This window comes from Thamnophis sirtalis, unplaced genomic scaffold, assembly GCF_051295495.1.
Source record: "Thamnophis sirtalis isolate CommonGarterSnake01/CBP01778 unplaced genomic scaffold, rThaSir2_p1.2 scaffold_3, whole genome shotgun sequence".
Classification (NCBI taxonomy): Eukaryota; Metazoa; Chordata; class Lepidosauria; order Squamata; family Natricidae; genus Thamnophis; species Thamnophis sirtalis.
This window is the reverse complement of record NW_028261383.1, coordinates 7,314,361-7,386,449: the sequence shown is the minus strand read 5'-3', so window position 1 is coordinate 7,386,449 and position 72,089 is coordinate 7,314,361. Positions and strand designations below refer to the sequence as shown.

Genomic DNA, 72,089 nt, shown 5'->3' with positions numbered 1-72,089 from the left:
GCTGCATATTCCTCCAGATCCAGAAGGAGAAGCAAGAAGGGTGACAAGAGTTCGGAGGCTTCAAAGCTGCAGCCATGGCAGGTATGTGGTTTCAACAAGGATCCACCCAACTTAGTTCCTCTTGGGAAGAAATTCAATGGAGAAGGAAGGTTTTTATGCTACAAGAGGCCAACAGGTTTGGCCAATCAGGTGATAATATTCCAAAGAGCAGGAACTATGTGTAAGGGCTTGCCTCTCCTCTCCCTTCAAGAAAGCAGAACTCTTGAAACAGGCATTATTTCAAAAGGAAACTTTTATTGAGGAAAAGTTATAGCAAGGAAAGAAAGGCAGGATCTGAAGTTCCCACTCAAAACCCATTAGATTAAACAATTCAGAAAAACCCCTCCTCGATGTCCAGTCTGAACCGAGGGAATCCACAGGTGCAACGAACTCAGGTTCTTTGGAACTGAGACAAAACAGATGGCTCCAAGCTATTCCCTCCCTCTCCCTTTCCCAAGCAGGTATATCAAAGTGACAGAAAAGCCAGAAACAGGAAAGGGGTTGTAAAAGAATATCCAGGGTTCCTTCTCCACTGGAATGGCAGTATCCCAATAGGGATCTATGTCAGAGGTGGTATTCTGCCAGTTCTAGCAGGTTTTGGAGAACTGGTAGCAGAAAATAGGCTGGCCCCACTCCCACTGCCTCCCAGCCTCCCAACTGATCTTCTTTTGTTGCCCTGAACAGGAGAACAGACCTGGAAAGCAGGTTAGTGGGGTGGGGAGTGAATGGGAATTTTGTAGTATCCTTCCCCTGCCACACCTACAATGTCACATCCACCAAACCACATCACACCCACTAAGCCATGTCCACAGAACCCGTAGTAAAAACTTTTTTTAAATCCCATCACTGATCTATGGGACCTGACACTATGACATATATAGTTTAATATGAAACAAGGGTAAATTTTAAAAAGATTTGTGCATTTTTAAATAAAATCTTGCATGTGTGGTTATATGATTAGGATTGTAGAATTATACCTTCATAAATTTGAGGAAGCATCTTAGACTACATAGCCTGATCCCTCCTCTCTGCAGGAACCCCAGTTAAAACTTCTCTGAGTGATGGATGCTCAGCCTTTGCATTAAGATTTTGCATGCTTCAACCCTGGAAGTTTTTAAGAAGAACTTGGACAACCATCTGTCTGAAATGGTGTAGGGTTTCCTGCCTAAACAGGAGGTTGGACTAGATGACCTCCAAGGTCCTTTCCAATTCTGTTATTCTAATTCTAAAGGCAATCAATGAAGGGGAAACTTAGAGTCCCTGGTTCATTGACTCATCTCTGAAACTACTTCTTTTTGGGGTTGTTTTTCCTCTTATTCAGCTACAGTCTCCTGATTGAGTTTATCTTGTGACGTCCCACACTCTGGAACAGAGCTTAAGCTTTTGGATGTGCCTCATAATATACTATTATGCCTAGGATGACTCTTGTGCTATTTTTAATGTGTCTGTGAGGTAAAAATCCATTTTGGTCCGGGTGTATTCTTTCATTTAAAACCTGTTTAATTTTTCCTCTCATAATTGCTACAAATATTTTGTAATCGGAATTTAGTAATGAAATTGGTCTGTAGTTTTGGATTTCTTGTAGGTTGGTTTCTTCTTTTGGGATTACTGATATTGTTGCTTCCATCCATGATTCAGGCACCTTGGATTTTCCTAAAACTTTGTGAAACCTTTCCACTCCTAATTCTTCCAATATTATTTTATTATATTTGTATAGCTCCAGTGCTATTATGTCTGGTCCTGGGGTTTTATTATTTTTCTGGTTTTTCAGCACTAATTCCACTTCGGCTAACGTTATTGGCCTGTTTATTGCCTCCCTTTGTTTTTTTGAGATTGGTGTTATCTTTTCTGTGTTTAAATATTGTTTTGTCTTGATTTCCTCCATACTGTCTTACATGTATAGTTTTGTGAAGTATTTATGAACAATATGCTTCTTTTCTTCTGCTTTGTATTGAAATCTTCCCTCATCATCTTTTAATTGGTACAACGGGACCAGCACCAACAATGCAGAGTATGAAATTAATGCTCCAGATAATACAAGAGACATTGATGAAAAACCAAGAAATGATGGCTACAAATCATGAAGAGACAAGAAAGAATCATGAAGAAATGAAAAATGAAATGGGAAAATTGAAAGGAAATATCAAAAACGTGGATGACAAATTTGAAAGGATACAGAATGCCTTAGCAATCAATGAACAGAAAATCCAGAACATTGAAACAAAAATAGAACAAACAGATCAGAAGATGGAAAAAATGGAGCTGAAATACTGTATATACAAGTCAATAAAGAATTAGAGTTATCAATAATCCGACTTGAAAACAAAAGAGCTTCATTTTATCTAAGATTCCAAAACATACCGGAAGAAAAAGAGGAAGACCTGAAAGGAAAAATGATTGAAATCTTTGCTGAAATTTTACAGAGAAAGGAACAAGAGTTGAGAGGAGACATCGATGAGGCTTACTGTGTGCACACTAATTATGTCAGAAGACATAGGCTGCCAAGAGAAGTGCATGTAAGATTTGCCAAAAAAAACAACTAGAGACAAAGTGTACAAAAAAAAACAGTGAAGGGACGATTACATTCCAGGGAAAAGAGTTGATCATGCTTAAACAGATTCCACGGAGAATTCGTGAACTACGTAGACAATGCCAATTTTTAACAAATCACTTAAATAAAAACAGAATAATGTACAGATGCTTGGTACCAGAAGGGGTACTGGTATCTTGGCAAGGAAAAAGATATAAAATAGAGAAAAAAGAAGAAGGAATTCTATGAAAAATACTGCACATGTGAAGAAGAACAAGGTAGTAAAGAGGACCTAGAAAGTAGAAGTGAAGAAGAAACATCAGAAGACAAGGAAAGAAACAGGAAAGAATAACAGAGGCAAGAAAGAGAGAGAGCAGAAAGGGAAGGCGTGAGAGGGAAAAGTCAGATACAAACCAGAAGCAATAAAAAACACCCCATCTAAAGATGGACCAGGAAATAACAATTATTTCAATAAACTTGAATGTACTGAACACACCAAAAAAAAAAAGAGTGCAGATGTTTAATAAACTTAGGAAACTGAAGGTGGATATAACCTGTATACAGGAAGTGCACATTGAAAGGGAACATAGGAATTTACTGGAAAACAAAAATAATAATAATAGGGAAATTATACACAGCACTGGCAGTTAAAAAAAGAGGGATAGCAACCTATATAAAGGAAAAAAATAAACTCCAAAGCAGTCTACTCTGATGAAGAAGACAGGATGCTAATGATTCCAATGTTGGAATTCAACTTTATGAAAACACAAGTAGTAGAATAAAGTCAAATTAGAGTCTTGGACTTTAAGAAAGCTAATTTCAATAAACTTAGAGGCAGCTTGGGAAAAATTCAATGGATGAGAACCCTCAAGGGTAAAACAACTCAAGAAGCTTGGGAAATTTTGAAAAATGAGATTACAAAAGCCCAGTGTAGCACAGTACCAATGAATAAGAAAAATAACAGCTCCCAAAATAAACCAGCATGGCTGCATAAAGAGTTCTGTGACAAATTGAAAGACAAAAAAGATAAGTATAAAAAGTGGAAAGAGGGGGACATAACTAAGGCAAAATATCAGCAAATAGCCCGAGCCTGTAAAGATGAAGTGAGGAAAGCTAAGGCTCATAATGAAGAAAGGCTTGCCACAAAAGTAAAAATTAACAAAAAAAAAAAGGTTCCTCCAACATGTTAAAAACAAGAAAAAGGTTAAGAAAACAATTGGTCCATTGCTAGGAGAAAATGGCAAGAAGGTGACAAGCAACAGGGAGAAAGCAGAACTATTTAACTCATGTTTTGCATCTGTCTTTACACAAAGGGATAAAACAGTCCAACCTATCAAAAACAGCACCACAAAATTTAGGAATCAGATTAGGAACACAAACTGAAATAGGGAAGAAAATGGTAAGTGAGCACCTCTCTACCCTAGATGAGTTCAAATCACTAGGACCGGATGGATTACACCCCAGGCTTTTGACGGAACTGCCAGACGTGATCTCAGAACCACTGAATTATATCTTTCAGAGATCTTGGAGCACTGGGGAACTACCAGAGGACTGGAAAAAAGCTGATGTGGTTCCATTCTTCAAAAAAGAAAAAAAAATAGATCCAGGAAACTACAGACCTATCATCCTGACCTCAATACCAGGAAAGATTCTGGAAAAAATAATCAAGCAACGAATTAGCGAACACCTAGAAGCAAACAAAGTAATAGCCAAAAGCCAACATGGGTTTGTCAAAAACAGATTATGCCAGACTAATCTTATTGCATTCTGTGACAAAATTAGTGGTCCAGAGGAATGCCGTCGATATAGTTTACTTGGACTTCAGTAAGACATTTGATAAGGTAGACCATAACCTACTACTAGTTAAAGTAGAAGAATGTGGTTTAGACAGCATCACCACCAGATGGATTTGTAACTGGCTGACCAACCACACTCAATGTGTTGTCCTCAATGGAACTGCATCTTCATGGAGGGAAATATGCAGCGGAGTACCCCAAGGCTCTGTTTTGGGCCCAGTACTCTTCAACATCTTCATCAATGATTTGGATGAGGGAATAAATGGGGAACTCATCAAATTTGCAGATGACACCAAGCTGGCAGGAAGAGCCAACACTCCTGAAGATAGGCTTAAGATACAGAAGGATCTTGACAAACGTTTGTCAATTATAAAATACAAAATGCAAATTCAATAGAAACACAGTGGGGGGAGGGGAAAGAGAAGTAAGGAAATGTAAGAAAGATAAAGAAGCATTAACTTCTCTGTTGCAGTAAAATAAGGCATTAACATCAAATCACAACTGTTTGCTTTTTCCTAATAATATGAAAATGCCATTTCTATAAAGATGAATCAGTAATCAGTAAAACCCAGAGTCAGAGTTTCATTCTTTTCCACATCAAGCACGAAGCACAGAAGCCGCATCCATGTGGAAACAAAAATACTCATGTTCTTTTGTTTAATCAAAGTGCTCAGTTTTGCCATTTCAGTCAGTTTCTGCAGCCATTCTTCCATGGTAGGAATCGAAGTGTCTTTCCATTTTTGTCCACACAATAGTCTTGCTACCGTCAACATATATAGTAACAAAGTTTCAAATTTTTTTCTCCAGTTCTTTTTCCATTATGCCCATTTTTATCACCATTTTCAAAATTTCCAAATTTAGCTTTTAAAAAATAAAATCCACTTATTGGTTCTGTTTTCCCATCTGATCTAGCTGCTAGAAGATTAACCTGGAATCTGTTTTGTGACAAATCTATGCTTTCTGGTAAGCACCCTGTGTTTTCCAAACAGGGCTATGAATGTTCTCTTTGTTCAATTTAAACAACTAATTCCCACAACACTGTCAAATAATTTACTAAGACTGTTTTACTGTTATTCTTCTCATCCTTCCTACTACCTATCTCTTCCCACTTATGACTATAACCATGTTGCTTGTACCTTTAAAATTTATATTGTTTTATTTGTTTCCTAGTATGATTTGTTGGTTATTAGTAACCTGTTGTGGCCCAGCAGGAGCCGTTGGAGCTGCCACCAGACTCGGACAGTGAAGGGTCCTATGAGTTGGCTCTGGAGGATGTGGAGGACCCTGGACAGGGTTCCGACTCTGAGCAGGGTTCAGAGGCTGGTTGGCCACCAGGAGGCGCCTGAACCTTGGACCAGTGGGGAGGAGACAAGGGAGTGTGCTCCTGACGTTATGCATTGGAGCAGTGGGGAGGAGACAATGGAGTTGGTCTTAGATGCCCGGCAACAGAGAGCTAAGGAACAGTTACGCAGTTACAGGAGATAATTGCACTCAGCTGGTGGTAATTAGGCTCCTCTCAAGACTATAAAAGGAATGATTGTGCACACGCTTGTTGCAGGAGTCAATGTATTCACAAGAGCTTGAGAACTCTCATGGCTATCTTGGCAGGCTGGACTGCTGCCAAGGTTAGTCTGTGCTGGATTGCTGCCAACATCTAATCTGTGCTGGATTGCTGCCAAAGTCTGGACTGTGCTGGATTGCTGCCAAGGTCTTGTCTGTGTATTAATAAATCCTTGAAATATCTTTCTCTTGGCGTGCTTTGGTGTAGGACGAGGGGGGTCAGAACAGTAACCTATGACTATCAATAAGTGTTGTACCCATGATTACTGATGAATGTATTCTAGTTTATTTTTCTTTAGGTATACTGAAAGCACTGAGAGACTTGGGTGCAAGGCTTTCTAGAATGGTATTAGTACGTAATCGTGATTGTATCTCTCTTTTAATGCAATTTAGGATTGCATTGGTTTTTTTTGTCTGCTGCTGCACACTGCTGGTTCATATTTAGCGGGCTGTCGACTAAGACTCCAAGATCCCTCCCAGAGTTACTGCTATTAAGCCTGGTTTCAACCACTCTATATGTGAACTTTTGATTTATTTTTTTGCCTAAGTGTAAGATTTTTCTCTGCAATGAATTTCATTTTTCATCTATTATTTCTTTGTTTTTCTCTGAGATCACCGTTCTCCTTTTTCGTATTTGGTCCTTAAAACAACCCTACGAGGGAGGCGAGGTTAAGAAAGAGCAACTGGTTAGCCAGGGTCCTTTGGTGGCCAAGGTTGGTTTTGAACCTGGGTCTCTTTGTCCTTGGAACAACTCTGCATCATCCTGACTTTTTTTTTTCAGAGCTAACTAATACAGGTAGTCCTCCACTTATGATCACAATGGAGTCCAAACGTTATGTTGGTAAGAGAGAGATTTGTTAAGTGAGTTTTGCCCCATTTTACGACCTTTCTTCCATATTTATTATGGTGCATATATGCACCAAAGACAAATTCCCTGTGTGTCCAATCACACTTGGCCAATAAAGAATTCTATTCTATTCTATTCTATTCTATTTGACAAATTTTCTCAATTATATTTTTTTCAATACATATATTAGCAATTAATAATTGATACATTTTGTTGAACCTCTCTTTTTTTAATTTTGAAGATTACTGTTCTCTCAACCCAGAATATTTGCAAGTTAGATCACTGCACAAGAAATGTTCAAATGAGAATAGACAAAAAAAAAAACCACAAAAAACAAGTAGCCAAATTTACTATTTTTAAAATTCTTGGATGTTTCCATTCCAGTTCCATACCTTTCTGGAGAAGAATGAGTATGCCAATTTTTCCAACATTGACCTGTACTTGGACCAAAATGGAGATTTAGCAGCTGATCTGGTGATCACGAGCTGGGTGTTTTTCACCAAGGGGAGTTTCTTCTTTGACAGACTGCTGTTTTTTGAAAGACAGAGACTTATAATCATTGAACGTTATCTGTCACGGCTAATTTCGGTCAACAGGGTGAGAGAAATTTTGATGTCTCTTCTGTATTTTCCAAAGGCTTCTGACCATTTTCATTGGGTTAAGCCTATGTACCATGGCTTAGTGTTAAAATTGAGAAGCTGCATGAAAGTGGTAAGAGGGGCCCTCAAGTACTAAGTGATGGCCTCATATTTGCTTCTTCCTTGTCTGCAAATTGCAAAGAAGGCAGCAAATTTGTTGACCAGTGCCTGAATTCGGGTTTAGACTAAATTCAATGAAACTGAATCAGCACTGGATGGAGGTCCTACTAGAGATCCAATAGAAAATTAGCTTTAGAATTAGGATTCACCTTGTCCTGGCTGGGTCCAGTGTCCCATAAAAAGACAGGTCAAGAAGCTTTTAAAAAACTCAGACCTGGCCAGTTATCCTTTTACCCCTCTGGGATAGTGCAAAAAGCCTTCTGAACCTATGAAGGAGCTCCAAGAATTTCTGTTCACTTGGAATCATAATTACTGGTCTGATGAGAGACAATGCCCTGCCCTAAAAAACTGAAACATTGAAAGATAGGTTTGAATCAGAGAAAAGCCCTTCCTGATATTTGAAGTAATAAGGAACAATTCGAAAGGAAATACTGCCTAAATTCTAGTATTGTAAGAGGTCACCTCAAACCCGTTGAATGCAAATTGTTTGTCTTGACTGTTACCTGCCTCAAGAATTCTGAAATGAAATGAGGCTCCAAATGTAACTAATTACAAATATGGGTTTGTTCTTCTATGCTAGTTGTTGTTACCTAGTTGTATTTAAGCAGAAAAGAACTTTTTTTTGGATGCCTACCTTAGAAATATCTCTTTCTGACACAGGGTTCATACGTGGGCCCCATGTGCTACAGCAAAAGATGCCTTAATTTTGCTTTTTGAGGGATATATTTTTATGACCTCACCTCGATCTCATCATATCATTACAATGCTAGAAACTAAACACTCCCTTTTCATCTTATTTCAAGAGCATGTCAGGATGTCAGAATGGTTAATGCTAACATATTTTCTTTTGAAATTCTTTGCTTCCCTGCTTAGTCTCCTCCTCCATCCAAATGTGTGGAAAAATGTCATCCTGGATTTGTCAAGCAGAAGCGAGAAGGAGAGCCGGTTTGCTGCTATGACTGTGTTCCTTGTCCAGAGGGGACCATCTCCACTCAAGAAGGTGGGTGACAGCAAAGAAAAGGGAAGGCCTTTTGGAAGTGGATTCATTTAGAGCAGGAGTGTCAAACTCGATTTCCTTGAGGATCGCATTAGGGTTCTGTTTGACCTTGTGGGAATGGAGTGGGTGTGGCCAGGGTGGGTTTGGCCAGTTTGATGTCACTCATGTCGGGGGTACCTGTAGTGGCCTGAGTGCTCTGCCAGTGAAAATGGGCTCCTGAACTCCATTTTGATAGAATTCAAGAATGGGTATGTAAACAGAAAGGTAGACAATTATTTTCTTCTTAACCTTTTTTAATATTTAGTTCTACCACCATGAGCTTTTGTGAAAATGCTCATAGTATCACCTGTTAATCTAGAAAGATTAACGTTTATTACCTCTAACAATGTAGATTTAATATGAAGGTTCTACACATTATACTGGAACTCGTTCTGATCCAAGGACTTCTCCCAATTTCAAAGACAATTAGAAATATAGTTTTTAAAAAAAATGGTATTCTAAACTTCTTTCTCTGGAGCTGATAAGAAATGCATCTTGAGAAACTTCAAGTTATCAGTTGCTGTCACAAGAAACTATTATTGAAATGTAAAATGACAGAATATTCAGGAAATGCTGTTGTGTATTTTTCTCAGATACAGAAAAGTGCACCAAGTGTCCAGATAATAAATATTCAAATGAGGACCGAGTTCAATGTATCCCTAAAGTTAAATCCTTCCTGTCTTATGAAGAACATTTGGGCATCAGCCTGGCCTCTTTTGCACTACTCTTGTTCCTAATCACAAGCCTTGTCTTAGTCATATTCATTAAATACAGAGAAACTCCCATTGTCAAAGCCAACAACCGGGACCTCTCCTACATCGTTCTGGTCTCCCTCCTGGTTTGTTTCTTAACTCCCTTTCTCTTCATTGGTCAACCAAGGAAATCCACTTGCTTACTCCGACAAATGGTTTTCAGCATCATCTTCTCAGTTGCCATTTCTTCTCTCTTGGCCAAAACAATTACCGTGGTGCTGGCTTTCTTGGCCACAAAACCAGGAAACCGAGTGAAGAGATGGTTGGGGAAAAGTTTGGCCAACTCCATCATCCTTTCTTGTTCTGCTGTACAAATTATCATCTGCTCCATCTGGCTGGGAGTATCTCCCCCATTCCCTGACTCTGACTTCCACTCGCAGCCTGGAGAAATCATCCTACAATGTAATCAGGGTTCTGATGTTATGTTCTACATCAACCTCAGCTATCTGGGCTTCCTGGCTGCCATCTGCTTCACAGTGGCTTTCCTGGCCAGGAGTCTCCCTGGTGCCTTCAATGAAGCCAAGTTTATCACTTTCAGCATGCTGGTTTTCTGCAGCGTCTGGGTAACTTTTGTGCCCACCTACCTGAGCACCAAAGGGAGATACATGGTGGTTGTTCAGGTCTTCTCCATCTTGTCTTCCAATGTTGGGATTCTGGGCTGCATCTTCATCCCCAAGTGCTATATTATCATTCTGAGGCCGTACCTGAATACAAAGGAGCACCTTACAAACAGAAAAATGTGAACATGTGAGTTAGAGGAATTTTCAATAGGTGAAACCTAGAAAAGGGTCCAAGATTTTCTCTATGCATGTGTAAACCAATGATTTTGCTTGAAAAAATTAAAATATGGCTGGACAATGGTGTCCTTCATCTTTGTACTGTAGAATTGCAAGATGGTCACCGAGCTCTTTTGAAGTATCATATCTGTCCTGTGTCCTTAGCTTACTTGACTCCAGAAATGCCTCCCAAAATATTTTAAATGTGACACTTGTGCAATGGAAATCTTGCTGATATACCAGAAACAATTGTGATGGGGGCTGTAAACATACCATTATTTTAGTTGTGTGATAGTTTATCTACAATTGGTTTTTTTGTCATATGGAATTCAAGATCTTAGCATCTTCAATTTAGGGAAAGCAGTGTCCAAAGGATAATCTGGATTATGCAACTGATTAACTAAATTATTATGTAAAGAGGAGCTAAAAGTACAGCCTGGTAAGATTTCCAGAAAAGAATTCCTACAGAATGAGAAGATTGACTATCTCTTGGATGTGATGCAAGGACGATTGGTGAGATTGAGCATAAACACCCAGTGAGAAGTTGGGATAACTCATACATCTTCAGCTTTTGGACATTGCAAATGCATCTGAGTAGTCGTTTTGACATGAAGATGGGCACTGGCCTGGTCTAGACCTTTTCCTATCTTCTTAAAATGTAACTGTGCAAGGAGATCTGATTCACACAAAAAATCATTCTATAATTATCACATTTATTCTCAAATATAGTGGAAATATTTGTGCCTGTCTGTATCTTTCTTATTGGTTGTATCATAGCTACATCTTTGAAACATCGAAGAAATTCTCAGCCCTACTCCTCTTCTTGGATTTAGATTAATATGCCTGTCCCACAATTTACGCCATAAATTCAATGAGATAGTTTGGGGGACAAGATCTTTTCAATCTCTTCCTTCTTCTCTGTGGCCATCTTGTCCAGCCTCTTGAGAATTGATGTTTCAAATTAAAAATGGATATTTATTTGCAAACTGTTAAATGGAAGGCACCGGGGGCTGAATTACACTTAATTTTGTTCTTTTGTAAAGAGAGGTCTCTCATCCCCAGGATGATCCGGTCCTTCATCATCTCTTCGGGATTTTTGAACTCGCACCTGATAGCAATCTGCCGGAGGCTGGCCACAAAATCATTGATGGTTTCTCCCTCTCATTGGCGCTGGTGGTAAAACTCATTCCGGCTGACCATGGGGGTGGCTAATGGTGTGTAGTGGTCTTCTAGGGCGTGTTGCAGGGTGGCCGAGGCAACTGTCTCCTCATCTGCTGAGATGATCACCATCTGTGCCATTTTGTAGATCTTGGTGCTGCAGTAGGTCAGGAATAACACTCACTTCTTGTTCTCTGGCCTGTCCTGGTAATCATTGGCCTCCAGGAACATTCTGAAGGCCCATGTATGTATACCTGTCTTCCATCTGCAAGTCAAAGATCTCTGGAGCAGGCAATACTTGCAATGCCACTCGTGCAGGTGGTCGGGGATCCTTCTTGCAAGAGAGCTGCGTGGTTCATGAAGAGGTTCTCAGGTCCCTTTGTCCTTCATTGCCAGTGTTATATTGGCGTGAATGCAGCAGGCAAGAGTTGCTAGTGATTTCAGCACTTTTTATTTCCAGGAAAATGTGATTGCACTCTGCCGGCTGGGCTCCTGGAGCTTGCCCTTTAAGGAGCTCCAGGCAGACCAACCAGCCAATGACAGCAGTTCAAATTCCCCACGGTTGGGAGAGCCAATCCGTGGAGAGCATGACAACTTATGTAGATTTCTGACGTACCTCCGTATGTAACAAATTCCACTTTATAATGCCTTTAGTGCATTTGTTGGCACTTGAGAGCCTCTCTCTCCAGTTTTAAAGAGATACCAAATTACAAAGGATGCACAAAACAGCTGTGACTTGTATCCTATGTTGGACAGTACCGAACCAGCATAAAACTGTGTTCCATAGTTTAGCATGCAAAAGACCCTTTGATTAATAGTACTGAAGCCCTCCAAGCAACCTAAGAAAACAGTGAGATTCAGTTCTCACTGAAGGTTAACAATTGATTATGATTATGCTTAGCCAATTTGAAATAGGTCTGCAGGCTTTAGAAATTAGAGAAAGGACACCAATATTTCTCCTACCTTGTTGTACAAGTTTAACCATGACAGAGTATCTTTATTGATAATAAATCTCTGCCTTTCAAAACTCCCCATGTTCTTGTTGAGTGGAACCACGCTGGGAAGAAGCACCCAGCTTATGACATTGAGATCTGCAGCTACATCTCCGTTCTGATCCAAGTACAATTTCCAATGGGAAATATTGAAAAATTCATTCTTCTCCAGAAATGGGTGGAACTAGAAGAGAAACAGCCAAGAATTTTAAAACCAGAAACCTTGGTGGTTGTTGTTTTTAAATCCCAGGTGTGTTTTGTTTTACATTTGACTCTTTCTTCGATAGTTGTCTTACCTGCAAATATTATGAGTTGGGAGAACAAGTGCTACAACTCTCTTCAAAAGTGAAAAAGGCTCAGATACATTCATCAATCATTTATTGAAAAATATGTACTGAGAAAACATAATTGATCAATTTTCTCTATTAAAAGAAATATTTTAGAACTTCACAAAAAAATTGAACAAAGAAACAAAGAGAGTATTTTAGAATGTCACAAATAAATTGAGCAAAGAAACAAAGAGAATATTCATAAACTCCTTGGAAAAAACAGGATGATTATTAGAAAGCATGGAGTTTCCAAAGAGAAAGATGGCAGGCTAATCTTCCCCCAGATAGACCAGATGAGAAACATGACCACGTGAGGTCCTTCTATATCATTGTAGAAGGAAATGGAGAGAAGCTTGCAAGTCTTATACTATAAACTTCCCACATGCTGCTTTAACAGCCTGAGAAATTAGGAAGGATCTTTTCTGAGTTTCTTTCTCTGCCCATTATGCAGCTGTAGGCTCCCTACACATTATCTGATTATTCCCTACACAGCATCTCGTGCCCTTGTCTCCCAAGTTCATTTTCATTTTTATATTTTATATATAAACTTTTATTATTTTTACAAATAACTCAAGGCTGCTAGGATACCCAACATATTCTCTTATTCAAAATGGAGAGAGGGGCGCATAAAAAGTGTGCCTCTGAGCAAACGTTGTGTGCTCAGAGTGGATGACTTCAAAATGAGGAAATAATATACCTGTGAAGGTAAAGACCCCCCCCCAAAAAAATCTCATCACTAGAGGGATCACCAGAAAGAAAAAGGGGTCCTAATCCCAATATATAAGACTTTAATCAAGCGCCATTTGAAATAATCTGTCCAGTTCTAGAGATCTCAATTAAAAGAAGATATTGATAAGATTGAGCAAATCCAGAAATGGCCAAGAAAAATGGGACAAAACCCATCAGGAGAGATTGGAAGAACTGAATAAGTATAGCCTGGAGGACAGAAGACAAAATGTGGATATGATCAAAATGTTTAAATATATTAAAGATGTGAGTAAGTTTCTAGAAGGCAGTATTTTCAATATTAAGCCAAAATCAAGAACATGGTGACATGATATCAGACTGACAGGAGGGAACTTCAAAAGTAATGTTGAGAAGTATTACTTCGGAGATGGGCGGCCCTTTACGTCGCAACGACACAACATGCAATCTTGGGTCTCCAGGATTGCTGTCAATATCTCTGTTTCTTGATGGTCCTTTTGGACCTAAACTGTTTTGAAGGAACAGTGATAGAGAAGAGCATGTCCTGCTGATGTCAGGGTCATCGCAAAGCCCCTGATTGATCCAGGAGAAAGCTCTTTTTGCCAACCACAAGGGAAGCAACCAAAATGGCTGCTAAAGGTTGGGACAAGCCTCTGAAAGAGAAGCAGTACAGGAGTGTGTCGAATTGGTGAGAAAAATTCTTATTACTAGGGAAGGGAAAACCCAAAAGAATTGGAATTTAAAATAAAATTGAAGACAGAAGAAAATAAGTGGTGAATTAACTCTGGTTTAAGACGATTGTGCTATCTTTTCTACCTTAACTTGGTTTTCTATGGATGAACTCTTTACAAATGCCTCTTACTTTTAAAGTGGACTGATCTCTTATTTTGTGGCTAGAGGCTTGGCAATATTTGATGAAGTTATAAGCTTTGTTTCCTGAAAGGCTCAGTGAAAACATTTTGTTGATACAGGTGTTCCTTTGAAGGAATGAGAAAGCTTTGATTTGAAAAACTCCAAAAAGTTTTAATAATTACAGAAAGAATTGAAAAGAGTCTTGAAATTATAGATCAAAATACAAAAAGTATGGGGACAGCAATGAAGTTTGAGGACAGAGCTGAAAAAATAACAGAAACATATAAAAGTGATAAGAAAATTGTTGACACTGACAGCAAACTGAGAGTGGAGGGAAATGACAGGTGTGAAATATGGAAAGGAGAAATTGATGAACCAGATCTTCATTTCAGATGTCAGAAAACAGATGAAGAAAGGAGAGAAAATTTGACAGGAATAATTAGAGTAATCTCGGCAAAAGCACTAATGATAACAAAAAGAAGATGATAAAAAGAGCAGATAAAGGGTTTCGTATTCTTATAATGAACAAGTTCTTAAGAGAAGTCCACATAAAACTTATCAAGAAAACGTTTAGAATACAGACTTTACAAATGGCAAGAGATATTGGACTACCCTATCTCTGGAAGGATACAGAATGATTAAATGAAATGTCACAATAAATTTTAGTTAAATGTAGTTAAATTTTGAGTGCTATGTACAACATAATAATAGCTATGGTCAAATAAATGATTAATAATGATAACAAAGCATTTATATATACTAGATTGATAATATGACATTTTATATAATACTGTAAGTGAGGATATGGAGATGATGTTGAAAAGCCTTTTTATAAAAGATAAACAATTCTATATAGAATAGATTATAAAGATGTAATATCATTGGATGAGTTCAGGATAATGTAATAAAATGTTATAATATAGATTTATTTCAAATTTAATATGCCTTATGTTGAAAGGATGTAATAATAGCTGGGCTTAAAGCATGTTTAATAATTATAACAATTTGTATAAATGTGTATTAGATTGATGATACTAATAATGGGGAAAAACATGGAATTGGAAACTATTAGAGAATGTTATCAATGCTAAAATGATTGAATGACTTAGAATAGGAGGAAGCACACTAACAATGTATACAAAGATATATTGATTGTTAATATGTGAATTTTGATAAAATTCAAGTGAGGTCTACGGAAAGAACACAAAAAGACTTTGTAACCAATCGACACACTGTGTCTACTTGAAGAGGCTTTTATGTTATATGTATTGTGTTTGTCTGAAAATAATTTTTTTATTAAAATAAGAAAGTATTACTTCACAGAGAAAGTAGTGGTAGCTTAGAAGCAACTTCTGGAGGACCCAGTGAGTCAAAGTAACTGAGTTTAAACATTCCTGGGAAAACATATATCCATCATCCCAAAAACATACAATAAATGACTAAAAATAAATAAAATAAATTAAAATATTGTTTAAAATAAAATAAATAATAATGAAAATAAATTGCAATGAAGTTTGGACAACTGCCATGCATCAAATGGAGAAAAATAGCAAAAAGTGAAGGAATCAATATACTCTATGAGAATAACCTCAAGAGCAATGTTCCCTCTAAAATGCGCCGCTGCGCAGCCACGAATGTGACAAGAAAACGCCGTGCAGCAGTTTCCAATTGTTGCGCACTGATTTTTAATGTCACAGCATAATGTACCCCTCCTCGCCCACCCCACATACCTCTCGGCTCCCTCCGGCCTCCAGCTCTGCCCCGACTCAGGAAGAGGTAGAATTTCTTTCACCGACCAACTGCTTTGGCTGATGCTGCCGCAACTGTGCTGGGGCCAAGCCATATGGGTTGAAGGGTGATTGGTGGAGTGGAGGTCAGAGAAACTCATCTCCCTGCACGTGTGAATTTGTGGACTTGTGTGAGTCCCTGAGGCACGATTTCTGTGAAAGGCTTTTCCCGGCACATTGTTAACAATTGGAGAACCGTTTTTGGCCAACTGTCTCTGTGTCTCTCTCAGCCATGTAAATGGCCCACTTGATCTGAGCACAAGGTCCATTGTGTTGGGCATTGAGACTGGCCCAGTCACACACACACACACCTCAGTAGGACAGAAATAACATAACAACCAGCTGAGGTGCAGGGGGCAAAAGGATCATTGGCAGCGGCAGTGACATTTTGCCATGCTACATTCCGCTTGAACGGCAGTCTGCCTAAGCTTTCAGAGCCTATAAGGGCCCCCAAAGTGGGCAGGCAAGAGAGACAGAGGGAAGTGTCATCCTGATTGATGTCATCCCAAGAAATATTCCACGCGAAGAGGCACAGCTGGTTGTGAACCTGAGCCTTTCCTTCTGGCAAAGCGGAGAGGCAGGAAAGATCTAACCAAAGCGGGGCGAGGGGGAGTTTCACCTACCTGGAAAAGGACAAAGAAAAACCACACCGAGGAGCAAATGGCAGGGAGTTTATTGATTTGACGCAGGCTCCTCACTCCCCCCCTTTCATTTCCCGACCGCTTCTCAGAAGTAAAAAAAATACTTTTCCTTTGTTTTGCAATTGATTGTTCTCTTTTATGCATAGTAATCATAAAACATACACACACATACACACTCACACAAACATACAAGTACAAAGTTATACCTGGAGACGGTTGAAATTGGAAAACAAGTGGATTTTTTTTAAAAAAAAGTCCTGTCTTTGACAGAATGAAAATTGAAACACAGGGCAAGCGCGCATTGTAATGCCTTTTCTTAGGAAAAAAAATCTGGGGTGGTCAAAATATGCATTGACGCTACTGTTGTCTTGGGTGAAATCTCTGAAAAAAATTCAGATGCTCCGGCATGAAAATGTGGTGCTCAAACACTATACTTTTCTGCGCACACTGAAAAAAAATTAGAGGGAACATTGCTCAGGAGTCTGGATGAAGACGATCATCATGGGTATCCTTAAGCTGACAAAATCAACCACACTGAAGTCAAGATAAATATTAGAAGTGGATACATCAAGAGAGTGAAGAAGATCTTAAATCCCAAACTCAGTGGAGGAAATACCATCAAAGCAATTAACATCTGAGCAAGTTCAGTCATGAGAAACAGAGCTGGAATAATGGAATAAACTCAAGCAGAACTAAAAGTCCCAAAGTCATGAATCCAGGAGATCTCCAAAGTTGTGGACAAAGTCTATAAAGATCCCAAATTACTGGATCTTGAACAGCCTTGCACCTTAAACTATTTGGTCTTGCCAGGGTTCAGCTGAAGCCACTTATCTCCCATCCCCACAATATTATTCACTTAGTGGTTAGATTGGCCAACCTGTTGCCCTTTTGTTTCACAAGGAGGTTGAAAAGTTCCTTCTCCATCTCCTGAAGAATTTCAGGGATCATGTTAGGGATGCCATACCTGCCATGGCTGCAGCTTCTCTTTGCCCTTCTTGCTTCTCCTCCTGGACCTGGAAGAATATGCTGCTTCCAAGGCATAGGCCAGAGTCTCAATAACACAGTGCAAATGGAGGTGAAAAGGGATATATATGCACCACCTTTGCTCTGTAGGCTCAAGCGGTGCTCTCTGGGTGCATCTTTTGCTACCTTTGACAGAAAAAAGGTCCTTTGAAAAAGAACAGCGAAAATATTTAGCTTCAAATGGTACTTTGAATTTGGTTCCAAGGGAATCATTTCTAGCCTTTTTTTTTTTCCTGAAAAGCAAAACTCCAAATACTATGGACATATTTGTAAAGTTCCCAGCGTGGCCATACCACATAATCAATGCTTTCCACAATCCAGACTTTTCCTTCAACAGGTCCTGGCACAGCTTCAAATGTTAACTGCAAAGTGTGGATTCTTTCCCAAACATTAACAGTTTCTATGTAGTTCACAAAGACATTGACTTCTCTCCACTTAGACAAAGCATCTCTGAGGGGTTCGGTATTTCCAGTTGCTGAGAATTGTCGTGATATAACAACACAAATTTCATTCCTGACAAGCATAGGAGGGAAAGTCCTCATGAAATTCTCTCCTTCCTCTGTGTCTGAAGTAAAGAGACCAATCAAAGTCCATCGGAAATGGAGGAGAATTTGGACAATTGCTGGATATGTGAACCCTTTTCTGGGGAGGATCCGGTAAAAAAAAAGCGAATTCACTTTTTTCATTCAGAGCCTCTGAAACAATTCCATCACTGACCTGAAAAAGCAATGAAGAATGCTATGCTATATTTGGGGTCAGATCAAGTCCGAAACAATAGATTTTAATAAATTAAACTTGATACTCCTGAACTTAGAATACTTCAGAATAGTTTATTATTGATTACTCAATATATCATATAAAAATGGTATAAAGTACAGAACATTAACACATTAATTACTGTATTTTTTGAAGTATAAGACGCATCGGACTATAAGACACACCAAGATTTTGAAGAGGTAAATTTTTTTAAAAAGTTTTTGCACTCTGCAGGCCTCAAAAACTCTCTGCATGTTTCATATTTTTTTGGGGGGAAAGGTGCATTTTATACTCTGAGAAATATGTAATTTAAAAAATGAAATCAACAATTACATAAAAAGAAAAAAAACAAGTTAAAAAGAATGAGATTAAAGAATGGAAATCAAATTTTTGTATCACTCCTCTAATTTAGCACAATCAGACTCATGTATGGAGAGATCAATTGAACTATTTTGTTGAAATATATATCTCTATTATATATTCTTTTTGAATTCTGATCACACATGAAATATATAGTATTACAGTAGGTCGTTGGTCTATTGCATAGTCCATGATACGTATTATCTCTCTATTCTTAACAAAAACTGACATTGGAATAATATATATGTCTTCTATTTTTGGAGCTCTGGAATTACACGCATGTACAGTATTTGGTTAAATCTTTCATAACTAACTGTTGTGCCCAACTGCTGAAATCTTCCTTGAGTAAATATCACCCTAACATGTTTGTGTATATCCACATTGAAATTCTTGGCAATTTGGAACATCCATTTATAGGGGCTCATCCAATGTGCAAAATTTAATGAGGAAGGCCATATCTTTCTCTGCTTTAATGCCCCAGATTCTTTGTGCAGCATTTTTAGCTTGGTCTACAGAAGTGTAAAAGACAAGGAAACCAAGGATCCTTATACAATTTATCATTTGTGTAATCCAAGAAGTCTTTAATTAAAATTTTGATTGTTCTAAAAGACAGAATTTAGGGATTCTCTCATTTTCCATAGCTTTAAATTTAGATTACAAAATATATTTCCTGATTTTAGACAAAGAACAAAATGTATAAATTTCCAAATCAGCTCTGAGGGCAGCAGCTGACTTCCTTTTATCCACCTATAAGATTTCTCAGAAGCTGTTCTTTTGTTTGTTCTAGTAGTGACATATTTTAAGTACCAAGTGTAGCTCTATATAAGAACATTTAATCAGTGGAACAGCTTGCCTCCAGAAGTTGTGAATGCCCCAACACTGGAAGTCTTTAAGAAGATGTTAGATAGCCATTTGTCTGGAATGGTATAGGGTTTCCTGCCTAGGCAGGGGGTTGGACTAGAAGACCTCCAAGGTCCCTTCCAACTCTGCTATTGTATTGTATTGTAACCCTCTACTCAGGCATAAAACCATATATCTTTTCAGGCAAATGGTTGTCCAATGTCTTCTTCAAAACTTCCAGTGTTAGAGCACAGAGTCAAACTATTTTACAAAAACATATGAGGGTAGGACAAAAAGCAATGGATGGAAATTAATCAAGAAGAAAAGCAACCTAGAACTGAGAAGAAATTTCCTGACAGAACAATTAATCAGTGGAATAACTTGCCTCCAGAAGTTGTGAATGCTCCAACATTGGACATTTTTTCTAATGTACTGACCAAAACTGGATGCAGTACTCCAACTGTAGTCTTACTAAGGTTTTATAATGTAGTACGTATATTTCACATAATTTTGATTCTATGCCTTTGTTTCTACAACAAAGTCAGAGGTGGGTTCCTACCGGTTTGCACCTATTCGGTAGAACCGCTTCGTCAAATCTACTGAACCGGTTAGAAGAGGTTCCACCAGTGCACCCGGAAAGCAGGCTACATCTACAGAAGAGGTTCCCAAAATTTTTGAAACCCACCACTGAACTAAGTATTGTATTAGTTTTTTTTGGCTGCTGCCACACACTGCTACCTCATATTTAAAAGATTATTCACTATGATACAAGGGCTTTCTCATAGTTACTGTTTTTGAGCCAGGTTTCACCTAATTTGTACTTGTAATTTTCATTCTTCTTGCCTAAGTGTAAAACCTAGCTTTTCTCTACATTAAATTTTATTTTGTTGGATAGGAGCCATTGTTCTAATCTTTCAAGATCCTTTTGGATCCTGAGCTTGTATTATGAGGTGTTGGCTATTCCTGCCAGCTTAGTGTAATCTGCAAATTTGATTAATTACAAGATAGAACCTCATGGTACCCCACTGCTTCCTTCCTTCCATGTAAATGCAGTACCATTAAGGAGTATGGTTTGTAAACCAATTACAAATCCTTCTGGTGGTGATGCTATGTATCCCATTTTTATTGCTTTCCAATAAATAAATTGTGGTCTACTTTGTTGAATTCCTTACTGAAATCAAAGTGTACTATGTCTCCAACATTTTGTTGGTCTACTACTTGCTGGATTCTAGTTATAACTTGGTCTATAGCTTCCTGAGTCTATTTCCCCCCCCCTTTTTTTGAAGATGAGAACCACATCAGCTCTTTTCCAATCCTCAGATAGCTCCCCAGTGCTCCAGGAGTTTTGAAAAACATGTATAATGGTACCGAGATAACTTCTGCCACATCCTTCAGAACTCTGGGATGTAATCTGTCAGGTCCCTATATTTATGATATACATTTATGGTAATATTTTTCAGCTTTTTCCAAGCTTTTGATTTGTTTTCCCCTTTAAGATTTCCATCCATGGAACCTTTCTTAGGCTCTCTCTAAATTTGTTAAAATCAGCTCTTTTAAAGACACTGATTGGATTATGTTCTTTTATATTTATATTATATTACAGACATTCACCACAACCCCACTCACTTTGCCAAGTACAAAAACACATACACCAACCTGTGGTACTTTATAGGGGCCAACCAATGTTGACATCTGGATGGTTCTTGGTTGGATATTGATCATCTGGACACTTGGTACATTTTTCAGTAGCTAGAAAAGAAAGTAATATTTCTTTTATGTCTTTCAAATTTCCAGAAAACCTTTGGATGGGATGTGATACTGAGGAACAGGAATGCAACATAAATGCTATGTACTTGCACTCCAAGAAAACAATTTCCCAATATATACAACTATGAAAAAAGAACAATGAAATAAAATTAAAAGAAGAAATATCTGGTGCTACAAGATGTTTATTTTGTACTGACCTTACCTTTTCCCAAATACCAAAGAGAAGTAGCAACTCTCCAGAAGTTTAAAAGGATGGAGCCCTATTGAATTTCAAGGGGGAGTGGGCCCAATGGGGCAGAAGCTGCTCCAGAAAAGGCAGGCTTCTGAGGACCCATAAGTGGCAATATTTTAGGGAAGTGACCTCTTGCATGCCAATTATATCTTCTCTGGTGGGACAAGCAGATATTCTCAAGGAAAGGAAGCCCTGCAGATACCCTGGTTCTCTCACATGTAAGGTTTTAAAGGTGAATTTAATTGCACTTGGAAGGAAACTGGGAGCTTAAGGAGGTTGCACAACAGGGATGTACCATGAAAGAACAAAGTGACTGTATACTTCAGGGCAAGTAGTACAGCTACCTTCAGGGGAAAAAATATTAACTTCCCAGAAATTGATAGTATGTCCAAACTACGAGGCTTTCTAGAAATTCCTAAAGATTTGATTCTTTCAATAGTCCTGGGGATCCCCTGGTAACAGAGCCCTGACTACTGGTTACATTGTAGGTAGCAACTTGATGTACTCCTGTCTTGCTTTCTTAGCATTTATATCTCATTGTTTTAATTTTTAAAGATTGGTTTAGTTGTATGCCATCATACAATTTTCTGTCCCTTTGTGTGAACTAGACAGCCATAGACATTTGATAAGTAAATTTGAAAACAAAGAGACCTTAAGGAAGATTAATTCATGATGGAATTCAAGAACAGAAACTGATTCTGTTATACACAAAGACTTTTTAGTTCTCCTTTCCCATCCTATTTACTGTTCCTTTTAATCACAACACTGTGTGTTAGACATTTTCTCCCTTTCATAAATTCATTTTTAGGGTTATAACTATTTGTATCTTACAATTTAACATCAAAGAAAATTGAAAAGCTAAGAAAAGGTAGGAAGGAAATATCCACTTGATGGTTTTATGATGAGTCCATGTTTGGTTATTTGTTTTTTGAACTTAATTCCTCTCCCTCCATTGTTCCTCCTAATTTGATATTTCAGCTTAAAAAGATTTATAATCTTCATGAAGATTTAATTGAATGATTGATTGATGTATCCTTTGGCTTGGTTTATGGGGTTGGGGGTAAAACCCATTGATCTAAAATCATTCCTCAAGTTAAAAGAATTCATATGTTCCTAAAAAGATAAATATGGAAGTATGCATCCAAACTGGACAATAAAAAATAGATTTCCTACCTAAACCACACCATCCTTCTTCCTAACTCATCCTTCAAGACATTTCTCTTATATCTCCAACTATAGAAGAAATTGGACACCATGAAAATTATGAACAAAACAATGAAACCTAATGCTTCTTTAATGTGATGGTTCCCTCTGGACAAGGAACACAGTCATAGCAGCAAAATGGCTCTCCTTCTCGAGCCCTCTTGAAAAATCCAGGATGGCATGTTTCCTCACATTTGGACTGAGGCAGAGACTAAGCAGGAGTCCTATGGAAATTAGTTGGTCGAAATCGAACTTTTGTTCCACATATGATGCTGCTAACCTGAAGGTCTCCTAGGTTGCCATGACTCAATGGCTGTTCCCCATCCTGTCCAAGAGTTAAAGTGCAGAATGTTTTCTTGGAACCTGTGCAGGGCAGAAAGAGGAGCAGCAGAAAAAGCAGGAGCAAGAGGGCCATCCTTCTATTCCTGCCCTCTTTCATACCTTGTAACTGCATTCATGACACTGTTAGCAGAACATGTTTGAAGATGAACCTGCAGTAGCTTCTGTAGCAGTCAGAGCTCAATACAAGGCTAATACCTAAGAGGATAGACAATATCCATCTACACATCATCTGTTCTTCCCTAAATCTCACCCAAAGGGTTTATGCAGCCTGGATGCTGGATTTCCTCATCTTGCTCTTTGGATTGTTGGAAAGGAAAATCCCAAGGGTTGTGGCATCAAAGTGATACAAGAGATAACCATGATTTTGAAAATTATAAGAAGAAATATCACTCTGGTAACTTCCACAAGAAGGTACTTTCCAAACTGCTCCATTGAGCTAGGAAGTTTAAGAAAGCACTATCAAGACCAATTCAAAAGGAAGTCCCAATCCTCCCAGGAAGTAGCCAAAAACCCAAAAAAACCTCTATCAGTTCCTGATTGGCAAACATGAGACAAGATTGCAGGGAAACTAGGAAAGGAAGCAATGAAAAGGATTATGTCATCATGTCAGAGGAATCAGCTGATCACATCAACATTGTAACTGATGAACCCAACCAAAGCAAGCATGATCAAGATGATCCAATCTCTAATGCAAAACTTTATTGAAATTTGATTTTAAAAGCATTAAATTATCAAACACCATTTGTTACATTATTAACTGACATTTTTGGGAATCACATACAGAAAACTCAGTTTACTATTTTATTTTGACATCAAGTGTTCTTTTGTATTTAGATCTGGTCTTAGGAAAATAATGTAACATTTGGGGAGAAAAATTAATAGCAAGAGGCTAGTAATGGAAGCCAACATGGAGAAGATTTGCACGGCAACCATATACTTCCCCTTGGTGCTCAGGTAGGTGGGTACAAAGGATATCCAGACACTGCAGAAGACCATCATGCTGAAGGTGATCAGCTTAGCTTCATTGAAACCCCCAGGTAGATTTCTGGCCAGAAAAGCCATTGTGAAGCAGATAGCGGCCAGGAAGCCCATATAGCCCAGGGCAAGGTAGAACATGACAACAGAGCCTTCATTACATTGCAGGATGATCTCAGCAGATTCTGAGTACATGTCTGGCTCAGGGAATGGGGGGAAGATGCCCAGCCAGATGCTGCAGAGGACAACTTGGACACCAGAGAAAAAAAGGATGATAGAATTGGCCAAGCTCTTCCCCAGCCACCTTTGCACTTTATTCCCTGGTTTTGTGGCCAAGAAGGCTAACACAACCATGACAGTTTTTGCCAAGAGAGTAGAAATAGCCATTGTGAAGATGTTGCTGAATGCTGTTTGTTGGATAAGGCAAGTGGTTCTCCTTGGCCGGCCAATGAATAGGAATGAGGTCAAGAAGGAAAGCAGAAGGGAGATGAGGAGGATGTAAGAGAGATTCCGATTGTTGGCTTTGACTATGGGAGTTTCTTGGAATTTAATAAATATTCCAAAGACAAAACCTGTTGTTAAAGACAGGAACAGGGCAAGGGAAGCTAGGCTGACCCCCAAACTTTCTTGATAGGATAGGAATGTTTCAATCTTTGGTATACAGTCATCTCGGTTGATATTTGGATGCTGATCTGCTGGACATTTTATGCATTTTTTAGCATCTGAAAAAGAGCAAGATTAATATCTATTATAAAGCAGATTCTTTCATCAGATGCATCATTGGAGAGAAACTGGTGATGGTGCAGATGAATGTGTATGGAGAAAGAAAGTATGCAGAATCATTAGTGTTATAGAACAACGAGGGATACATTTTGGAGGTGGAATCCAAAGCAATCCACAGCCCTGCCACCAACGACCCACAGACGGATGCTCATTGTACTTCCTGTATTGGACTAGTTCAAGCACAAGAAGGAATGATTTTACTCAAGTGGAAGTTTTAAGCTCTGGACAATAGATTCAGCTACTGGTCTGCATGTGTAAGCTAGCTATTAGGAAACCTGATTAATTAAATTATCCTTTGCAAATATTAATGCCCCATTTCACTTTGATCATAGAAATGGCCAGGTCTTCTCTTCCTCTGACTGATGGATTCTGTTATAACAGGGATAATTATCCCTTTCCTTATCTCCCACCCATTGTAGGAAACCAAGAACCAATGGTTTTTGTAGCCTTGGGATCTCCCTTGACAATTGATGAAAAATACCCAACCTCAATGTGTTCAATTCTTTCTGTGTTGCCAGCTAAAAGGATAAATTTGACAGTTTCACCCACTATTAAAAAATATAAAGTCCATCATTTCAAATCAAGAAACAGGAAGGGAGGGAGGGAGGGCAGCTAAGTTAATAAATTTCTTAACAGAGTTGGAAGGGACCTTATAGCTCATCTAATCCAATCCCCCACTCAAGCAGGAGACTCTACACCATTTCTGACAAATGAGAGTTCAATCTTGAAAGTCTCAAGTGATGAAGCCCCGAAAACCTCTGAAGGCAAGCTGTTTGATTGTTCTCACTGTCAGAAAATTTCTCCTTATTTCCAGATTGAATCTCTCCTTGATCAGTTTCCATCCATTCCTTGTCTGGCCTTCGGGTCCTTTGGACAACAGCTTGACCCCTTCCTCTCTGTGGCAGCCCCTCAAATATTGGAACACTGCTATCATGTCTCCCCTGTTGGAATTATTCCTAAATCTGTTTAAAAAGAGGTTCAGCATTTTATTCATGCATTAGTGAATTGAAAAGAAGAGGAAAACAGTGTCAGAAGTTATCCATTTCTCCAGAGACATCAAGAAAAAACTTCCAGCAGTTCATCAGTAAGGAAGTTGAAGGAAAAGAAATGCCATTTCCCTTCTAATTCCAGGCCTTCACTGATCTTCTCTTTTAAATATCCTGCTCTCAATTTATATTACCAGGTTATTTCTCGTGACACCTTATGAATTATTTGTATTAAAAGAGATTATTCTGAACACCGTTTAAAAATTCCTTTCAAAACAGACTTTCATGAGCAATGTCAGAGACTATGGTCTTCCCTAAAGTCTGCTCCTTTTCTCTGGTATCATTCACCTTCCATGGTGGAAATAGTTCCTTCCGGACAAGGAAGACACTTGTAGCAGCAGATGGGTTTCCCTTCCAGAACCACCTTCATGAAGCCGGGATGACAGCTTTCCACACACCTGGAAGTTGGCAGGGTCTGAGGATTGAGAGGAAGCACATCATAAAAATCAATGTATTTTCAGGGGGAAAAAATGGACAACTGAATATCTCATAAAGAAAAAAGTACACTCTTGAGAACCTGATTAGCTGCATGAAACACAAATGCGTTGAAAGAAAACACCCACTCACACCAAAGCACAATCCTGTTTTTGCCACCTTCAATGGCAAAAGCATATCTACCTGTGTGATACTCTTCTGGTCAATGGTAACTTTAAAATCCCGAGATGCCCTTTTCTCTAGAGTCCCTGATTTCACCCTCTTGACCGATTTGTTTGGAAAAACATCCCAATTCACAATGTTCAAATCAGCTGTCAGACCTCCTGTCTCATCCAAATATACCCCATCTATGGAATTATTGTGAAACTGAGAGCTTTGAAGGAAAGGATGAAGCTGGAAAGGAAAAGTAGAGTTTAGAAAGGACATCAGAATGTCTTTAAAAACACCTCTTGATCTATGCTAGGAGGGAACTCGACATTTCTCTCTCTCTCTTTCCGAAAACAGATTCTGTTTTCAGTTCCAAACTTGTTTAGGAGAGAGTTTCAATAAACATAGGAATAACAACAGCTGCAAACTTAATGTTTGAAGATCTAGACCAGAAAAATGATAGTAAGGGACAGGAGTTTCAGCATCTGGTCATAGCCCTGTTCCCATTTTTTAAAAATGATATCATTTGGTAGAAGGGTGAATTTTAAAGGAGATATGTTTCTATTAAGATATACAAAGTTGTCAAATCTATAAAATTAGAATAGAATAACAGAGTTGGAAGGGACTTTGGAGGTCTTCTAGTTCAACCCCATTCTCAAGCCTTCACTTTTGGCCATTTTTTCACCCTTTGGGGGCTTCCCTGAAGCCTTCGGAGGGCAAAAAACAACCCAACGCTCAAATTGGAAGTTCAGGAATGGGGATCACGTGCATAGAATTATGGGTGTGGACACACCCGCCCAAGGCCCCCCTGTCTAATGGGGAAAAGGTTAGCCATCACTGTCCTATACCTTTTCAGACAAAATGTTGTCTAATCTCTTCTTTAAAACCTCAAAACAATTTTTGAATAGAAACCATTCCATTGATTTAATTTTTTTTCACTGTCTCAATTGCTCCTTGTTTCTAGCTTTATCACAACAACCTTGATATATAATTCCTTTAAAGGTAAACCATTTATTCTTATTTCATTGAAATGTTATTAAACTAAAAGAAATTAATCTAAAAGATAAATTTCTACCATTCAGATTTTCCTTTAACTTGAAGGTTGTTGTAAGATTTTTCTCTACTATTGTATCATTAGTTGCCCAATTGAGGTAGCTTCTCATTTTCTACCATCATGTGTTTTTCTTCAGAGTATTTAATGGTGAAGACCAATGACTTAGCATTAGAAATCTCACTGATGATCCAAATATATAGGTCCACAAGAACTTTCTTCTTGAGAACAACCATTCATGTCTAAAAATGGAAGTTGTTACTTGATTGCTTCCAGAAATATAAAGTATAACCACAGGTTGGTTCCTTCTTAGCAGAATTTTAAAACTGTGATCAAGCGAACAGGTCAAAAATATCCACAGAAAAGAATAGTTTCTTCCAAGGTCGCAAGAAACACTTTTATACACTAGATGGAGTATATGTGTTGTATGTGTTATCTTTTGTGTAAATGTTCTTTCTTGTACATTTCTCCCCTGATTTGCTTTAATGAGAAGCCTCAAAAATTTTAGTTGACTTTCTTGAGGCCTAAGGTTTTTTTTTTCTCTGTCTCTTCCTACAATGAGCCAATGCATAAAGTGAATCACTTCATCAAATTAACCTGGACACAGTATAATACCTGACTAAAGAAACACTTATTAAAAGACATTTGAATGAATTAGACACAAGGATGACTGAACAACTAAGAAATTAAGGTATTGCCAAGATGTATAAAATGTGGTTGGAAATGAAATTGGAAAATGAATATGTGAAATATTGTATATTACAATGACCAAGGAACTTTGGGTATAACATAATGCTTGGACAATGGTACAACATATGGATGAAATATTTACAATTTATACTGAATTATAATTTTAAAAAGAAGTTTAATAAAATATCATTGTTATTGAACACCTGATAAATTGTCAATGATGTATAAAGGTATTCCAAATGTATGTTGGTAAATAAAAATGTAAATGGGAGCTGGTTATAGCAATAGCAATAGCAGTAGACTTATATACCGCTTCATAGGGCTTTCAGCCCTCTCTAAGCTGTTTACAGAGAGTCAGCATATTGCCCCCAACAATCTGGGTCCTCATTTTACCCACCTCGGAAGGATGGAAGGCTGAGTCAACCCTGAGCCGGTGAGATTTGAACCGCTGAACTGCTGATCTAGCAGTAGCCTGCAGTGCTGCATTTAACCACTGCGCCACCTCGGCTCAGTTATCATTTCTGACTTGATAAACCAAAGAAATACTGGAGCCAAATTCATATTTTAAAGCAGAAAATTCCTAACATAAATATTATACTGAAATCAGTTTCTTTTAGTACTACTAGATAAGGAAGTTGAAAAAAAAATCTTGAACTTTTTACTGTGTGTGCAGCAAGAATTCTTTATGGACAGCAGTGAAAAGATGTATTAATTACCACAATGGAAGAATGGATGGAAAAAGTGATGGAGTTTGCAGAGATAGACCAAATTAATTGTTTTAGTGAAAAAAAAATCTAGATTTGTTTCTACTTGGAAACAACCTCTAGATTATGTGGTCAAGAGAGAGAGAAAAATGAAAGTTTTACTTTGGGATTTCCTGATCAAATAAATCAGTTGTTACAGGAATGGCTGGTATATTAAGTACGCAAAAGTAAATAGTTGAGGCTCTCTCTTACCATTTTTATTCTACTGGATGGAGAAAAGTTGGAAGTTAATGTTTTTTCTTCTTCTTTGTCACCTACACCACAATTTATCACCTTTCCCTTCCCTATTTTTCTACTACTTTTATTTTCATTTGTATTTTATGTTATGAAATTTTTAGAAATAATAAAAATTGTCTTTGAAAAAAATACAAAGAGGAAAGTATTGGGGAAAAAATAAGGATTGGGAGAATGGAAAGAAAAAAAGAAGAGAAAAACAGATTGCAACTAGGTTGGATCTGAGTTTATTTAATGCAATTGAATATATAATTTAATTTAATTGTTGTAGATAAGTAACCGGGGCATTCACTTACAAAACTGATTCCCATTTGTAGGTGTAATACGTTTCAAGGAAAAGAGATACCTGCCAAGCCTTCAGCGTTTCAGCTTCTAACTTTGTGCCCCTGTTCCTTTCTGATCTCTTCAACATGGAGATATAAGCTGAATGTAAGGCCTGTCCCACAGCCCAGACAGTGCTGTAAATGAGATAGCTGTCCATAGCCAGGATCCGATCCATCTGTTCTTCTCTCAGAGCCACCAATTCTTCTCTCTGTCTGCACCGTCTCCAGACTTTCACTGAAAAGGCATCCTTAGTGGAGGAACATGTAAAGGTTTTCTTGACAAAGTTATCCATGAATGTGTAAAAGAGGTGAATTGCATCATAGTTTGCCCATTTCCTTTTCTGCACCAGAAAGGAAAAAATGGCAGCAACATATTTAAAGGAAAAGCCCTTAAGCATCAAGTCGAGACTGAGGTCCCAGTGCGCTGTGGTGATCCAGACATTTCCTACAATAGGTTTTTGAATGTGTTGAAGTATTGATTGTACAAAAATGATTCCTGTTTGGAAGGAACTAATGTCTGAAACATAAACAAAGACATTGACTTCTGTCCACTGGAAAAAAGATTTATATGTTGAAACTTTAGTGCCTACATTTAGTGGAAAGGTTTCATATATAACTGCACAAATGCCATTCCTTAACAACAAAGAAGACATTGTCCTTATGAACCTGTCCCCCTGGTCAGTTTCTGGTGCAATGAGACCAACCAAGGTCCACTTGAAGTAAAGGAGAAGCTGAACCATCCCTGGATACTGGAGTCCTTCGGCAGGGAGCATCGGGTAGAAGAAGGGAAACTGAGTTTTATCCCTTAGAATAAGGGAAGCCAAACTGTTACTGATCTGAAAGGAAGGGTATTTTAAATTTAACAAGCAAAATATAATTTCCATCAATTCCATAATCAAACTCTGCTTTTCTTTTAAAGTAGAGGACCTCTGATTCAAAGTTACATGACTAGAAACTGTCTCCCCAAGAAAGACACACCTGAGGAACTTTGTAGATGCCCAACATGGTTGAGATCTGGATGGAGATGCCTGTCTCGGCCTCTTCCAGAACAGCTACTGTGTTTCTCTGCTTTCCACATCTGTAGTTGGGAACATTGGCCTCCCCATCTGAAAGCAGATCCAGCAATGGATCTGAAGTCATTTCTACCTTGAAGAAATTTTCATAGATATTGTAACCTAGAGTGAAGTTAGGTAAGAGATGGCCATTCTGGTTTATGTCCTCAGTTGCAAAAAGGAAAGGCAGAAATTTCCAATAAAATTTGGATGTTCTTCTGCAGGTATTAACAATTCAGTGAAAATAATATTTAACATTTATTCCACAATAATACTTTTAATCCATTCAATCATGAGTTTTATTTTAAAAAATTAGTATTATTTGCCACATTCCAAAGTATTGCCATACAAAAAGAATAAAAACAGCAAAAAGTTGGATCATACAATATTTCAAAAACATTCTCCTAGTTGGCTACATTAACATGCCTTGGTCTTCAAGCATTTTCTCCCATATTTGATGAACTCTTTCTTAATGACAGAGAGAGTAAGATACACAGGTAGGTAAAAGAAAATATTTATTATTAACTCTTCTATATGCTATACATTATAAATATTTTGGGAGTTGGATTAAGAGTTTAGAGTGACAGAAAATGGCTCCTGTAGCGATGACATTCACAAGCTGTTAAAGTCCAAGTTATTCTCCTGTGCTTTGAGACAACAAAGGTTGAACCTCTGTTAGAAGGATTTTTTTTATTGTTGTTTCTGGGGTTATGATTCTTTTCCTCTTCTCAATTCTATTTCTTCTCATTATAAGATTCCCAGAATCACAGAATCTATGAATTCTGTGAATAAACAAATAAACCAACCAACCAACAAACCCAATGGATTTATTTTCATTAAAAAAAAAGAATCTTAGGTCATTCTATGAACTTCTGAATGATAATCAATTGCAATCTCTGTGGATAGCTATCTGGGACTCTTTCATCCTAGCAGTAAATTTTGATGTGGAAAAAAGAATGATGGAGTTATCTCATTTGTGATGCAGAGAGAAAACCCAGCATCCCTCAGAAATAGCTCAGCTCCATCCTTCTCTTTCTCTGTGGCCACATTCCAGCTCTGTTCATAGGCTGCAAAGGAAAGTGGATGGGCAACCGTTCTGATTGGATTCTGATACTTGATAGTTAAAAATGAGCTTCATTGCCTACAGTGTACAATAATGACCACAAGGTAAAATAAAATAATTTAACAAAAGAAACAGAACAAGGGGAGAGCACCTTGTGTTTTAGAATGTTGGAAGTATAGACATTGATTGGAGCAGGAGTATCTGTAATGTAGTGCAGGAAGATTGGCTTACGAGGGGAATTTTTTGAATGATTTCTATCAAACTTTAATGATTGAAAAATAGCCTTCATTGTAGAGAATATGCCACTACTGAAGCCATCTCCTGACTTGTAATGATTGTCTGGGTCCGCTTCACCCTGCTCCAGAGTCAGAAGTCATTTGGCTTATGCAGGTTCCTGCTGGCCATAGAAGCAGCAGCATACAGCTGAGCTCAGGGGTGAGGTGGAAGGGAAAGGTCCTTAAGTATCTCTGTGTGCACAATCTAGCTCTGCTTCTAGGACAAAAAGGAAATGGAATGGGACAAATACCTTGATTGGAATCTTCGACTTTATAGCTTAAAAGGAGCTGCTTCACCTACAGTGTGCAACAGAAGGCAGAATCAGAAAGTAACTTAGCAAAAGGAGCAGATCAAGGGAGAGTACCTTGTGTTTCCAGAGGACTGAAACTGTAGACACGCATTGAAAATGGAGTGTCTCTAATGCAATGCAGAACTTACTTGATGAACTTCAGTGAAGGACTTCTATGAAACTTTAATGATTGAAAAATAGTATTCATTGTAGAGGCTATGCCACTAATGAAATAATCTCCTGGCTTGTAATGATTCTCTGGATCCACTTCACCCTGTTCCAGAATCAGGAGGCATTTGGCTTTTTGTATCCTGCAGGCTCCCCTGGGCCACAGAAGCAGAATAAGGTGAAGCAGCAGCAACATGATTTGTGTTCCTGATTGAGCCTTCTTTGTGGCACCTGGTTACTCACAATTTATGAGATGAAGTGGTGGAAGAAATAAAAAACTCTTCCAGGAAAGTAGCTTCAGATCCAGTCAGGGCCCATCCAAGAGACATGAACACAGAATCTGCCTATTCTGAACCCAGCCCCAGATTCTCTTTCTGTCTCCAGAGGCATTTATGCACCCAGTATTTTTTTTCATATAAATTTCACTCAACTTTGCCTTTGAGTCTGATATTGATCTCAAGCCACCTTCTGGCTTGTTTGTATAAAATTTTCTGACAGTTTGCCAAAACATCTCTAGGGTCCTAACATAAAGACAACAAAATCATTATAATTTGGGAGGAAGGAATTGCAAGGAAGTGAAGCATCTGAACCTTGAACAAGTTAAGAGGCAGTTGTCCAAAGGGGAGGACTCAAAGTTTGGGACTTAGAACATGAGCCAAATTTTTTTTTTGCTTTTTTCTTCCAATCATTTTTAAATTCCATAAATTAATAAAATTCTGACTCCTGTTATCTTCTATTATCTCTTCTTCATCTTCAGAATTTTGTTTTTTATACTTCAAGTCGACTGGTAGTTTCCATTAAATAATTCTAAAAAGTCTGTTATATTTCAATTTCTAATAGCTCACAATCAATTTTTAAATGATAACTTAATTGCATTTCTAACTCGTTTGATTGTTTGTACCTAGATTTGGAGTATGGCTTTTGTCCTATGTTTAACTATGTTCTGTATCTGAAACGTCATCTTATTTTGGCACTCTTAATACAGTTGCAAGTCACTTGGACTCTAAAGTGATCAAACCGGTCAGTCCTAGAGGAGATAAACATTGACTGCTCTTTAGAAGGCCAGATCATGAGGATGAAATTCAAATACTTTGGCCATCTAATGAGAAGGAAGGGCTCACTGGAGAAGAACCTAATTGTGGGAACAATTGAGGGCAAAAGAAGAACAGGACAACAGAGAATGAGGTGATTATATGGAGTCACCAAAGCAATCGGTGTGAGCTTAAATGGACTCCAGAGGATGGTAGAGGACAGGGAGGTCTGGAGGAACATTGTCCATGGGGTCGCGATGGGTCGGATATGACTTCACAACTAACAACAATAAAGTTGATTTTCACTTAAATCCTGGAAGTGTCCTGGGACCTTCTTCCACCAGCCTCAGGTTGACTGAGCTACTGACTCCCAAAGCCAGACCTGGACAGGTGAGTATTCTCCCATCAATACTCTTCTGGTTCCCCAGAGGAGGGGGACGGGGGAATTAATTGTTGGTATCGAATGGAGGGGCTAGCTGCAAGTAGGTTTGCTTAGCCAGTAGTTGTTGACCCATAGATAGTTGACCTCACAACTAAAGGATTTCAGAAGAGGGGCAGGTTTGACCCTGAGGGTACCTTTTCCTAATTGCATAGTAGTAATAGTAGGATGTTGAAAACTAAAGGATAGGGAATCAAGCCATCTTCCTCCTCCTCCTCCTCCCACTCCTCCTCCCCCCATGTTAACCAGCAGAGATCACATATCAATCACAAGCTTGTATACTTTTTACAACAGACAGGCTAGGAAATGCTAGAAGAGCCAGTCAGTTGAGAAGTACCAAAGACTACTCGTATACCAAGCCTGTCACGAAGGCACAGGCTATAAAAGTATCTGCTAGAGGAAATTCAGAACCAAAAATATTTTCTTCTTTTTTGTTGTTGATGTTATAATTATATGTATTTCACTATTTAATAACCACGAGATTGGAAAGATAAGTGTGAAGGCCTGATAGCAGTCCTACCAAGGAATCTATAATGGCAGTTATGCTAAATCCAGGATTGTCGAACTGGGCTATTTGTATTTCACATTAATATATGATAGACCATTAGAGTATGAAGAGGAAACAAATGGGTATTATCGCTGAAAGTAAATTTAGTTTGCATCCCTTCTTTCACACTGATCTAAAATCAATAAGTTTAATGGGAAGGCCCCTTTTCATTTTCTCTTGTCCCTTAAACCCAACCCTTCTGCCTCCAAATCTTTCTGCTTCTGTGGCTTAATTATCTTAATAAAGATTGACTGACTAATTGAAAATTTGATTTATGTATATTTTGGCCCATAATGTAAGGTAGCTTTGGATTACCAAAAGCCATTGATCTGAAACCAATAATCAAGGATCACTGCAGATTATTTATTCAATGTACACTAGAGGAATTTCACTCTAGAAAATAGTGGGAGGAAATCATTTAGACCAAAGGATGCACTCATATTTCTACATTTCAGAAAGGAAGACAAAATGATAATACTATATAAGATGTAAGCATGAATATTCATAATTAGCAAGCATCAAATTACTTCCCCACACATATACTGTTACTATCATCAAGAAAGAGATATTGCCTAAATAAAAGAAATACATTGTCAACCCTGGTCAGCCCTGAAGCTGACTTGATCTTGGAGTTTAAGTGTTGCCACACTGGAGCTGAGGGATAGGGAGGGGGGGATTTGAGATAGTTGGGACTTTGTAGTCAAAATAAAATACTTTCTCTTGGGAACCACTATCTACTATCACTGCTTGTGAAGCAATTATCAGTAGTAAAGCTACTTGTTTTTACTAGCAGTGTCTGAAACTCTATTCGTGTGTTTCTACTAGCAACATTCTTTCTCTCTAGCTGTACATTCTGCTGCACTACTTTCTGTCTCCCAACAGAGATATCCATAACAAAGGACATTCTCACAGCTGGCCGAAAGAAGGAGTAGTGATGTCACCAGGCAACCAGATAGAGCCATGATTGGACCATGTGACTGATGGTTTTGAGAGAGTGACAAACTTTTACTTTTAATTAGGTGAAAACTGTGGGAACCTTCAGAGTTGGTTTTCATCAGATCTGTGCCAATAGGATATATCCAAATAAAGCTGTTCTTTGAGGAATCTACCTGCCCTGGAATTTTGCTTGCTATGTGTCCATTACTTGGAACCCTGAGACATATAAGTTACATTACCATACCAGTTTTGGTAAAATGTATTGAGAAACAAGGATGTCATGGTTGCCACACTCAATCCTTCCATATTTCCAGCTTGTTAATACCCAGTTACACACACACACACACACACACTACTCCAAGAACTTGCTTTCCTCAGAATCTTGCCACATCCAGCCAGAAACTAGTTTGGGGGGACCTGGATCAGGAGATGTGAAATTTCTGAGAATTTTATTCAAGGAATTTAGTGTCAGAAGGATCAAATTCTGATTAATGGTGATCTAATTAAATCATTTGTAGTCTTAGAAAGGGATAAGTCAATATTGTCTACTGCTCACTTTGTTGTTTATTTTGGCTCTTGAGGTGTTCACTTGTCATGGCCAGGAGAAAGGAGAACAGAAGGGAAGTTCCATTAGATTGGTTGCCTAGCAACAGAGTAAAGATTCCGAACAGTGACAGTTGGCTGAAGTCATATTCCGAGGAGTGTCTGCCTAAATAAGAGATTGTGGTTCCCTCTCTTCTCTTTGCTGGAAATGACATTTAATGCTCAAATGTGATCCCTGTGTATGAAGTTCACTCTTGCCCCTTAGGCCATTGGAATGACTGAGAACTGTGACCCCACTCTTGAGCCTTGGAGCTCCTTTGCACACTCCTCTTTGGAAAACACCCTTTGCAGAATAAAGTTGCCATGAATGACTAATTTCAGGAAAGACTTGTAGATGAAATTTTTCACAAATTAACACAAACTGAATGTCTAGTCACAATACAACTTGGCTGTGCTTGCATATAGATGGGTACCTATAATAGCAAAAGGCCAGAGCCCACAACAATCCTGTTATTATGCCTGCCACATCTCACTCCTATTAAGTGTGAGAAAACTTCCCCTGTGGAACCCATGGAGATTTTGGGTGCACAGCCTCATTGGAAAGATGCTGAGAAGTAACAGAGGTGGAGACAGGATCTTTGCTTGCACTGTGGTTGCCAGGGAAATATGGCAGTAAAATACTTTGCCCAGCCCTGTCCTCTTGGGAAATAGTTCAGGTCTAGGTGAGTCCTAAATCAGGGTCAGGTTCCAGTAAGCCAAGCCAAACACCTTGTTCCATTCCCTCAAAACATCTAGTAGTTTCAGTGCAATTGCTAATGAAGAAAGTGAGTCTGGGTTTGGTTGCTTATTGAGCACACGTAGGAGTTATGAAAAACACAAGAATTGTAATTTGAGTCTCAGGCAAAGTGAGATTTAGTACATTGTAAGCATCTACGTGCCTTGGAGATGTTGTCCCAATAATTAAGATGAGAAGGAGAGGGAGAGGTTGGGTTAAGCAAACAGAAGCAATTTTATGGATTTGACAAAAGTGGTCAAACTCCCTCCCTCCGCACAAACACACACCCACACCCACTTACAAGCTAAATATATGCTAGGTTTTGAATGCTGATTCAGATATTGAACCTCTCTGTGTCTCAAGAACCTTGGTGGGGTTGAGATGATGGGAACATAAGAAAAGATCAGCTGAAATGTTTCTAGTTTTGGTTTTCAAAGCAACTGAACTAAAACAGACTTCCCCTGATTATACAATACAATACAATAGCAGAGTTGGAAGGAACCTTGGAGGTCTTCTAGTCCAAGCCCCTGCCTAGGCAAGAAACCCTATAGCATTTCAGACAAATAGCTATCCAACATCTTCTTAAAGACTTCCACTGTTGGGGCATTCACAATTCCTCGAGGCAAGTTGTTCCACTGATTAATTGATTAATTGTCAGGAAATTTCTCCTTAGTTCTAAGTTGCTTCTCTTCTTGATTAGTTTCCACCCATTGCTTCTTGTCTTACCCTCAGGCACTTTGGAGAATAGTTTGACTCCTTCTTCTTTGTGGTAGCCCTTGAGATATTGGAACACTGCTATCATGTCTCCCCTAATCCTTCTGTCTATTAAACTAGACATACCCAGTTCCTGCAATCATTTTTCATATGTTTTAGTCTCCAGTCCCCTAATCATCTTTGTTGCTCTTCTCTGCACTCTTTCTAGAGTCTCCACATCTTTTCTACATTGTGGTGACCAAAACTGAATGCTGTATTCCATTGTGGCCTTACCGAGGCATTATAAAGTGGTATTTGTTACGTACAGAGGTACATCAGAAATCTACATAAGTTGTCATGCTCTCCACAGATTGGCTCTCCCAACCACGGGGAATTTGAATTGCTGTCATTGGCTGGTTGGTCTGCCTGGAGCTCCTTAAAGGGCAAGCTCCGGCAGCCCAGCCAGCAGAGTGCAGTCACATTTTGCTGGAAATAAAAAGTGCTGAAATCACTAGCGACTCTCGCCTGCTGCATTCACACCGATCTAACACTGGCAATGAAGGACAAAGGGACCTGAGAACCTCCTCATGAACCAGACAGCTCTCTTGCAACAAGGACCCCTGACCACCTCCACGAATGGTATCGCAAGTATCGCCTGCTCCAGAGATTTTTGACTCGCAGATGGAAGACTGGCACACATACATGGGCTGTTTCAGAATGATTACCAGGACAGGACAGTCAACAGGAAGCAAGCGTTATTCCTGACCTACTGCGGCACCAAGATAAATAAAATGGCACAGATGCTGATCATCTCAGCAGATGAGGAGACTGTTGCCTGGGCCGCCCTGCAACATGCCCTAGAAGACCACTACACACCATTCACCGCCCCCATGGTCAGTCGGAATGAGTTTTACCATCGGCGCCAATGAGAGGGAGAAACCGTCAATGATTTTGTGGGCAGCCTCCAGGAGATCACTATCAGGTGCAAGTTCATAAATCCCGAAGAGATGATGAAGGACCGGATCTCTCCTGGGGATGAGAGACCTCTCTTTACAAAAGGCCAGCTCTCCTTTGAAAGAACAAAATTAAGTGTAATTCAGCCCCTCGTGCCTTCCATTTAACAGTTTGCAAATACGGCATTTCCATTTTTTTTATTTGAAACATCAATTCTCAAGAGGCTGGACAAGATAGCCACAGAGAAGAAGGAAGAGATTGAAAAGATCTTGTCCCCCAAACTATCTCATTGAATTTATGGTGTAGATTGTGGGAAAGGCATATTAATCTGAATCCAAGAAGAGGAGGAGGGCTGAGAATTTCTTTGATGTTTTGAAGATGTAGCTATGAAACAACCAATAAGAAAGATACAGACAGGCACAAATATTTCCACTATATTTGAGAGTAAATGTGATAATTATAGAATGATTTTTTGTGTGAATCAGATCTCCTTGCACAGTTCCTTTTTAAGAAAATAGGAAAAGGTCTAGACCAGGCCAGTGCCCATATTCATGTCAAAACGACTACTCAGATGCATTTGCAGTGTCCAAAAGCTGAAGATGTATGAGTTATCCCAACTTCTCACTGGGTGTTTATGCTCAATCTTCCATACATCAAATCCAAGTGATAATCAATTATCTCATTCTGTAGGAATTCTTTTCTGGAAATCTTACCAGGCTGTACTTTTAGCTCCTCTCTACATAATAATTTAGTTAATCAGTTGCATAATCCAGATTATCCTTATCCAAATTTGGACACTGCTTTCCCTAAATTGAAGATGCTAAGATCTTGAGTTCCATATAACAAAAAAAACAATTGTAGATAAACTATCGCACAACTAAAATAATGGTATTTTTACAGCTCCCATCACAATTGTTTCTGGTATATCAGCAAGATTTCCATTGCACAAGTGTCACATTTAAAATATTTTGCGAGGCATTTCAGGAGTCAAGTAAGCTAAGGACACAGGACAGATATGATACTTCAAAAGAGCTCGGTGACCATCTTGCAATTCTACAGTACAAAGATGAAGGACACCATTGTCCAGCCACCTTTTAGTTTTTTCAAGCAAAATCATTGGCTTACACATGCATGGAGGAAATCTTGGACCGTTTTCTAGGTTTCACCTATTAAAAATTCCTCTATCTCACATGTTCACATTTTTTCTGTTTGTAAGGTGCTCCTTTGTATTCAGGTACGGCCTCAGAATGATAATATAACACTTGGGGATGAAGATGCAGCCCAGAAGGCCAACATTGGAGGACAAGATGGAGAAGACCTGAACAACCACCATGTATCTCCCTTTGGTGCTCAGGTAGGTGGGCACAAAAGTTACCCAGACACTGCAGAAAACCAGCATGCTGAAAGTGATCAACTTGGCTTCATTGAAGGCACCAGGGAGACTCCTGGCCAGGAAAGCCACTGTGAAGCAGATGGCAGCCAGGAAGCCCAGATAGCTGAGGGTGATGTAGAACATAACATCAGAACCCTCATTACATTGTAGGATGATTTCTCCAGGCTGAGAGTGGAAGTCAGAGTCAGGGAATGGGGGAGATACTCCCAGCCAGATGGAGCAGATGATAATTTGTACAGCAGAACAAGAAAGGATGATGGAATTGGCCAAGCTTTTCCCCAACCATCTCTTCACTCGGTTTCCTGGTTTTGTGGCCAGGAAAGCCAGCACCACGGTAATTGTTTTGGCCAAGAGAGAAGAAATGGCAACTGAGAAGATGATGCTGAAAGCCATTTGTCGGAGTAAGCAAGTGGATTTTCTTGGTTGACCAATGAAGAGAAAGGGAGTTAAGAAACAAACCAGGAGGGAGACCAGAAGGATGTAGGAGAGGTCCCGGTTGTTGGCTTTGACAATGGGAGTTTCTCTGTATTTAATGAATATGACTAAGACAAGGCTTGTGGTTAGGAACAAGAGTAGTGCAAAAGAGGCCAGGCTAATTCCCAAATGTTCTTCATAAGACAGGAAGGATTTAACTTTAGGGATACATAGAACTCGGTCCTCATTTGAATATTTGTTATCTGGACACTTGGTGCACTTTTCTGTATCTGAGAAAAATACACAACAGCATTTCTTGAATATTCTGTCATTTTACATTTCAATAATAGTTTCTTGTGACAGCAACTGATAACTTGAAGTTTCTCAAAATGCATTCCTTATCAGCTCCAGAGAAAGAAGTTTAGAATAGCATTTCTTTTTTTTAAAGCTATATTTCTAATTGTCTTTGAAATTGGGAGAAGTCCTTGGATCAGAACGAGTTCCAGTATAATGTGCAGAACCTTCATATTAAACCTACATTGTTAGAGGTAATAAATGTTAATCTTTCTAGATTAACAGGTGATACTATGAGCATTTTCCCAAACGCTCTTAGTGGTAGAACCAAATATTAAAAAAGATTAAGAAGAAAATAATTGTCTATCTTTCTATTTACATACACATTTTTGAAGTCTATCAAAATGGAGTTCAGGAGCCCATTTTCACTGGCAGAGCACTCGGGCCACTACAGGTACTCCTGACATGGGTGACATCAAACTGACCAAACCCACCCTGGCCACACCCACTCCAATCCCCCAAAGTCAAACAGAACCCTAATGCGGTCCTCAATTAAATCGAGTTTGACACCCCTGCTCTAAATGAATCCGCATCCAAAAGGCCTTCCCTTTTCTTTGCTGTCACCCACCTTCCTGAGTGGAGATGGTTCCCTCTGGACAAGGAACACAGTCATAGCAGCAAACCGTCTCTCCTTCTCGCTTCTGCTTGACAAATCCAGGATGACATTTTTCCACACATTTGGATGGAGGAGGGGACTAAGCCGGAAAGTAAAGAATTTCAAAAGAAAATATGTTAGCGTTAACCATTCCGACATCCTGACGTGCTCTTGAAATAAGATGAAAAGGGAGTGCTTAGTTTCTAGAATTATAATGATATTTGCATTCAAGGGGTTTGAGGTGACCTCTTACAATACTAGAATTTAGGCAGTATTTCCTTTCAAATTGTCCCTTATTACTTCAAATATCAGGAAGGGCTTTTCTCTGATTCAAATCTATCTTTCAATGTTTCAGTTTTTGGGGTCAGGGCATTATCTCTCAGACCAGTAATTATGATTCCAAGTGAACAGAAATTCTTGGAGCTCCTTCATAGGTTCAGAAGGCTTTTTGCACTATCCCAGAGGGGTAGAAGATTGGACTGGATAACTGGCCAGGTTTGAGTTTCTTAAAAGCTTCTTGACCTGTCTTTTTATGGGACACTGGACCCAGCCAGGACAAGGTGAATCCTAATTCTAAAGCTAATTTTCCATTGGATCTCTAGTAGGACCTCCATGCGGTGCCGATTCAACTTCATAGAAATTAGTCTAAACCCAAATTCAGGCACTGGTCAACAAATTTGCTGCCTTCTTTGCAATTTGCAGACAAGGAAGAAGCAAATCTGAGGCCATCACTTAGTACTTGAGGGCCCCTCTTACCACTTTCATGCAGCTTCTCAATTTTAACACTAAGCCATGGTACATAGGCTTAACCCAATGAAAATGGTCAGAAGCCTTTGGAAAATACAGAAGAGACATCAAAATTTCTCTCACCCTGTTGACCGAAATTAGCCGTGACAGATAACGTTCAATGAATATAAGTCTCTGTCTTTCAAAAAAGAACAATGTGTCCATGAAGGAACCCTCCTTGGTGAAAAACACCCAGCTCGTGATCACCAGATTAGCTGCTAAATCTCCATTTTGGTCCCAGTACAGGTCAATGTCGGAAAAATTGGCATACTCATTCTTCTCCAGAAAGGTATGGAACTGGAATGGAAACATCCAAGAATTTTAAAAATAGTAAATTTGGCTACTTGTTCCTTTTTGTCTATTCTCATTTGAACATTTCTTGTGCAGTGACCTAACTTGGAAATATTCTGGGTTGAGAGAACAGTAATCTTCAAAATTAAAAAAGAGAGGTTCAAAAAAATGTATCAATTATTAATTGCTAATATATGCATTGAAAAAAAATATAATTGAGAAAATTTGTCAAATAGAAAAGAATAGAATTCTTTATTGGCCAAGTGTGCACCATAACAAATATGGAAAGAAAGGTCATAAAATGGGGCAAAACTCACTTAACAAATCTCTCTCTTACCAACATAATGTTTGGACTCCATTGGGGCAAGAAAAGTTGAGGAGTACATGTATTTGTCAATTGTGCCAAATTTGCTTAGCAACGTAAGTGTTGGCCTCCATTGTGATCATAAGTGGAGGACTAGGTGTATTAGTTAGCTCTGAAAAAAAAAGTCAGGATGGTGCAGAGTTGTGCCGAGGACAAAGAGAGACAGGTTCAAAACCAACCTTGGCCAGCAAAGGACCCTGGCTAACCAGTTGCTCTTTCTTAATCTAGCCTCCCTTGCAGGGTTGTTTTAAGGACCAAATACGAAAAAGGAGAACGGTGATCTCAGAGAAAAATAAAGAAATAATAGATGAAAAATGAAATTCAGTGTAGAGAAAAGTCTTACACTTAGGCAAAAAAATAAATCAAAAGTTCACATATAGACTGGTTGAAGCCAGGCTTAATAGCAGTAACTCTGGGAGGGATCTTGGAGTCTTAGTCGACAGCCCGCTAAATATGAGCCAGCAGTGTGCAGCAGCAGACAAAAAACCCAATGCAATCCTGAATTGCATTAAAAGAGGGATACAATCACGATCACGTACTAATACCATTCTAGAAAGTCTTGCACCCAAGTCTCTCTGTGCTCTCAGTGTACATAAAGAAAAATAAAATAGAATACATTCATCAAGAATCATGGGTACAACACTTATTGATAGTCATAGGTTACTGTTCTGACCCCCCTCGTCCTACACCAAAGCACGCCGAGACAAACATATTTCAAGGATTTATTAAAACACAGACAAGACCTTGGCAGCAATCCAGTACCGTCCAGACCTTGGCAGCAATCCAGCACAGACTAGACATTGGCAGCAATCCAGCACAGACTAACCTTGACAGCAATCCAGCCTGCCAAGCTAGCCACGAGAGTTCTCCAGCTCTAGTGAATATGTTGACTCCTGCAATGAGCGTGTGCACAATCATTCCTTTTATAGTCTTGAGAGGAGCCTAATCACCACTAGCTGAGTGCAATTATCTCCTGTAACTGCGTAACTGTTCCTTACGCCTATTAGCTGTCTGTTGCCGGGCATCTAAGACAAACTCCCTTATCTCTTCCCCACTGCTCCAATGCATGACATCAGGAGCACACTCCCTTGTCTCCTCCCCACTGGTCCAAGGCTCAGGCGCCTCCTGGTGGCCAACCAGCCTCTGAACCCTGCTCGGAGTTGGAACCCTGTCCAGGGTCCTCCACATCCTGCAGAGCCGATTCATAAGACCCCTCACTGTACGAGTCTGGTGGCAGCTCCAATGGCTCCTGCTGGGCCACAACAGGTTACTAATAAGCAATCAAATCATACTAGGAAACAAATAAAACAATATAAATTTTAAAGGTACAAGCAACATGGTTATAGTCATAAGTGGGAAGAGATAGGTAGTAGGAAGGATGAGAAGAATAACAGTAAAACAGTCTTAGTAAATTATTTGACTGTTGTGGGAATTAGTTGTTTAAATTGAACAAAGAGAATATTCATAGCCCTGTTTGGAAAACACAGGGTGCTTACCAAAAAGCATAGATTTGTCACAAATCAGATTCCAGGTTAATCTTCTAGCAGCTAGACCAGATGGGAAAACAGAACCAATAAGTGGATTTTATTTTTTAAAAGCTAAATTTGGAAATTTTGAAAATGGTGATAAAAATAGGCATAATGGAAAAAGAACTGGAGAAAAAAATTGAAACTTTGTTACTATATATGTTGACAGTAGCAAGACTATTGTGTGGACAAAAATGGAAAGACACTTCGATTCCTACCATGGAAGAATGGCTGCAGAAACTGGCTAAAATGGCAAAACTGAGCACTTCGATTAAAGTAAAGAACATGAGTATTTTTGTTTCCACATGGATACGGCTTCTGTGCTTCGTGCTTGATGTGGAAAAGAATGAAACTCTGACTTCCAGTTTTACTGATTACTGATAGATCTTTATAGAAACGGCGTTTTCATATTATTAGGAAAAAGCAAACAGTTGTGATTTGATGTTAATGCGTTATTTTACTGCAACAGAGAGTCAGAAGTTAATGCTTCTTTTTCTTTCTTACATTTCCTCACTTCTCTTTCCCCACTGTGTTTCTATTGAATTTGTATTTTGTATTTTATAATTGACAAAAGTTTGTCAAGATCCTTCTGTATCTTAAGCCTATCTTCAGGAGTGTTGGCTATTCCTGCCAGCTTGGTATCATCTGCAAATTTGATGAGTTCCCCATTTATTCCCTCATCCAAATCATTGATGAAGATTTTGAAGAGTACTGGGCCCAAAACAGAGCCTTGGGGTATTCCACTGCATACTTCCCTCCATGAAGATGCAGTTCCATTGAGGACAACACATTGAGTGTAGTTGGTCAGTCAGTTACAAATCCATCTGGTGGTGATGGTGTCTAACTCACATTCTTCTACTTTAACTAGTAGTAGGTTATGGTCTACCTTATCAAATGCCTTACTGAAGTCCAAGTAAACTATATCAACGGCATTCCTCTGGTCCACTAATTTTGTCACATTATCAAAGAATGCAATAAGATTAGTCTGGCATGATCTGTTTTTGACAAACACATGTTGGCTTTGGGCTATTACTTTGTTTGCTTCTAGGTGTTCGCTAATTCTTTGCTTAATTATTTTTTCCAGAATCTTTCCTGGTATTGAGGTCAAGATGATAGTCTGTAGTTTCCTGGATCTATTTTTTTTTGAAGAAGGGGACCACATCAGCTTTTTTCCAGTCCTCTGTAGTTTCCTAGTGCTCCAAGATCTCTGAAAGATATAATTCAGTTTTTCTGAGATCACGTCTGCCAGTTCCTTCAGAAGCCTGGGGTGTAATCCATCTGGTCCTGGTGATTTGAACTCATCTAGGGTAGACAGGTACTCACTTACCATTTTCTTCCCTATTTCAGTTTGTGTTCCTAATCTGATTCCTAAATTTTGTGGTGCTGTTTTTGATAGGTTGGACTGTTTTATCCCTTTGTGTAAAGACAGATGCAAAACATGAGTTAAATAGTTCTGCTTTCTCCCTGTTGCTTGTCACCTTCTTGCAATTTCCTCCTAGCAATGGACCAATTGTTTACTTAACCTTTTTCTTGTTTTTAACATGTTGGAGGAAACTTTTTTTTGTTAATTTTTACTTTTGTGGCAAGCCTTTCTTCATTATGAGACTTAGCTTTCCTCACTTCATCTTTACAGGCTCGGCCAATTTGCTGATATTCTGCCTTAGTTATGTCCCTCTCTTTCCACTTTTTATACTTATCTTTTTTGTCTTTCAATTTGTCAGAGAGTTCTTTATGCAGCCATGCTGGTTTCTTTTGGGAGCTATTATTTTTCTTCTTCATTGGTATTGTGCTAGACTGGGCTTTTGTAATCTCATTTTTCAAAATTTCCCAAGCTTCTTGAGTTGTTTTCCCCTTGAGGATTCTCATCCATTGAATTTTTCCCAAGCTGCCTCTAAGTTTATTGAAATTAGCTTTCTTAAAGTCCAAGACTCTAGTTTGACTTTATTCTACTACTTGTGTTTTCATAAAGTTGAATTCCAACATTGGAATCATTAGCATCCTGTCTTCTTCATCAGAGTAGACTGCTTTGGAGTTTATTTTTTTCCTTTATATAGGTTGCTATCCCTCTTTTTTTTTTATCTGCCAGTGCTGTATATAATTTCCCTATTTTTTATTTTTTTTGTTTTCCAGTAAATTCCTATGTTCCCTTTCAATGTGCACTTCCTGTATACAGGTTATATCCACCTTCAGTTTCCTAAGTTTATTAAACATCTGCACTCTTTTTTTGTGTTTTCAGTCCATTTAAGTTTATTGAAATAATTGTTATTTCCTGGTCCATCTTTAGATGGGGTGTTTTTTATTGCTTCTGGTTTGTATCTGACTTTTCCCTCTCACGCCTTCCCTTTCTGCTCTCTCTCTTTCTTGCCTCTGTTATTCTTTCCTGTTTCTTTCCTTGTCTTCTGATGTTTCTTCTTGACTTCTACTTTCTAGGTCCTCTTTACTACCTTGTTCTTCTTCACATGTGCAGTATTTTTCATAGAATTCCTTCTTCTTTTTTTCTATTTTATATCTTTTTCCTTGCCAAGATACCAGTACCCCTTCTGGTACCAAGCATCTGTACATTATTCTGTTTTTATTTAAGTGATTTGTTAAAAATTGGTATTGTCTACCTTGTTCACGAATTCTCCGTGGAATCTGTTTAAGTGTGATCAACTCTTTTCCCTGGAATGTAATCGTCCCTTCTCTGGGTTTTTTGTACACTTTGTCTCTAGTTGTTTTTGTTTTTTTTGGTTTTTTTTTGGCAAATCTTACATGCACTTCTCTTGGCAGCCTATGTCTTCTGACATAATTAGTGTGCACACAGTAAGCCTCATCGATGTCTCCTCTCAACTCTTGTTCCTTTCTCTGTAAACTTTCAGCAAAGATTTCGATCATTTTTCCTTTCAGGTCTTCCTCTTTTTCTTCTGGTATGTTTTGGAATCTTAGATAAAATAAAGCTCTTTTGTTTTCAAGTCGGATTATTGATAACTCTAATTCTTTATTGACTTGTATATACCATATTTCAGCTCCATTTTTTCCATCTTCTGATCTGTTTGTTCTATTTTTGTTTCAATGTTCTGGATTTTCTGTTCATTGATTGCTAAGGCATTCTGTATCCTTTCAAATTTGTCATCCAAGTTTTTGATATTTCCTTTCAATTTTCCCATTTCATTTTTCATTTCTTCATGATTCCTCCTTGTCTCTTCATGATTTGTAGCCATTGTTTCTTGGTTTTTCATCAATGTCTCTTGTATTATCTGGAGCATTAATTGTATACTCTGCATTGTTGGTACTGGTCCCATTGTACCAATTAAAAGATGATGAGGGAAGAATTCAATACAAAGCGGAAAAAAAGAAGTATATTATTCATAAATACTTCACAAAACTATACATGTAAAATAGTGTGGAGGAAATCAAGATAAAACAATATTTAAACACAGAAAAGATAACACCAATCTCAAAAACACAAAGGGAGGCAATAAATAGGCCAATAACGTTAGCCAAAGTGGAATTAGTGCTGAAAAAAACAGAAAAATAATAAAACCCCAGGACCAGACAGAATACCGCTGGAGCTATACAAATATAATAAAATAATATTGGAAGAATTAGGAGTGGAAATGTTTAACAAAGTTTTAGGAAAAGCCAAGGTGCCTGAATCATGGACGGAAGCAATAATATCAGTAATCCCGAAAGAAGAAACCAACCTACAAGAAATCCAAAAATGCAGACCAATTTAATTACTAAATTCCAATTATAAAATATTTGTAGCAATTATGAGAGGAAGAATTAAACAGGTTTTAAATGAACGAATACACCTGGACCAAAACGGATTTTTACCTCACAGAAATATTTAAAATAACACAAGAGTCATCCTAGACATAATAGTATATTACGAGGCACATCCAAAAGCTTAAGCTCTGTTCCAGAGTGTGGGACGTCACAAGATAAACTCAGTTAGGAGACTGTAGCTGAATAAGAGGAAAAACAACCCAAAAAAGAACCAGTTTCAGAGATGAGTCAATGAACCAGGGACTCTAAGTTTCCCCTTCATTGATTGCCTTTAGAATTAGAATAACAGAGTTGGAAAGGACCTTGGAGGTCATCTAGTCCAACCTTCTGTTTAGGCAGGAAACCCTACACCATTTCAGATAGATGGTTGTCCAAGTTCTTCTTAAAAACTTCCAGGGTTGAAACATGCAAAATCTTAATGCAAAGGCTGAGCATCCATCAGTCAGAGAAGTTTTAACTGGGGTTCCTGCAGAGAGGAGGGATCAGGCTATGTAGTCTAAGGTGCTTTCTCAAATTTATGAAGGTATAATTCTACAATCCTAATTATAAAACCACACATACAAGATTTTATTTAAAAATGCACAATTTTTTTTAAAATTTACCCTTGTTTCATATTAAACTATATATGTCATAGTGTCAGGTCCCATAGATCAGTGATGGGATTTAAAAAAAGTTTTTACTACGGCTTCTGTGGACATGGCTTAGTGGGTGTGATGTGGATTGCTGGATGTGACTTTGTAGGTGTGGCAGGGGAAGGTTACTACAAAATCCCCATTCCCTCCCCACCCTACTAACCTGCTTTCCAGGTCTGTTCTCCTGTTCAGGGCAACAAAAGAAGATCAGTTGGGAGGCTGGGAGGCAGTGGGAGTGGGGCCAGCCTATTTTCTGCTACCAGTTCTCCGAAACCTGCTAGAACTGGCAGAATACCACCTCTGCCATATATCCCTATTGAGATACTGCCATTCCAGTGGAGAAGGAACCCTGGATATTCTTTTACAACCCCTTTCCTGTTTCTGGCTTTTCTGTCACTTTGATATACCTGCTTGGGAAAGGGAGAGGGAGGGAATTGCCTGGAGCCATATGTTTTGTCTCAGTTCCAAAGAACTTGAGTTCTCAAAACAACTTTGCACCTGTGGATTGCCTTGGCTCAGACTGGACCAGTGGTGGGATTCAGCCAGTTTGCACCTATTTGGGAGAACCGGTTCTTAACTTTCTAAGAGGTTCAGAGAACTGGTTGTTGGAAAAAATCTTCTTTTGGTTTTTTTCTGCTTTACAAGGCTAATCCTGTAAGGAAGGCAGGAAGGAAACATTCTGATGTTATTTCTAGCTTAATCTTTATTGCACTGCTTACAGAAACTGCCTCTCTGGTTAACCCTTATTACATTGTAACAGCTAAGGCAAAGTGCCCATCGACCTGAGTAATGTTGAGTTGGCCACGCCCACAAAGTCACATGACCACTAAGCCCCACCTACCCACCTGGTCATTAGGACAGAGAACCAGTTGTTAAATTATTTGAATCCCACCACTGGACTGGACAAAGGGGAGGGGGTTTTCTGAAATGTTGAATCTAATGGGTTTTGAGTGGGAACTTCAGATCCTGCCTTTCTTTCCTTGCTATAACTTTTCCTCAATAAAAGTTTCCTTTTGAAATAATGCCTGTTTCAAGAGTTCTGCTTTCTTGAAGGGAGAGGAGAGGCAAGCCCTTACACATAGTTCCTGCTCTTTGGAATATTATCACCTGATTGGCCAAACCTGTTGGCCTCTTGTAGCATAAGAACCTCCCTTCTCCATTGAATTTCTTCCCAAGAGGAACTAAGTTGGGTGGATCCTTGTTGAAACCACATACCTGCCATGGCTGCAGCTTTGAAGCCTCCGAACTCTTGTCACCCTTTTTGCTTCTCCTTCTGGATCTGGAGGAATATGCAGCCCTCAAAGCATAAGCCAGAGTCTTAACGACACTATAATAGTGGTAGAAATTCCTGGCCCCACGCAAATTTCTTTTATTTTGGGTCTCCAGTGGTGCCTTCTGAGTGCATCTTCTCCGGCCTTTGACAGAAAATATGTGCTTTGAAAAGGAACAATGAAACATTTGCTCTCCAAGTGTAGGTTCCACAAAGATAACTAATGAAATGGCATCTGTCCTTGGCTTTTTTTTCATCACCAAACCAAGGGTCCATATAGTATTCACATATTTGAGAACACTCATGTTCAATGGAAATAGTCCAATGACTGTTGTGATCCAGACTTTCCTTTCAATGGGTCCTGACAAACTATCAAATATTAATTGGAAAGTAAGAAGTCTGTCCCAAATAGCTTGATATTCTATGTAGTGAAAATAGACATTGACTTGTCTCCACTTAGAGAGGGCTTCCCTGAGGGGAGCTGTAGATTTAGTTGTTGAGATTTGTTGTGATATAACAACACAAATGCCACTCTTGGCAAGCAAAGGAGTCAAAGTCCTAATGAAATCCTCTCCATTTTCTGTGTCTGGTGCAAAGAGACCAATTAAGGTCCATCCAAAGTGCAGAAGTATTTGGACAATTTCGCGGTAGAAGTAGCCTTTTTTAGGAAACAGGGAGTGGTAAAATGGCAAATGATTTTTATCATGTAGTGAGAATAGTTGAAAATTCATCTGAAAAAGCAAGAAAGAATACTTTATTATATTCAGAGTCAGATCAATTCCAAACTATTAGCTTTGAATTAGAAGTTTGGTTCTCATAAGCATATCCTAATCGTTAATTGTTGATTAGTCATTAAGCCATGTGAAGATACAACAATTTTTTCCACTCCATTTTCTCCATAATATTTCCCACTTTCCTCTCCACATGCAGCACTGAGATTTACAAAGTCAGAGAACTGTTATGTCCAATGACTGACATACTTTGTAAATAGATGGTTGAAGACAAAGTTATTGCCCATAGAAGATCCACTCTGCCTAAAGCTTGCTTATTCTCAAGGATACTAACCCAAGAAGAACACTGCATATATTTTAGCTATAATATATAGAAGGTAAATAGGCCTGTAATTGCGAGGCTCCTTTTTATTGCTATTTTAATATATAGAAACTACTATTACTATCTTCAGCCTAACTTGATATGGTAGGAATTATTTATGTGTATAGTGAACCTGCCAATAGAAGGCTCCATCAACGGGAATATTTTCTAAATATTTCAGCAGGTAAAATGTCCTCTCCAGCAGATCTATTGCTCTTCAATCATTTTACAATGATTTTCATCATGAACATTTTTGAGGTAAAAACTAAGATACAGCAATAGCAATAGCAGTTAGACTTATATACTGCTTTACAGTGCTTTACAGCCCTCTCTAAGCAGTTTACAGAGTCAACCTATTGCCCCCAACAATCTAGCCTTTTAACCACCTCGGAAGGATGGAAGGCTGAGTCAACCTTGAGCCTGGTGAGATTCAATCTGCCAAACTACTGGCAGCTAGCAGTCAGCAGAAGTAACTTGCAGTACTGCACTCTAATCGCTGCACCATCGCAGCTCTTATTGTTGTTTGTATGCTTATAATTTTTTTAAAAAGATAAAGCAGTTAATTAATGTTGTAGTCCCTACGAATTCATAAGGCATGAATGTTTTATCAGCTTTAGGTAATGCAATATATTTGGATTCTTTTCATGAAGCTGGGATTTGTTTACCATCAAAATATCATTAAGCCTAAGCCTAACCCTGGTACCAACAACGTTGGCTAAAATCTCAACAAATACCTCCCCAAAATGTTGGAAATGAGAATCAATACATGGAACATATTACCATTTATGGTGGACCTGTGAGGAGGCTAATTTTTTTTTGGAAAAGGATCAAAAATTGGCTGGAGGCAATAATAGGGGTTAAAATAGCATGGGAAGTTTTTTTATTAGGAATAATGTCTACGAAATACAAAAAGAAATCCAGTATTTAATACTACATATAATTACGGCGGCAACGATTGCCTTTACCCAGAAATGGAAAAACAAATTAATTCCAAGCGAAGATGAAATAATAAGTAAGGTTATGGATTGTGCTGAAATGGACAAACTAACTAAAGAAATCCAGGGAAAAGAAGAATCAGAATTCTACCAGATATGGGATAAATGGTATAGGTGGATGGAGGAAAGAACCAAGACTTAACGAAGGAATATAACAAAACTCAAAAAATAATAGTTATGAGTAACTATTAAGAATGGTGAAATCCAAATGAAACACAATAGAAGGGGAAATAATATAAGGTGAGCAGTATCGATTGATAATCACTATTAGAAAGAACAGGAAGCTCCTGTTCGTATTGTATTGTGTAAATGTGGTGTATGTCTAAGTTTTGTGTCTGTGTATTTTACATGTTTGTTAATAAAAAAAAATCATTATTTTTGTTAAGATTATGTACAAAACATGAGCTTATCAGTTGCACATTCGGCTTATACAAAGAACCCTTTGATTGGACCCAGAGCCTCTCCTAACCTTCCCAAACATGAAAGCAATAGAAATGATGTCATGAGAGGATATCACTGCTTTGATCCTTGCCTCCTAAATACTGTGGATCCCAAACTCTAACCATGACACATAAAATGGCTATGGTGAAAAGCACTTCTTAATTTTCAAAGAGAAGGTATATTGGATCTATCACTTATATACACAGAATCCCACTCAATTTGCCTATGGAAAAAACACACATACAAACCTGAGGGATTTTGTAGGTGTCTCCTAATATTGACATCTGGATGGAGATATCATCAGCAGTTGCATCAGTGAGAGCCAAAAGGTTGTCCTTTCTTCCACAACTGTAGTTGGGAACATTGGCTTCTCCAGTAGAGAGTATGTCCAGCAAGGCTTCTGAAGTGCCAAGCACGTTCAAACAGTTGTCATGAATGTTAAAGCCAAGTGTGAGATTTCCCAGAAGCTGAGGCCTCTTGTTGGCCACTTGAATATTAAACATGTACCGTAGAAATGTTTCTCTATCAGTAGTCTTACTAGTGTAAAAAAGTTTCCATGTTACCATCATTAACAGTAATAATACTTTTTTCAATTTAATCCCCTTTGTTTCCATAAGCCTTCTGAGTCTTAAGCCAATACTGATCCAAAATCAAATGCATATGACAGTCACCCATTACTATTTCATTTTAATCAATGTTGGGAAGATTAACCTTAACAATGACAAATACACCAATATTTGGAGCAGTACTACCGTAATTTTCATGCCCAGTAACTAGGATTCAATGTTATTCAATCATTAAAGAACTACCGTGATAGCAAGAGTTTATTTCATAAGTGACCCAGAAAAGGTGTGTGTGTGTGTGTGTGTGTGTGTGTGTGTGTGTGTGAATAAGTCATCACAAAAATATGGAAATATGCTGGGAGAAGCAACTACACCCCATTACTTTACCCTAAAGTCAATATTCAAGTGATAACTCAGGATTGAACTGGAAATGTTATGTAATCTGGATTTATTTCAGAGTTACTCCCTCCGTCATCTTTAGATTTGAGTCTCTTCCACAAAATATGACAAAAAGAGAAAAGCCAGAAATCAAAAAATGATTCAGGAAATTAGACAAGGTCTGCAACATAGGAATATGAAATAAGAAGAAAAGAAGGAGAATGTTAGAAGTGCAAAAGGGGGGAATGCAACTCCATCACACTGAATGACTTACGAGCTTGACTGAATAGAAGGAGCCCTGTTGAAAGGCAATGTTGCAGTGTGCACTATGCTTGTTGAAGTGGTGATTATGCTAATGAGATGCTCTCCTGGTCTGTAAAAGCTCTGTGGTCTTTTTTCATCTTCGTACTCCAAACTCAGGGGGCACTTCCTTCCAAGCTTCCCAGAGTTTAGCTGGGGCATCAGCAGCAACAGAATCAGGAACAGGAGGTCCATAATTCATGGGGCTGGATAAGTATCCTTCCAGTTTCTGAAAAAGAAAAAGAAGCATTAGAATTCAAAGTGTTCTCATGAGATGGAAATGCCAGTGGCTTTTCTGATTCAGACAGAGACAAAATGAGCTTCACCTAGAAAAGAGAGAAAGAGATGTTGAAAAGCACAGCCGTGCCTGTCCCTTAATTTATGCCACACAGAATATGACCTTTTCTGATGCAAGATCTCTTTCATGTTTCTTCAATCTGATGTTTGCATCAAAGGCAAGAAGTAGCAGAACAGGTCTCAAAGGCCAGAATTGTGAAAATTACAGTGAGAATAAATTTCTCCTCTTGGGATCCTGAACTTGGGCTCCCTTCGCTGTAAAGGATAAAGGATCTTAGCATCTTAGTGAAAAGTCACAAATTCTGTAGTGGTTGTGGTTGTTCCTGTCAGGACACATCCAGAAAGTGATGCTGGGGGAAGATAGTTCAACATCCAGATAATGTCTTCTGTTGTCCATCAATGTGGGATGTTGTCTCTAGAGAGCACTGGAGACAATATCAGCCAGAGTTATAGAGTTTGGTGACATTCTAGGTTGGTGGAATTGTAGGAAGTTAAAACCCACCCCTCCTAGAAAAATGAAATATCCTGGGAAATATAGAAAAGACAGAATATTATATTTCCCTGGATAAGAACTGGAGAAACATGTTTTTAGGCAGGAAACACTCTTAATAGCCCCCACTTTTGTCAATGGGCCATTAAAATGCCTGACCCAGTCTATTCTACATAACAAAGATCTCTCCCATTCAGCTCCAGGTTGATGGGATTAAGACATGATAGTATTAGCCTTTTACCCATCTCACCACAGGACATCTTGGAAAAAGCAATGCTCAACCAAACTTGGATTCAAAACACAGCCTACAGAATTGCCCCTGAATGGCCCCATGGGAGTCTGACAACCAATCAGAATATAAGATCAAAGGCCAGAGCAGGCATAAAACCAGGGACTTTCAGAATCTTTGCCTCTTTTTTCTTCTTCACCCAACGTCTGGAAGCATGAGATCTCCCTTTTCTGTTCAGGAGCTCAAGCCATGTGATCCTATCCAGCATTAAACCATCTTTCAGAGCAGCCTCCATGTTTCCAGTGTCTTTTTCCCCACTTGGAACTGAACACAGGAGGACATTTCTTCCAACAGACCTTAAATCTAGTGCTGCCTGTCTTCTAATGCAAATTAAGAAATCAGTACCCTTGAAATCTGTTAAGTCTGTTTATGGTTTTGTTTTTTGTTAGATTTCCATATATGAATTGCAAATTTGATCTGATTTTAAAATTGATCATATCTGAAGTGAAATTTTATTTCATATTTTCTAGAAATATCTGTCAGGAATATAATCTAACGGTTGGGTTGGCAATATATAAATCATGTAACAATGTTGTACCTGTTTCTTTAAAGCATACTGTAAAATGTGATTGGTTGCTGTTTTCCTCAATCAGCCATAAGAGGGAGCCAGAATGACTGTTAGCTCTCTCTCTCTATTTCGTTAGATGCTGGGCTGATCTGATCTAAGTGCCGTGAGCTATTGTAAGTTTTGCAATTGCTAGCAAACTTTGAATACTGAACTGATTATATGATACTGGATTATGTTATTTGGATTATCCCTTAATTGAAAGACATTGATGACTGATTGTCTTATTCGTGTATGACTTGGACTGTTTGATGGACTCTGATACCTCTATTTCCACGAAAGTAAAAGCCTATTTAAACTGCAGTGTTTCTGTATGCTGGTTTGTGTGTTCTCCAACGCTCTCACAAAGCTTCGCTGAACGTCCTCGCTCTCCCAACAGGGAGCTTACTTAACAATATCAATTTTTGGATGAGAGTTGACTAAGAGCAGGAAAATAACAGATGCAGCTTCTCCATCTTGACTGGATGTCACAGTGGCTTATGGTTTCTTTCACAGAATCTTCCCAGTTCTTGCATGGTGGACAGTTAGGTGTCTATCCAAACTTCAGTACACAAAAGCAAGTGATCAGGTATTAAGTAACCATCCATTCTGATAATATGTCCCCTCTCCCCTCCCCCATTTCATTTGGGCTCCGATAATCTAATAATGAGCCGATTAGAACTTGATCCCTGAAGAAATACTTTTACCCTTGCTATGTGGCTTCTTTCCCCACCACAAAATTCAAATCATCATAACTCAGGCAAAACAAAACAAAAGCATTTAGTAAGGGGTGTGTGGGGTGCGTCAAGTTTATTTATAGGGTATAGAAACAAATGTGACCTAAATTTGTAATTTGTGGTACATCAGAAAGCAAACGATCAAACAATAGAAGGCATTGTTTACATGTGAGACTTCAACAATGGAAAACATGGATTCTAGGTAACATTCAACAAGTGACAAATTGATGGCAGCTGGGGATCAGCAGAAGCAGCCTGCAGTAGTACAGTCTAACCTCTGAGCCACATCCCCATAGTAACCCCAGATTCTGAAGATGCAAATATTTTTTATACCTAAGAAACATACCTAAGATGTTATGATGAAGCTTACCACAAGTAACTAGGAACTGCAATGTCTCCAATTGCCTACCAAAAACTCCCTTTCGTCTGGAAACTGACTTTATCCACATGGTTGTGACTAAAATGTATTATTATTGGTTTCTTTAGGACTATAGAGGAACAGGAATAGGAATAGGAGGAATATATCCTCTCCATGTGCATCTTGCTCCATGCCTTCCCTTACTTATCAATTTTAAACCAATGTTAGTGGTACTATTTATTGTTTTAAGCTTTCTTCTTTTTTCTTGATTCTTGATTCTAGAGTCATCTCAAGCCAAGATGGGAAGAATTTAGGTTTAATAAATGAATAAACAAACATTAAATGATTAAAACCTGTTAATCAAGCCTACTAAATGACATTTTTGGGGGGAAAAAGATTTGTAAAAGTCATTTTTTAAATTTTATTTTGACATCAAATGTTCTTTGGTATTCAGATCTGGCCTAAAAATGATAATGTAGCATTTCGGGCTGAAGATGCAGACCAGCAAGCCAGCACTGGAGGCCAAGATGGAGAAGACCTGAACAGCCACCATGTACTTCCCCTTAGTGCTTAGATAGGCTGGCACAAAGGACACCCAGACACTGCAGAAGACCAGCATGCTGAAAGAGATCAACTTGGCTTCATTGAAGGCCCCAGGGAGATTCCTGGCCAGGAAAGCCACTGTGAAGCAAATAGCAGACAAGAAGCCCATGTACCCGAGGGCCACATAAAACATGGTGACAGAGCCTTGATTGCATTGTAGGATGATCTCTCTAGGTTGAGAGTACATGTCTGAATCAGGAAATGGAGGGAAGGTTCCCAACCAGATGCTGCAGATGATAACTTGGAGGCCAGAACAAGAAAGGACAATGGAATTGGCCAAGCTCTTCCCCAACCATCTCTGCACCTTATTCCCTGGTTTTGTGGCCAAGAAGGCTAACACCACTGTGATTGTTTTGGTCAAGATTGAAGAAATGGCAAGTGAGAATATAATGCTGAAGACTGTTTGTTGGAGGAGGCAGGTTGCCTTCCTTGGCTGGCCAATGAATAGGAAGCAAGTCAAGATGGAAAGCAGGAGGGAGATCAGGAGAATGTAGGAGAGGTCACGGTTGTTGGCTTTGACAATTGGTGTTTCTCTGAATTTAATGAAGATCCCCAAACCAAGGCCTGTAATTAAAGAGAGGAACAAGGCAATGGCAATCAGGATAATCCCCAGATTTTCCTTATAAGAAAGATAGCTTTTAATCTTGGGAATGCAGTGAATTCGATGGGTATTTGGATGTTGATCTTCTGGACATTTGATACATTTGTCGGCATCTGAAAAAGAGCAAGAATAGGATCTCCCTTTAACATGTCCTTTAATAAAATGCATTGTTTGGATAAAATTGTCATTAGTGTGAATAGAAATACAATAACAGAGTTGGAAGGGACCTTGGAGGTCTTCTAGTCCAACCCCTTGCTTAAGCAGGAAACGTTAAACCACATCTTATCCAACATCTTCTTTAAAACTTCCAGTGTTGGAGCATTCACAACTTCTGGAGGCAAGTTGTTCCACTGATTAATTGTTCTAACTGTCAGGAAATTTTTCCTTAGTTCTGTTGGAAGAAATGTCCTTCTGGGTTCAGCTCCAAGTGGGGGAAAAGACATTGGAAACATGGAGGCTGCTTGGAAAGATGGTTTCCCATCCCAGAGCTTCCCATTCCTGTGTAAGAAATGCATTCTGATTGGTGGTAAGACTCCCAGGGGGCAGTGCAGGGGCAACTCTGTAGGCTATGCTGAGACCCAAGGCTATTTGTTCTGCTGGCTGATGCAATCCTCCCAGGTGCCATGTGGTTAAATGAGTAGAAGGCTAATCCTTCCTTTGTTGTATAGGATACGCTCGCCCAGGCCTCAATGGCCTATTGAAAAGGGGGATAGGGAGCTGCAGCTTTGTCTTTAAAAACATGTTTTTTCCCCTTTTCTCATCCAGGGAAATATAATATTCTGCCTTTTTAATATTTCCTAGGATATTTCATTCTTCTAGGAGAGGGGTGAGCACTGTTCCCTCTAAGGTGCAAGAAAACACCGCGCAGGACTTTTCAACTCCCGCGCAGTGATTTCCACAGGCTCCAGAAGCTGGGGAGGAGGTCCTTTGCAGTCCAGACTAACTGCTGCTGCCTCCTTCTCCTCTAACAGCACCGCCGGATTTGCTGCCCGGCGCTGCGGCTTTGAGGAGCCTTTGAGGCTACGGGAGCCAGTAGGAAGGCGGCGGAGGGGCGGGAGCAGGAAAAAAAGCCCCGATAGCCTGTGGGAGATAGGGAAGTAGGCATTAACAGTAAGTTTCTAAAGGATAACTCAGCACGAAGGAAGCCGAGGGAAGGAAGCCGTTTTCTAGCTGATTGACAGGGAGGCTGTTCCCTCCTGGATCAAAGTTACTGAGGAGAGAAGCGGCGGCAGCAGCAATGGCAGCAGCAACTGCAGCAACCAACTCTCAAACAAGTGGAAACCCACGCTGCATATGCACATGTTGTCTGAATCCAGCCTCTGTGCTCGAGGTTTTTTTTCGCAGGAAGGGGGAGTCGAGCTGGTGCTCTGCAGATTTTATTTGATTTTAGAAAAAGAAAATAAAGGCTTCTTGGTCCACCTGGACCGGAAAGTCAAAATCCAGAAAATTAACCTTGTTTAGGAAAGTTTTGCACTGATGGAAAAATAGTGTTTTCCAGTGAAAGTTTTTCCCCTACTTTTCCTTGTTTGTTTTTTTGGCCTCTATTCCTTCTCTTCTCTCCTCTTTTCTTTCTTCTTTTTTTCTTCCTTTTTTCTTTCCTTCCTTCCCTCTTTCTCTTTCTTTTTTCTGCCTCTTTTTCTTATCCTCCCACCCTCCTCTCCCCTTTCTTTTTCTCTTTCTCCTCTTTCCTTTTTTGTCTCTCCCTCTGTCTCTCTCTCCCTCTCCCTTCTTTCCTTCCTCCCTCCCTTCCTCTCCCCTCTTTGTTTGCTTCTTTAAGTGCTCCAATTGCTAATCTACATCAGTTGGTAATTTATTCATAACTTGCTAATATCACTGCAGACTATTGGATAGTAAGGGGGAAAGTATAGTCCTCAACTTAAAACAGTTCACTTAATGACTAAAGCTACATCAGCACTGAAAAAAGTGAATTACAGCTGTTCTTCACACATGATCATTGCAGCATCCCCATGGTCATATGATCAAAATTTGGATCTTTGGCAACTGCCTCATATTTATGATGGTTGCAGTGTCCTGGGGTCACCTTTTGCAACCATCTGCCAAGGAAAGTCAGTAGGAAAGTCAGACTGACTTAACAACCAGGTTACTGATTTAACCGCAGTGATTCACTTAACTGTAGCAAGAAAGGTTGTAAAATGGGGCAAAACTCACTTAACAAATGTCTCACTTAGCAATAGAAACTTTGGGCTCAATTATGGTCGTAGATTGAGGACTACCTGTATAGGGAGATTTCTTTACTTAATGGTAGAATTGAGTTTCAAATAACACTAATTTCGTTGTCTTGGGTGACATCTATGAAGAAAATCCAGGTGCTCAGGTATGAAAACGTGCTGCTCAAACACTATACTTTTCCGCTCACACTGAAAAAAAATTAGAGGGAACATTGGGGATGAGTGCTAACTTTCTACAGTTCTAAGTTGCTTCTCTCCATTGCTTCTTTTCCTACCCTCAAGTGCTTTGGAGAATAGCTTGACTGCCTCTTCTTTGTGACAGCTTCTGAGATATAGGAACATTATCCTGTACCTTTATCCATAATTTGTAACCCAGTTTACTTGATCAGTGTACCAGATTAATTTTTTTATAGTTCAGTAGTGAAATAAATGCATATTCTATGCATTTATTAAGTCGTATGTTCAAAGGGATGGGGCCCACTGGCCGAGTTTTCAAAAACACATGCTCGTGGAAAATGCCAAGGTGGCGCAGTGGTTAAATGCAGCACTGCAGGCTACTGCTAGATCAGCAGGTCAGCGGTTCAAATCTCACCGGCTCAGGGTTGACTCAGCCTTCCATCCTTCCGAGGTGGGTAAAATGAGGACCCAGATTGTTGGGGGCAATATGCTGACTCTCTGTAAACCGCTTAGAGAGGCCTGAAAGGCCTATGAAGCGGTATATAAGTCTACTGCTATATTCTCCTTCCAAAAAGACTTTCTCCTGCCGTCACCTACCTTCCAGGGTGGAGATGCTTCCTTCTGCACATGGATGACAATTGTAACAGCAGATGGGCTTCCCTTCCTGAGCCAACTTCATGAATCCAGGAGAACAACTTTCCACACACCTGGAAGTGGGCAGGGGCTGGTTAGAGAGAGAAAGAAATAACATCCACAACATGATTTATTGTATTTCCTAAACAGGTAAAAAGAAAAAGTTGGGGATCTCCAATTCAAGGCTTAGCTTTGCTAAATTTGAAGGCTCCAAAAAAAAAAAAAAAAAAAAAAACCCAGCCACCTTGGAGCTCATCAAACTGATTTGGCTGTTTGTTGCCTATTAATTCTGTCTTTTAAAGTTTCTCACCTATAATTTTAATACAGAATAACAGAGTTGGAAGGGACTTTAGAGGTCTTCTAGTCCAGCCCCTTGCTCAAGCAGGAGATCTTATACCATTGTGGACAAATGGATGTCCAATTTCTTCTTTAAAATCTCCTGTTGTAGAGTAGCCACAACTTCTGGAGACAAGTTGTTCTTACTGATAGGAGATTTCTTCTGAATTCTAGCTGGGATCTCTCTTTGATAAGTTTCCATCTGTCACTTCTTGTCTTGTCTGCTGATGTTTAGGAGAATAGGTTGACACCTTCTCATAACAGCCCCTCAAATATTGGGAGACTGCTGTAATGTCGCCCCTAGTCAGAGGTGGGTTTCTCCTGGTACGGTATGGCAGAAGAGATAGTGATAATCTGGCGAACTGGACCGGTAATGGCCACACACCTGGACCTTAGTCAGAAGCTTTTTTAAAGCTCCTTTTCCCTGCCAGTTCAGGCAAAAGAAAAGAGGTATTAAAAATTAAAAGAGAGAGAGAGAGAGAGGGAGGGGGGAGGGAGGGAGGGAGGGAAGGGAAGGGAAGGGAAGGGAAGGGAGAAAGAAAGAGAAATAAGAATAAAAAAGGAATCTCACTTTTTAGCTGGGATTCAGCAAAGGAGAAAAACAAATGTCACTTTAAATTGGAACTGAGCATGCCTGGCTGTGGAATTCTGGGAGTTGAAGACCACAAGTCTCAATGCTGCAAACTTTAAATTCAAACCTGCTTTAAATTGAAAAGCTGCTCAAAAGGAAGTTTGCAAAGTGACATTCAGCAGTTTGTTTCTGGGTCAACTGAACAACAAACTGGATAAAAGGTAGGATTCTTATATGGTTCTATGTGTTTGAAGTTTTGGGGTTTGTGCAATATGGGCTTTGTGTTTCTAAAAGGGTTTGGATTATTCTCTGCTTGTGAATGGAGCTAAACTTTCTATAGGTTCATGATCTCTATCTGGCAGGAATGTGGAATGAGCCTTTCTGGGAGTAATAGTTTATTGGGGGGGGTGGTTTCTTCCCACAGAGGGAAGGAGGGGAGAAAGAAAGAAAGAAAGAAAGAAAGAAAGAAAGAAAGAAAGAAAGAAAGAAAGAAAGAAAGAAAGAAAGAACAGCACAGCAATTAGGGCTAGACGACTACTCAGAGGTCCCTGCTGCAGCAGGAAACCTTACATTGTCTGGATTATTTTGGTGCTGCTAACAGAGAGGAAAATTGCCAGAAAGGAGAAGGAGTTTACTACGACAAGGCTGCCATGCCTTGACTTATGACTACAATTGACCCCAAAATTTTGGTTGCTAAGCAAGAGCATTGTTAAATGAGCTTCACTACATTTTACCCAATCCATGACATCTCCTGGTGAGTGACATCAAGTTGGCCATGCCCACCCAGTCACATGACTGCCAAGCCATGCCCACAGAATAGCCCATGCCCACAGAATAGGTAGTATTTGAAAACCACCCCTACTCTTAGACCTTCTTTTTGTTAGACTAGACATTCAAAGTTCCCAAAACTGTTGATCATTTGGTTGAGCCTCCAGTCCCCTTATCTTCTTTGCTCCTCTTCTCTGCATTCCTTCTAGAATCTCAGGTTCTTTATAGTTTACATTTTCAATGTACATGCTCAAGGTAAAGTTGGATGAATTTTCTGCTTTGGTGAAATGATTCATGTTGCCCCACAATTTAAATCTTGCTGCCTTGCAGAAAACTGATAGACTGGAATAGTTAAGGATATTTTTCTCAGACACCTGAACATGTAACCAATGAATATGCTTCATCTCTGGGAAAACAGAGATAGCATTCCTGTCCCAACTCTGGAATTCTCTTGATAAGACCTTCAGAAAGGATAGATAAAAGCCTTTCCCCCACCTTGTTCAGCATTTCCATCTTTGCAGTAGCATTTTGCTTGATCATCAACTTGAAATCCGAGGATCCCTGCCTTTCTAAACTCCCAACAGTCACTTTGCTGACAGACATATTGGAGAAAATCATCCAGTTCACAATGTCCAGGTCTGCTACCAGCAATCCATTCTCATTCAAATATACCCCATCAATACAATTATTATAAAACTGAGAGGTTTGAAGGAAAGAATGAAGCTGGAATGGAAGAGAAAATGAGAAATGTTACATAAACAAAGAAAGTTCTCTGGCAAGACGTCTACATTTGAGCTGGAATGAAGACTCTGTGCTGAGGAATACAGAATAAAAATCTTGTTAAAAGGAAGCAAAATGAAAAGGATGGTGAACTTTACCTCTTCTCTTTCATAATTGTCACTGGAGATTTGGCAAACCAACTGATGAGCTGATGATGTCCAAAATTAAAACCTCTGAAGGAAATGGATATGCAAAAGCAAAGGAATTTTGCCAATGGAGCCAAAATTAAATGTCCCACACAGAAACAATCTTTTTAACAACTGGTGTGCAGGTCAATGGGCAGATAGGAGGAGAAAAATCTTTGCTCACTGTGAGAATGACTATGGGGCCTTTGTTATACTAGCAGACTGTGTTTATGAAACTCTGCATTGAGGTGATAGATGCACCACTTGGCATGGAGAAGATGATCCCTCTTACTAGTTAAAGTTGCCCATTAGAATTATATGGTACATATAAGGAATATTTAGAATAGGACAGGATGAATAGTATAGTGTTGTGGTCCAGCAGGATCCAGTTGAGCTGCTGATGGACTCGGATAGCGAGGAACCGTATGAGTCTGCCATGGAAGATGTGGAGGACCATGGGCAGGGTTCAGACTCAGAGAAGGGACCAGAGAGTCTGGTTGGCCACCAGGAGGTGCCTGAGGCTTGGAGCAGTGGGGAGGATCAAAGGCAGTTTGTCCCTGATGCTAGATTGAGAAAGGCTGAGAAACAGAAGCAGCAACTCCGTAGGCAGACTCACAGAAGGTAATTAAGCACAGATGGTTGTTGAGGGGCCCCTCCCAAGAGAGATTATAGGTGAGGCATTGGGAGGGGACATTTGCAGGAAACAACCATTTGAATTAGTAGTTAATAAAATCTATCCATGTATTCTAGCTGTATCTGTTCGTTTGGACTATCTGGGTTGCTGCAGAGCTACTCTATTGAACGTGAGTTGACTGGGCACTCAGTCAAAGGATTCATTATCTCAGTAATTGAACAGTGGCAAAGCCTGTGTTCTGGTGTATTCACAGGCCGGTGGGTCAGAATAGTATAGTATAGTATGGCATGGCATGGCATGGCGTGGCGTGGCGTGGCGTGGCGTGGCGTGGCGTGGCGTGGCATGGCATGGCATGGCATGGCATGGCATGGCATGGCATGGAATAGAATAGAATAGAATAGAATAGAAGTTTTGGAAGGGACCTTGGAGGCCAATCCTTTGCTTAGGCAGGAAACCCTATACCATTTCTGACAAATGGTTATCTAAACTCTTCTTAAAAGTTTCCAGTGTTGGAGCATTTACAACTTCTGGAGGCAAGTTGTTCCACTGATTAATTGTTCTAACTGTCAGGAAAGTTCTTATTTCTAGGTTGCTTCTCTCCTTGATTAGTTTCCACCCATTGCTTCTTGTTCTACCCGCAGGTGTTTTGGAGAATAGTTTGACTTCCTCTTCTTTATGGCAGCCCCTGAGATATTGGAATACTTCTATGATGTCACCCCTAGTCCTTCTTTTCATCAAATTAGACATACCCAATTCCAGCAACCATTCTTTATATGTTGTTTATCTTATTATTTAATGTAACATTGTTCACTATTGCTGTTTCTAAACTTTTTCTCCATCCAACCCTTTGTCTTATGACCTGGTTTCAGCATGTTTAGCTCCTTGATGAAAAAGCAGACATTTCACTTCTCATCCAAAAAGCTTCTTGGATGAGAAAAAAAATGTATTCTTCTTTCAGAAAAGAACAGTCCAATTGCCTTTTGAAAAATCACCTTTAAGACAAGTGTCTATTGGGCTTCTCAGTCATTCATGTCACAGTTGTTCAAAAGGTGTGAATATCTGAAAAGCTCAAGAGGATCTTCAGCCAAAACATCATACATACACACTTTAAACCCAAGAATACACTAAGGCAGAAGCTTGTCCACTCGAAGTTTAAAACACTCAAACACCAACTAACAATATGGTACATGCAGTACAATGCAGTGAGCCATATGCATATCTGTACATTGGGGAAACAAAATAACCACTTCATAAAAACATGGCACAACATAGGAGAACAAACCCATCAGGATAGGATTCAGCAGTCCATCTGCATTTAAAAGACAAAGGCCACACTTTTGAAGGCAGCAAAGTCCACACATTTGGGAAGGAAACGTCCAAAAGGCAATCCATATCAAAACTGAACACCCCTCTCTCAATAGAGGGGTGGGATATGACATCGTCTATCTGCAGTCTACAAAACAGTCCTTTCAGTAGTTCTAAGAAGGGTCCATACCCATTCGCTCTATTCAAGTGACCCTGAGGACACAAGTAAACCTCCAAGTGGTTTCAATGACTCTCTGAAATAATGCAAATAAGTAGCTGTATGGATATGGCACAAGGAGAAGAAGAATGGAGAGATGTGTGATAGGAAAGAAATACCTGCCACGCTTTCAGCATTTGATTTTTCATGTTTTGACCCTCTTTATATGTTGTCCTCCTGGATCTGGATATATAAGCTGCATTCAAGGCTCGTGCCACAGCCCAGATTATGTTGTAAATGAAATAGCTGTCCAGAGCCAGGATAGGATCCATCTCCACTTTCCTCACAGCCTCCACTTCTTCTCTCTCCTTGCACCTTCTCCAGACTTCCACTGAAAAGGCATCCTTGGTGTAAGAACATAGGAAGGAGTTCTTTGCAAAGACTTCCATGGTGGAATCCGACTGCAGATATCCATCAGACTTTATTATTTTATTTTTCTTCATAAGAAAAGAAAAAATGCTATGGATGCCTTGAGTGGGAAAGTAATCACCTGCCCAGGAAATACTGGTCATGAAGTCCCAACGGGTTGTACTGACCAGGATTTTCCCTCTAAGAGGTTCAGTAAGTCTGTCAAATATATGATATATAATTATAAACCCTATATTGAATGTATTTGTGTCTGCACCATAAATAAAAACCTTCACCTTTCTCCAATTTTGGTATAGATCCATGTCTATGAATAGCTTTTGAAGATCTGGGGGAAAGGATTGTAATAAAACTGGGCAAATGCCATTCTTTATTAGCATGGAAGACAATGTCCTCATGAACCTTTGTCCATTCTCAGTGTCTGGAGCAAGGAGACTCACCAAGGTCCACCTGAAATGGAGGACCAACTTCACTATCCCTAGGTACTGGACTCCTTCAGCAGGGAGCATTGGGTAGAAGAAAGGAAGCTGAGTTTTGTCACTCAGAATCTGGGAAATAAAACTGTGACTGATCTGAAAAGGAAAGCAAGGAAACACTATTTTATTGGAGACCCATAAAACCAAAAATCTAGCCCTAATGGTGGAATTGTCCACTTTTGTAGGAGGTCTCTGGTCATTTTACTTTTACATTGCTTCTCTTCTCTCTTCAGTGTAGCATTTTGTTCTTGTGAATGGTCAGTAGACACGCAAAATCTGCATTAAGAGTGCCATTCAGGGGGTTTGTCTGCTCAGATTCTCATCTCCCATTTGATAGAATCTTCATCCTTACTTGATACAATTCTTATACTAGAAGGTTGTTCTTCATTTATAACAGAAGATGTAAAATGTAAAACTGAAAGTTGCATGGCTAAAAATTCATCTTTTCAGCAAAGACACACCTGTGGGATTTTGTGGGTGCCCAGTATGGTTGAAATCTGGATGGAGATGTCAGTATCAGCCTCTTCAAGAACGGCAACTGTGTTTCTCTGCCTTCCACAGCTGTAGTTGGGAACATTGGCCTCCCCCTCTGAAAGCAGGTCCAGCAAAGCCTCTGAAGTAATTTGTGCACTGAAATAATTGTCATAGATGTTGTATCCCAGGGTGACATTGAACAAAATGTTGGGGTTCTGGTTGATTTCTTGCATGGTGATAAGGAAGGACAGCAATTTCCAATGCTCCGTTGCTGCTCTCCTGAAAATATGAATATATTGCAACTTAATCAGTGGAAAGAACATGTAATTAACCATTTTGAACAATAATATTTTAATCCACCCAAGACAAAGATGTTTGAGAGCATTTCATTATATATTTGAATCAGTGGTGAAATTCATTTTTTTTTACTCCTAGTTCTGTGGGCATGGCTTGGTGGGCATGGCAGGGGAAGGATACTTCAAAATCCTCATGCTAACCCCACTCTGGGGCCAGCCAGAGATGGCCTTTGCCCATTCTCCAAACTACTAAAAAATTTGACTACCAGATCTCCAGAATCTGTCGGAACCTCCTGAACTTCACCCTTGATTTGAATGGATTGTTTCCAAAAACTGTCTTTGGTATTTGAATGGAACAATGGGAGTCTTTCAATATATTTTATTTTAAGATGAATGTACCTTATGTCTGAAGTAATCTAGTTATTAAATTTGGCTTATTTTTATTTTATATTTAATAAGAAATTTATGTAGAATAAAGTTGAACTCTAAGAAGAAAAGGAAAGGAAAGAATGAATAAAATATCTTATTGCAGTGACCATATACAAAATCCATCCACTATGAATCTTTTCTAATTCATGGTTCAGAGATCCCAATTGAGTTTCACACAGGTATTGAAAGTCAATTGTGACCTAGGATTCTTTCTTTTATTTAGTGAATTCTGGTTCAAGAAAAAAAATGTGGAGAAAAATTGAATTACTGCAGAGAAAAATACAATATTCTTGCATTTTTGTACCCATGTTGACCCCTTGACGGGACAAGGAAGGAGTAGAAGAGAAGAATCATCACCTCTTTTCCATCCACAGCCCAGCTGGGTTCAGAGCATATCAAGAGAAATAGATCCAGAAAAAGAAAAGATCTCTTCTGGTGATTTACTTGAGAATTTCAAATCAGGCATATCAGCTGCAGAGTGGAAAATGTTTCCCCAAGGACAAAATGAGACAGAAAGAGAGAAAAGTTCATAGATCAAGGGGACCATTCATTGAAAGAGAGGAGGCTGAAACTTTAGAAATCAGAGAGGAATAGAGTGGCTCTCGTGCAATGTGAGATCAAAACATGATCTACTGAAGAAGGAAATGGCAACCAACTCCAGTATCTTTGCCATGAAAACCCCATGAATGGAACCAAAAGGCATAGCCCTGGAGGAACGTTGTCCATGAGGTTGCGATGGTTCAGACACGACTTCGCAACTAACAACAACATGCTATGCAGGAAATTTGACTTACATAAATAATTCAGTTAAAGGAAATTTATTGAAGCACAGGTATTCAAAGTCAGCCTTTGTTGCAGAGACTATGCCACCAATGATAAATTCTCCTGGCTTGTAATGGTTTCCTGTGTCCACCTCATTCTTCCTCAGAGTCTGAGGACATTTGGGTCTGAGACCCACCAAGACTGCTTGGGGCAGCAGAAGCAGCAACAAGATTTGTGTTCCTGATGGCGTCCCCAGCCTTGCATCTGGTTTGAAAAAACAATGATATGAAAAGGTGGGGGATAACCAAAACCCTCTTCCAAGAGAGAACTTCAGGGGTTCCTTAATCCAAAGTCAAGCCAAGGCTTTACATCTGAAGGGCAGGAGAACAAATGCAGTAGCTGCCTGTCCTTAAAGCCTCTTTCTCCAGAGCCATTTCTACCCCCAAGATGTCCCAATGCAAAGACATTTGCCAACAAGGCTTTGATGTGTTATTAAGGTGAAAACATGTTATGGCTGGATTTGTGTGACATCCATAAGTTTTCCAAAATGTCTTTAGGGATTTAGCATCAAAACAACATCTAAATCACTATGATTTGGATAATGGCACTAAGGGGGGAGACATCAACTCTCTAAACTCTGAGTGAGTCAACAGGCAGGTGCCCAATGAGGGGAGAAGGCTACAGAGGTCAGCAACAAGGAGTCAGAATGGCAAAAAGAACATGGAGATTTTGCCCATCCATTTTGTATGTGGATTGCATGCAGTTCTGCATGTGCTTTGACAATAATGGTTGGGTGACTCTAGAAGATACAACAAATTTCAGGGGCAAAATTGACTTCAATGGATGTGTTCTCCATTCTTGTTTGGGTTGGGAGAAAACCTGACCAACAAGGAATATGCTTGTTTCTATTGCCTCCATTCTCAGTGACATGAGTGACAAAGCCTGTAGGTATGAGCCTACTTGAAGTTGCCCTTGTCAGGTGCTGCACAAAGGAGGAAAAACCTAGGATGGAGGGAACAGAAAAACAGTCATCAATGCATGTTTCTGCCAGGGTGAAATGCAAATGAACAATTAACCAATGGAACAGCTTGCCTTCAGAATTTGTGGGTGCTTCATCACTGAAGACTTTCAAGAAGAGATTCGACAGCCACTTGTCTAAAATGGTATAAGATTTCCTACTTGAATGCAGCCGCTCAAGCGATTGTGGGTGCACCTAGGTACACCCACGTTACACCTATCCTCCGCGAGCTGCACTGGTTACCCATTAGTCTTTGGATCCGCTTCAAGGCGCTGGTTGTTACCTAAAAAGCCCTTCATGGCATCGGACCTGGGTACCTGAGAGACTGCCTCCTGCCGATCACCTCCCATAGGCCGATTAGATCACACAGGTTAGGTCTCCTCCGGATTCCATCTGCCAGCCAATGTCAGCTGGCGACTCCCTGGGGGAGAGCCTTCTCTGTTGCAGCTCCAGCCCTCTGGAACGATCTCCCTGTGGAGATCCGGACCCTTACTACCCTCCCGGCCTTCCACAAAGCCATTAAGTCCTGGCTGCTCCAGCAGGCCGGGGGGCTCTCGAAATTGTGGGCGAAAATTGTGACTGTTGTATATTTTAATATGTTGTTTGTGTATTATCCCCCCTCCCTTGTTTTATTGTAAGCTGCCCGGAGTCCTTCAGGAGTGGGTGGCATACAAATCAATAAAACTCTAACTCTAACTCTAACTCAGTGGGTAGGGCACGGGGCTAGAAAGCAAAAGACCATGTTTTTTTTAAATATATATATATATTACTGCTAGGATGAAAGAGTCCCAGATAGCTATACACAGAGATTGCAATTGTTTATCATTCAGAAGTTCATAGAATGACCTAAGATTCTTTTTTTTTTTAATGAAAATAAATCCATTGGGTTTGTTGGTTGGTTGGTTTATTTGTTTATTCACAGAATTCATAGATTCTGTGATTCTGGGAATCTTATAATAGTCCACAGGACTATTGAAAGAATCAAATCTTTAGGAATTTTTAGAAAGCCTCGTAGTTTGGACATACTATCAATTTCTGGAATGTTAATACTTTTTCTCCTGAAGGTAGTTGTACTACGTGCCCTGAAGTATACTGTTCTTTCATGGTACATCCCTGTTGTGCAACCTCCTCAAGCTCCCAGTTTCCTTCCAAGTGCAATTAAATTCACCTTTAAAACCTTACACGTGAGAGAACCAGGGTATCCGCAGGGCTTCCTTTCCTTGAGAATATCTGCTTGTCTCACCAGAGCAGATATAATTGGCATGCAAGAGGTCGCTTCCCTAAAATATTGCCACTTATGGGTCCTCAGAAGCATGCCTTTTTTGGAGCAGCTCCTGCCCCATTGGGCTCACTCCCCCTTGAAATTCAATAGGGCCCCGTCCTCTTAAACTTCTGGAGAGTTGCTACTTCTCTTTGGTATTTGGGAAAAGGTAAGGTCAGTGCTAGACATCTTGTGGATTACCTCAGAGAAGGGACCTTGTGGCACCAGATATTTCTTCTTTTAATTTTATATCATTGTTCTTTTTTCATAGTTGTATATATTGGGGAATTGTTTTCTTGGAGTGCAAGTACATAGCATTTATGTTGTGTTCCTGTCTCTCAGTATCACATCTCATCCAAAGGTTTTCTGTAAATTTGAAAGATATAAAAGAAATATTATTTTGTTTTCTAGCTACTGAAAAATGTACCAAGTGTCCAGATGATCAATATCCAACCAATAACCGAGTCCATTGTATTCCCAAGAGAATAACCTTTCTGTCCTATAAAGAACATCTGGGCATTATCCTCATCTCCTTTGCCCTACTCTTGTTTCTAACACCTGGATTTATTTTGAGGTGGTTGGGGAAGAGTACGACCAACTCCATTATCCTTTCTTGTTCTGGTCTCCAAATTTTCATCTGTGCCATGTGCCTGGGAGTTTCTCCCCCATTCCCTGACTCATATCTGTACTCTCACCATGGAGAGATCATCCTTCAATGCAATGAAGGCTCTGTCACCATGTTTTATGTTACCCTTGGCTACACAAGTTTCCTAGCTGCCATTTGCTTCATTATAGCTTTCCTGGCCAGAAACCTGCCTGGGGTCTTCAATGAAGCCAAGCTGATCACCTTCAGTATGTTGATATTCTGCAGCATCTGGGTCTCCTTCCTGCCCACCTACCTCAGCACCAAAGGGAAATACATGGTGGCTGTGCAAATCTTCTCCATCTTGGCTTCTGGTGCTACACTGTTGAGTTGCATCTTTTTCCCCAAGTGTTACATTATCCTCCTCAGGCCAGAGCTAAACACTAAGAAACATCTAATGATAAAATAAGGGACTTGATGTAATTGTTTCTTTAGGGCCATAACATTTAATTAATGATTGCAATTGTTATTGGTTTATATGATTCATTTGCCTTTGTTTGACAATTTAGGTTATTTAAAACAGAAGGAACTAAATTAAAATCCAAGATAATCACTAAAAATAAAATAAATTAATAGTTAATATTCATTTTTTAAAACAGTTTATTTGTATATTTTCACATTACATAAATAAGTGCTTAGTGAACAATATACTGTATTGTCTGAATTATTATATTTAGATATAGTAATACTTTTCCCACTCCTAATTTTCACCTCTACTAAAACAAGTCCCATGTTCAAAAATACTCTGTGTCTTCTTTTTTGTTTTATTTTTAGGGTCAATCTGTCCATTTTTGAACAGTCTATTTTTTTATTACATCTTTCTCTGTACGTATTTCCTCATTTTTCCAGTACTGTGCAAATACATTTCTTGCTGCTGTCCAAATGTGAACTGTGTTTCCCTGAAAATATGACCTACTCAGAAACTGAGTAGCTTGAAATCAACTAGCTTGATTTGTACATTTGTGCCCAATATTAGCCCCACCCCCAAATAAGCCCTAGTTAAGATCCCGCCCACTCCAGGGTGCACAGGTAAAAATTAAGTGAGGTTGGGGAAGGGGTGTAAAATTGATCTACTACTTACCTTCAGATAGTTGCAGGCAGGCATCATACACCTCAGGCCATTTGTTCTGCAGCCGACAAGACTTTCCTACAGGCATCTGTAGCCAATCTGGAATGCTATTATCGGCTAGAGAGGACTTTCCTTAAGACCTTTCCTGAAGCCTTCTGTAGCTGATAACAGAGCTCTGGATCGA

The 72,089-nt window shown here is 39.2% G+C and overlaps 2 protein-coding genes across 2 annotated transcripts; both read right to left on the bottom strand.

Annotated features, from left to right (window-relative positions):
* Positions 1–23,882: 23,882 nt before the first annotated feature.
* On the bottom strand, positions 23,883–56,354 carry LOC148047087 (vomeronasal type-2 receptor 26-like). Its single transcript, XM_087707738.1, has 9 exons — positions 56,253–56,354; positions 53,567–53,686; positions 41,922–42,134; positions 32,171–32,216; positions 30,508–30,704; positions 29,553–30,080; positions 26,504–26,713; positions 26,174–26,300; positions 23,883–24,778 (listed from the first exon to the last, which is right to left on the bottom strand). Exons 1-9 carry the CDS (start codon positions 56,352–56,354, stop codon positions 23,883–23,885), a joined length of 2,439 nt encoding a protein of 812 aa, XP_087563864.1.
* A 123-nt stretch (positions 56,355–56,477) lies between these two features.
* On the bottom strand, positions 56,478–60,421 carry LOC148047086 (vomeronasal type-2 receptor 26-like). The gene is made up of 2 exons (XM_087707761.1): positions 60,340–60,421; positions 56,478–57,489 (listed from the first exon to the last, which is right to left on the bottom strand). The coding sequence occupies exons 1-2, from the start codon at positions 60,419–60,421 to the stop codon at positions 56,594–56,596; spliced, it is 978 nt and encodes a 325-aa protein (XP_087563887.1). The 3' UTR covers positions 56,478–56,593.
* Positions 60,422–72,089: the final 11,668 nt, after the last annotated feature.

Bases quoted from the DNA above. Each gene is read 5' to 3' on its own strand.
- LOC148047087 (XM_087707738.1), bottom strand. From the start codon at position 56,354: ATGCACATGGAGAGGATATATTCCTCCTATTCCTATTCCTGTTCCTCT. The intron at 32,217-41,921 runs GTGAGAGAAATT...TGCACACTGTAG, and splicing joins GGCTAATTTCGGTCAACAGG to GTGAAGCAGCTCCTTTTAAG. The intron at 30,081-30,507 runs GTGTGTCTTTCT...TCTTTTTTCCAG, and splicing joins GCATCTACAAAGTTCCTCAG to TGGACAGAAGTCAATGTCTT.
- LOC148047086 (XM_087707761.1), bottom strand. From the start codon at position 60,421: ATGAAGTTGGCTCAGGAAGGGAAGCCCATCTGCTGTTACAATTGTCAT. The intron at 57,490-60,339 runs GTAGGTGACGGC...GCTCTTTTTCAG, and splicing joins AAGCATCTCCACCCTGGAAG to ATGCCGACAAATGTATCAAA.